Consider the following 72,089-nt stretch of genomic DNA (forward strand, 5'->3'; position numbering starts at 1 on the left):
TTTTCCTTCTATTTTCCTTTTTTTACCTCTATTTTTCTTACGATTATGGTCGAATCCTATGGAGACTACCTACGTATCGTGACCCCGCACAAATCAGACCAAGCGTAGTTCGTGCAGATAAATGCAAAAATAAGGGGGAAATAAAATGCTCAACTTTCATTAATAAAACAAACTCTTACAAACTCTACATCTTTTGTTTTGGAAAGAAACTAACAAACGCAACCTGAAAGCAAACCAAAAACTCTAAGCCTGCAAACATACTCAATCCAGAAAGATAACGGACGTACAAAAGACTGACTCGAAATGGTAGAAACTTACAGACACGAACTATACATATTCTAGTGCTTCAAACTTAGGGGTCCGTGGGGCGTCGTTCGGCCTCGCCACGGATCTAGGATCCAAATCCCTTTCAAGCTGCTCTAACTCATTCATGGTTCGCTTCACATAGATCATCAATGCTGAGATAAAAGTAGTACGGGTCATGTCTTCACAAACCCGACATCTCTTGACAATAGCATGAGCAATGGCTCTAATCCTGTCTTTTGTTTGCTTCTTTTCTATGAGCAAGCGTCTTATCTGATTGCTGCACGTCTTTAAAGCTCGGGAATCTTGCAAGTGCTGGTCTTGCAGCTGCTGCACTTCTGCCTCCATTTGAGCCAACAATTTGTAACAATGTCCACTTTCAGTTTCAAAATCTCTAGCCTGCCTAACCGCTTTACCCTCAAGGGCAACCACTCTTCTCTTTAAATTGGCAACAATTTTCTCATGGTCCCTTTTCAACTGATTCAAATATTGGCGGCGCTCTTCGGTTCTTGTCGCCCACTGTGCTTTGAGTTCTGCCATGACATTTTCAGATTTTTCCAACTCATCTCGCCATTCCCGGACTTCGTTCTCCAATCTTTTTACCAATTGTTCATCGGATCGGCTCCTTGGTTTCTTGTCGATGGTCGTCTTCAACTGTCAGATTTGGATCCTAAGTGCTTCATTTTCTCGAGCCAGCCTATTCTTTTCACCCTGATCCGCGGCAACCTGTACACTATTCTCGAATTTCAGACTCTCAACTTGCTGCTTTAGTTTACCAATCTCAACTCGATAGCTTTCTTCCTTTGCTAACCAATCCCACTGCTCTTGGGACGACTTGGCGAAATCTTCGAGATGAGGTCTTTTAGCCGGTCTCCCACAGGCTACGTCACCTCTGAACCACTTGTGATACCCTGGGGCAACTTCCCCTTTGACCCTATCAGACGCACAAGTGTTTGCCATCAGATATTGACACTTACTCCAGATTTGGCGAACCTCTTCCTCGGGGAACCAATCGTCAGGACTAATCTCGACCACCTGGGTACTCAGATCTTCATATCTTGGTACTACTTGATATCTCCCGAGTTGCCTCAGAACCCAATATGGTGCATAGGGCTGTATGCTTTTGAGTCCCATCAGCAAAAAATGCGGTCGGGCTGCTGGCATGTATATGACTTCTTTGATAGGCAACTATCCAAGCACCCACTGTATCTGGCTGGCACTGAGGTCCCGAAATAATGATGTCCAGGCCGTGACTCCTTCAGGTAGACTAGCCCCTTTGATTCTCGTATAAAATTCCCCTATACAAGTTTTCTCAACCGAACCATAACTCAATAACTGAGAGCGTGGGCACAAATGCTCAGTCATCCACATTTGTAACAACACGTTACATCCCTCAAAAAATTTGCCCCCAGCTTTGCACGCAGTGAGAGCTCGGAAAATATCGGCCACGATCATAGGTGCTAAAGTGCTTTTCCCCATGGTTTGCAAGGTACTGACGACCCCCACTATCTTCAAATCAATATTACCATCTTTCCTTGGGAATATTATGATGCCCAAGAAGGCTATCATAAAAGCCACCCGCCTGTGCTCCTCCCATTTTTGTCGGTTACTTCTACTGCATAGCTTAATGTCTGGATTGTTGAACCCGCCCACGTGGCCATACCTATCATATATGAAGTGGAAACTGCAGAAACCCTTTGCAAAATTTGGATGATGAACCGTTCGGGGTATTTTCAAGGAATCCAAGAATCGGTGTATGGTAATGGCCCTAGGAGCAATCAAGTATTTGAACCTCAATGGAGCTTGATCACTTCCAATATACCCCGCTATTTCTTCCAATGTTGAGGTGAGCTCAAAGTCTGAGAAATGAAATACGTTATGTGCCGAGTCCCAATAGGCGACCAATGCCCTGATAATATCCCCCCGAGGCTGGATGTTTAATAAATCCGGAAGGTCTTTCAAATATTTTTTCACTTCGTCTTGCCCTTCTTTGCCTAAATCATTCCACCATAATTGCAGCTCGAAAGGGATTTTGGTCATTATTGAAAAGGGCTCATTCACCAACGTGCTCATCCTGCACATTTATTAAAGCGTTTTTAAGAAAAAGAAAACTCTTGTTCGACTCAAAAACAAATGTCTATATTTGCGACTCAAAAATTACCTATATATTTTTCAAGCGGAGAACTTGCCTTTCAAACATGGCCCTACTTAGCTTCTTTTTTTTATTTTTTATATTTCAACATAAAAATAAAAACGAAAACACATGACCAAAGGTGGCTATTTACGTAAGGTCAGCCTTCCGGCGCCCCGTTTGGGAACATTTGGCTATTTTTGACAAAAACGGCATCACCTGGTTTATTTATGACAAAAATTAAAATTTTGATATTTTTTGGTTATTTTTGCAAAGGGGAGGTTGGACCCGATGAGGGTTGCCTACGTATCTCACGCCCTGTGAGAATCAAGCCATGCGTAGTACGGGTAAATTAACCGAACTATTTTAAAACATGACTCTTTTCCATTTTTATTTTTGGTATTTCATAAGCGAATAAAAACTATTTTTAGAAACAAGACTCTCTTTTTATCTTTTCTTTTCAATAAATAAAACAACCTATTTTTCCGAGCTAAAAGTAACAGACTCTTTTTTTTTTTTTCATTTTCCACAGGCAAGAAAACAACCTATTTTCCAAACTAAAAATAAAAGACTCTTTTTTTCCTTTCCTTTTTCAACAAATAATGAAACAACTTATGTTTTTCAAACTAAAACAAAACTTTTCTTATCCTTTTCTTTTTCGACAACCAACTTTCCAAAAATAAAAGACTTTTTTTTTCTATTTTTCTTTGCTTTTTTTTAGTAAAACAAAATAAAACATTTTCCTTTTTTTTTTCTCAAAATTTCGGCAGAGTTTCGCCAGTAATTGAAAATAATCAATTAACTCCCTAATTGATATTTCTTTTTTCCTCTTTTCTCTTTTTTCCTCAATTTTCCAACATTCCCGAGATTCAGAAACCGGTCAACATGCAGGTTCGAAATAAATATATGTACAGAGCAAGTAGGATGTATCAGGATGGTCTTTTCATTTCAGGTTGCTAGTCCTAAACGGACCCAACCCCTGTGTTGAGTCCCCTAAGTCAAATGCAACGTGATGCAAATAAGCGTTCCTACTAGGGATTCGGCATGAAGTCATGTTATTCTATGTTCAAAACCTAGGTCAGTGTTCTAGACTGTGTACCCGAGCGGACAACTCAAGTCGAGGAGGGGGCAACTTACCGGGAACCAAAAGGCCATCCGGTTTCGTAACTTGTCCGGCCTCTTTCCTACTTCAAGGTATGACACTAACAGAATAGGGAGTCTCAACCAGTAAGCACATCCTCGGAGGTGAAGAGAGAAAGGTGTCGGCACAGTTTATATACAGTTCAGATAATATCAAAGCAGTAACATTTAGCACATTCAACACAAAACATGTAGGAAAATCAGATACAATTAAATACAGCAATTTATCTAAGCTCGAATTCTGAACCCTGAACCAGAGATTCTGGGTTCGGTCCCCAGCAGAGTCGCCAGAGCTGTCACACCTCCTTTTTACACCTACACCTGTGAGGGCGTAAAGGAGTTTTTCCATTTAAAGGACAATCGGAGCGAGACTTAATTATTAATTATTCAGAGTCGCCACTTGGGATATTAATGGTGTCCCAAGTCACCGGTTGAATCCCGAACTGAGGAAATTTATGACTATTTTAACAGTCCGCGAACCAGAAATCCGAGTAAGGAATTCTGTTAACCCGGGAGAAGGTGTTAGGCATTCCCGGGCTCCGTGGTTCTAGCACGGTCGCTTAACTGTTGTATTTGATTTTATCTGATTTTAATACATGCTAGCTTATGTGCCTTTTATTTAATTTTGAACCGCTTTTATTATAATTATTTTTTAAGAATTGCGGCGTCATGAAAACGCGTTTCGAACCACGTCGCAATCAATGCACCCGTAGTTATCAACCCATTTCGACTTCGTCGAGATTTGGATTTGAGTCGCATCAATGCGCACCCTAATTTCAAGAAGGTTATTTTATTAAATCGTGCCTGAAGATATTAACGTAGTGTTATTTTGGGGAAAAGCCATGAAGTTCGCTAAACGGCCATCCCAAATTCTAATTATTTCGATAATTATTTACTAAGGGGCTCACATTTGTTTATTTTGTGCGGTAAGACCCGTCTCGATTTGTAAACCTCTTTTCTATCATTATTTATTTTATCAGAATTACGACGTCGTGAAAACGCGTTTCGAACCACGTCACAATCAATGCACCCGTGATTGTCAACACATTTTGACTTTGTCGAGATCCAGATTTGGGTCACATCAATGCGCACCCGGGTTTAAGAGAGTATTTTAATTAAAATCGCGCTTAAAGATTCTAACGCATTATTATTTAGGGGGGGTGAAATTCACTAACACAACCTTTCCAACTTTAGACGGTGAGATAATTATGTTATTAAGCACTTAAGGATTCTAATTGATTAAGGCCAACACTTTGTTAGATCGGAATTTGAACACCCAGAAAGAAATGCTGAGCAAGTGGGCTTTGAGCCCCTAAGGCCCAAAATCATGCCATTGCACAGCTGCAGGCACAGGCCTTTAAAGCGCTAGGCGTCAGGTATAAGGCAGGCCCAAAATTTTAATTTTGCAGTCGTACAGCCCAGGGATCGAGTCCTTGGGCACTTTTAATTTAACTAACTTTTAAGCCTTGATGCACCTAGGCCCTAATTCGATTATCACCTAGCCAAAGTCTGGGCCAACTGTTAATACGCCAGGCCCAAAACTGGCCCAATATGAAGCTGTTAAATATGCAATTCATACTAGACCAAACTTAAAAGCAACCATGCGTATGGAACTCCAAATCAAATACAACTTTGCAGATTTAACTTCAGCATACTATGGAACTTAAACAAATTGAAAATGACAATTGCATAAACATGGAATGCACAATTTAAACAGTCCACAACCTGGATTACATACATTAATCTAAATACCCAAATATCCACTTGCTAATCGAAATTAACTAACTCATACTCGACAGTTTATCAGTCCAATTCATACAAACCACGATTAGTACAGAACCTAAATGACATGGGTAAGCTAATTGTTTCATACATTAAATTAGACAAAAACAACATAAAAATTTCAGAGATCAACTTCAGACAACAGGTTTACTTCAATTCCATAAACTTGAGAGTTATAGAACCAGTACCTGGAAATTGAAATGAAAATAGAGAAAAGGAGAGGAATCAGCTACTTTCAACAGCAACAACAACAAACTCAGCAATGTTACACCACAGAAATACAGGCAGATTGCCTTGAAAACCAGATATACAAGCAGACTCCCACAGATCAGTTTAACATGCTTCAAATATACCCCTGACCCTTACAACTGCACCTAAGCACCTCTGTAACAATGCTAAACCTAGAACCCAAAGCTGAAATCCCAAAACTAGTGATGGAACTGTGCAGTTGTTTTAGATTTCTCCATTTTTGATATTTTTGTTTTCTGAATAATTTTAGAATTAAAATGCTAACTGATGAAAGCTCAAATTGAAACTCAAAGCTGAAGGCAGAAATCCCAGCCAAGACCCCTTTCCCAAGGCATTTCATGCCCTTTTATAGGCAACCCTAAAGAGAATAGATTGGATTCTGATTTTCCAATCAGTAACTCCCTATTTTCAGTTTGGTCCCTCTATTTTTATCTTGCTAAACAAGTAACTGCATTACAATTATTAAAATCTACACTTGCACCCCATTCTAGAAGGCCCTAAGGTATTCCTCTACTCATACAATACCTATACTGCCCTTCCCTATATCTTGATATTAATATTCTCATCAAAACTACCCTTTTCCATACCCAGATTACCCCTGAAAGCCTTTCAAAATCACTGAACCTAACCTCATCCTTAACAACTATATCCAATACCCTAACCCAATCTAAAACTAACTGAAATTAATTAATTAACATTCAGAAACTAACTGATTAGACTGACCCAAACCAATTCTGTTCAATTATACCCACTCAAACAGGCTAAACAAAATTAAACTGAGCTTAAGCTACCATGATTAATATTAAGTGAACTTTAAACTAATTCTTAAACCATGAACTTACAATCATTCAACCAAATATCAAACTCAGACTCAACAGTAATTAACAAAACTTAAACTAATACAATTAAATCATAAAATTAACAGAACAATTAACGAAACAACAACTGCAAATAACACTTCAAACGTGCGAGCAAAAAAGAAGCAGTAAAAACTCACAAAGGCATGAGGGAACTCCGGCTAGTCAGAAACATCTGAATCCTTTCAGATTTTTGACGCGTAACATCCCTAACCATGTGTTCTTACAAGAGAACACATGGTTAAGGATACTACGGTTCGAAATCAAAAGGATTTGGTTTTAGGGTTTGGCCAGAAATTTTTAGATCTAAGATTCGGGCCGTTTCACAGTGATTTGAAAGAAAACAACCATGGATTAGTGTTGAGGAAGGGCCAGGGGTTGTGGGGTATGATTTTGGACTGATTTGGACGAACTTGTCACTTGGCCGGAAAACTTCAAATTAAGATTCGAGGAGTTCCGACCTTGTTCGAGGTAAACCAGTGGGTGCAATGGAAAGAGGAGAGTGAGGGGGATCTGTGGTGTTAATCTCGGGGTGAACGGTGTAGGTTGTGTTCACCGCCGGCGAGGGAGTTAGGGACGACGCGGATTAGGGTTTGAGGAGAAGGGGTGGGGTGAGGAAGACGAGGCAAATGGGGGTAGGGGGGAAGGTTCAGACCCTTTTATATTAAGAACCTCGTTAGTTCCGGACCGTTGGATTGATGAGATCCAGCGGTCCTAATTCAGGGACCCCGAAACGACACCATTTCGTTTTGAAGGTGGGGGCAAACCGGGCATGGATTTGGGTTGGGCAATTTTGAGGCGTTTGAGCCTGAGATGTTTCAATGCATTTGGCCCAAATTTTGCGTCTTAAATAAGACCACTTTTTTATACTCTTATTTTCTTTTTATTTTCTTTTCTTGCTTTTACAATTTTTATAATAATTTTTTTTATAATTTTTATAAAGATGTAAAACTAACATGAAATCCTGATTGTTTTAAAACAAAGACTAATTAATTCCTAAAATTGTTCAAAAACTATTCGTGACAAATCCACAATAAAATCATTAAAATGCAAAAGTGAACTATTTTTTTGTGATTTTCATGCTTTGTTCTAAACCAATTATCCCTTAATTGGTACTAAATATAAAAATTCAAACCTAAATGCAAATGCATACTCCTTGTGTTTTATATGAATTAACATTCACAAATAAGATGCCGATAATTAAAACGAAATGACACCGAAATTCACAGGAATTGTAAAGATAAAGAAAAATTATTCTGTTGGAATTTTTGGGAATTATTCATATATAGGGCAAAAATCACGTGCTCACAGACCTTGAAGGAGATTAAATTATTCGTCCCTCTTTTCTAGCTGAACTTGAAGGGTACCAAATTGTTCGTCTCTCTTTAAATTCCTAATAAATTCCTTAACCCCTTCTATAAATTCCTCCCTAAAAAACTGACGATTAGGATAATTCCTATTATACATCAAACTACGATATTCCATCTACAAAAAGAACAAATATATTACATGTCTTATTAATCATAATTCAAATTAATTTATAGAATTAAGTTACATAATAAGTTATAATTTATTAGCACACTCAATTAATCTAGCATAATTAGTTAAGCCTAATTTTCTAAAGCAATAAACACTAATATAATAATAAATTAAAATCTAAAATAATAAATTAGACAAAAACCCTATTATACATCCAACTACAATATTGTGACGACCCAAAGGGTCATAACCGTAGTTCTTCTTTGTTCCGCGCTTCCGAGGCCTTGAAAACCTCGCTTTTAGTTGCTTCGTTTTGCGTGCATAGTTCGGGCGCGTAGTCGGAAAGTTTTTATGTTAGAATATGTGAATTATGTGAAAATTTTGATGGATTTTGATATTAATATGCATAATATTGACTTTGGTCAACATGTTGGGTAAACGGACATGGACCTGTGATTCGATGGTCCCGGAGAGTCCGTAGGAAAATATGGGACTTGGGCGTGTGCCCGGAATTAAATTCGAGGTCCCAAGCCTGAGAAATGAATTTTTGTGTGAAATTGTTTTCTGAAATTTATTAAGGAAAATGAAGAAGAAAATTGATCGGAAAGCTGTGGTATCGGGCTCGTATTTTGGTTCCGACGCTCGGTACGAGTCTTAAATATGTTTTAAGCACTATCTGTAAAGTTTGCCTAAAAACGGACGTCATATGACGTGTTTCGGACTTAAAATGGGGAATTTGAGTTTTATGAAAGTTGAGAGAAAATCATGTGTTTTGAGGCTTGATTCTATGTATATGATGTTATCTTGGCGATTTGATCGCACGAGTAAGTCTGTAAGATGTTTTAAGGTTGTGTGCATGTTTGGTTTGGAGCCCCGAGGGCAAGGGTGAGTTTCGAGTGGGGCCCAGGAGGTCTTAAACTTAAAAAAATACAGGTTCAAGTGTTGCAGGTCCGGCGCGGCCGCGGCCATTTCCGCACGGTCCACTCTGGCAGCCATGCGGCCGCGACACTTTTCTGTGCGTGGTGGGGTTCAGAGGGGGTAGCCAGGTCGACCAACGCGACCGCGCACCAAATCAGTGCGGTCCGCGCTAGGTGGGTTCAGAGAGAGCCCACTTCTTCCCTCCCTCGGCACGGCCGCGGTACATTTTCGCGCGGTCTGCGCTGGCAGTCACGCGGCCGCGGTGCATTTCTGTGCGATCCGTGCCAGCCCCCAACAAAAATATATATATCCGGGATTTTCAGTTATTTTTCCACTTTTCAAAAACCCAAAACCTAAGAGGCGATTTTCCAAACAACTTTTCTTCTTCAAAACGATTGGTAAGTGATTTCTAAGTCATTTTCTTCACTTCTTAACATCTTTTAACATGATTTCAACTTCAAAACAAAGATTTTCATGGGGGAAATTGGGTGTTTTGCGTAAAACCTAGGTTTTTACAAATTGAGGAGTTGGACCTCAATTTGGGGTCCGATTCAAAACAAAGCATATATTTGGATTCGTGGGAAAATGGGTAACCGAGTTTTGGTCTGATCCTCGAGTTTCGACCACGTGGGTCCGGGGGTGTTTTTGATCTTTTTGGGAAAAACCTTGTAAAAATTATTTTCATGCATTGGGAGTGATTCATTTAGTAATTATTAATGTGATTAAGTAACTTATGACTAGATTCGAGCGGATTGGTGGTGGAATCAAGAGGTAAAACTATAATTGAGACTTGAGTGGTGTTCAAGGCATCGAGGTAAGTGCTTGTTCTAACTTTGGCTTGAGGGAATAGGATTAGGATGTTATTTGCTACTTGCTAATGTGGAGTACGGTGTATAGACATGGTGACGGTTATCTATGCACTAGAGTCTAGCATGACCGTGAGACTTAATTGCTTTTAATTCGAATAATGTGACACAATCTCCTGGTTTACTGGATGAGTTTCATATAATGTGAACGATTGAGGTATAATTGTGATTGGTGTACTTTGGAGCGTTAGCTCGAACATGAATGTGTTAGTTGAGGAAGAAGTGATTTAAAAAGAGAATGTGTTGTGAGTACTCCCTTGCCGGGATGTGTAGACTGATATATACTCTCCCTTGTCGGGATATTTTGGGCTGTTAGCTGTACCCTTGCCGGGTTAAAGGTATTGAGATGTTATCCTCCCCTGAAGGGGTCTACTATATGAAGTCAGATATTACATACTATATTATGAGATCGTGTGGCACGCCGTCCACTTATATATGATAATATGGGATCGTGTGGCACACCGTCCACTTATATATGATATTATGGGATCGTGTGGCACACCGTCCACTTGGTTATTGGCCTCCGTTGCCGGTGACATATTGTGCACTGTGATAAAGGTGAATTGGGATCGTGTGGCACAACATCCACTTATATATGATATTATGAGATCGTGTGGCATGCCGTCCACTTATATATGATATTATGGGATCGTGTGACACGCCGTCCACTTATATATGATATTATGGGATCGTGTGGCACGCCGTCCACTTATATATGATATTATGGGATCGTGTGGCACACCGTCCACTATATATATAAATATATACATATATTATGGATACCGGAGTTTCTTCTATTTATTTCCGATATTTCATTTTTATCTGTTACTCCCCGATAGCATGTCCCCTTCCAGCTTTACTTTGTATTATCTTGTTATTGTTTTCTTGCATTCGTTATATATATCTGTACAGGTTAATTGTGGTAGGTCCTGTCTAGCCTCGTCACTACTTTGCCGGGGTTAGGCCAGGCACTTACCAGCACATGGGGTCGGTTGTGCTGATGCTACACTCTGTGCATTTTTTGTGCACAGATCAGGGAGCGGCTTTTCGACCGCAGCAGTAGGACTTTTGGGAGCTATCTTCAGCCCAGGGACTCTCGAGGTAGCCTAGCTGGCATTCGCAGGCCGAAGTCCCTTTCCATGTTTTTCGTTTGTTTATCTTGTATCAAACAAACATGATGTATTTTCCTTTCAGACATTGTTTGTAGCATTCTGTAGTAGTCCGTGAGCTAGTGACACCAAACTCTGGGTAGCATTTTGGTTCAAACTTCCGCACTTTTGGTTTACAGTTGTTTTAAATTTAAAGTCTTCCGCTTAGATTTTGTCTCGCTTATTATATTGTTGAAAGAAAGCAGGAAAGGTGTTTTAAACATTTGGCTTGCCTAGCTCCGATAGTAGGCGCCATCACGACACCCGATGGTGGGAAATCCGGGTCGTGACAAGTTGGTATCAGAGCACTAGGTTACTTAGGTCTCACAACTCACGGACAAGCTCAGTAGAGTCTGAGGGATCGATACGGAGACGTCTGTATTTATCCCGCAGAGACTACTGAGTTAGGAAAACTTCACTTTGTTCATTCTTGTCGTGCGATTCTGTTTCTCAAGTACTGATTGTCTTTCCACTCTGTTCTTTCGCAGATGGTGAGGACACGTGCTTCCTCTTCTACCGCGCAGCAGCCCGAGCCCCCAGCAGCAGCTCCTATCAGGGGCAGGGGGCGAGGCCAAGGATAGAGCTCAGCCCCGAGCGGCAGTCCTAGAGGTGGAGCCTCATGTTGACTACGACGAAGGGGTCCAGCTCCAGCTATTCCAGTGGGCCCAGATCAGGTCCCAGAGGGTTTCATAGCCACTCCAGTGCTTCAGGACGCTTTCGTCCGACTGGTAGGCTTTATGGAGGGCATTTCTAGAGCGGGTTTGCTTCCCGTAGCTCCAGCCACATCTCAGGCTGGAGGAGGAGTTCAAACTCCCGATACTCGTACTCTAGAGCCGGTAGCTCCTCAGGCTCAGGTTCCAGCAGTTCAGCCAGCCGTGGCAGTTCAGCCAGCTGTGGCAGCCCAGCCAGGTATTGCGGCTCTGTCCAGTGATGGTGCGACTATGTCATGGATGCTTTATGGAGGCTTGATCGTTTCACCAAGCTCTTCACTACTACATATAGTGGCACTCCCTCAGATGATGCTCAGGATTTCATCTCCAGCTGTCATGAGGTTTTATGGACTATGGGCATTGTAGAGACCAATGGGGTCGACTTCGCCACTTTTCTCCTGGCAGGATTCGCCAAGACTTGGTGGAGGGATTTTTGTTTAGCCAGGCCAGCAGGGTCACCATCATTGACTTGGGATCAGTTTTCAAAGTTATTTTTGGGAAGTTTCTTCTAGTTACTCAGCGAGATGCTCTTCGCAGGCAGTTTGAGCGTCTCCAGTAGGGTCCTATGACGGTTACCCAGTATGAGACCCGGTTCATTGATCTCGCTCGTCATGCCATTGTGATACTCCCCACTGAGAGAGAGAGAGGGTGCGGAGGTTTGTCGATGGGTTGGTTCAGCCGATCCGTGTTCAGATGGCCATGAGTGCCGGGAGTGAGATTACATTTTAGGAGGCGGTAGATGGTGCCCGTCGGATAGAGCTGGCACTTTCTCAGGGAGGTAGTCATGGGTCTGATAAGAGGCCCCATCATTCGGGTAGATTCAGTGGTACCTCGTCTGGAGGTAGGGATTCTTATGGTACAGGCCATCCTTCGAGGCCCTTTCAGTCAGCTCTCCAGGCTTCTCATGGTACACCAGGTGGTCGTGGTTCTCAGCTATAGTATTCTGACCAGCAGCTCTTCAGCTCACCATCAGCATCTATCAGTGCACCACCACTTCGTTATTCTCAGCAGCTGAGGGCTTGTTATACATGCGGCGATGTGAGTTACATTTCCAGATATTGCCCTCGAGCTTCTATCAGCTCGCAGCAGCAGGGTCCTCACCCGATGATTCAGGCACCAGTTGCCCCACAGCCTGCCCAGATAGCTAGAGGCGGGGGTAGAGGACATAGAGGTGGAGGTAGAGGCCTTAGAGGTGGAGCTCAGACCGCTAGAGGTAGGGGTCAGCCAAAAGCAGATCGTCCCAGGGATATGATTCAGGGAGGTGGGGCCCAGCCCCGTTGTTATGCCTTGCCAGCTAGGCCAGAGGCTGAGTCATCAGATGCTGTGATTACAAGTACTATTCTGGTTTGTGATATGGATGCTTCTATTCTATTTGATCTCGGATCTACGTATTCATATGTGTCGTCCTATTTTGCACCCTATTTGGTTATGCCTAGTGAGGCCTTGAGTATTACTGTATACGTGTCTGCACCAGTGGGGGATTCTATAGTGGTGGACCGGGTTCATCGTTCCTGTGTTGTGGTATTCAGGGGTCTTGAGACCCGTGTTGACTTGTTGCTCTTGGATATGGTGGATTTCGACGTCATATTAGGGATGGATTGGTTGTCCCCGTATCATGCGATCTTGGATTGCCATGCCAAGACCGTGACCTTGGCGTTGCCAGATTTGCCCCGACTAGAGTGGAGAGGGACTCCAAGTCATTCTACTCGCAGCATTATTTCTTATGTGAAGGCTCGACGCATGGTCGAGAAGGGGTGCCTAGCTTATCTGGCCTATGTTTGCGACTCCAGCGCTGAGGTCCCGTCTATTGATTCTGTTCCTATTGTTCGGGAGTTTCCTGAGGTCTTCCCTTCGGACCTGCCGGGCATGCCGCCTGACAGGGATATTGATTTTTGTATTAATCTGGCTCCGGGCACTCAACCCATTTCCATTCCGCCATATCGTATGACGCCGCCAGAATTAAAAGAGTTAAAGGATCAGCTTCAGGATTTACTTGAGAAGGGTTTCATTAGACCCAGTGTTTCGCCTTGGGGCGTACCAGTGCTATTTGTGAAGAAAAAAGATGGTTCGATGAGGATGTGCATTGATTACCAGCAATTAAACAAGGTGACGATTAAGAACAAGTACCCACTGCCGAGGATCGACGACTTATTCGACCAGCTTCAGGGTGCGAGGGTGTTTTTAAAGATAGATTTGAGATCTAGCTACTACTAGCTGAGGATTAGGGCGTCTGATGTCCCTAAGACAGTATTTCGTACTCGGTATGGGCACTATGAGTTTTTGGTCATGTCATTCGGATTGACTAATGCCCCAGCAGCATTCATGGAGTTGATGAACCGAGTGTTCAGACCTTATTTGGACTTGTTCGTGATAGTCTTCATTGACAATATTCTTATATACTCTTGCAGTCAGGAGGAGCATGAGAAGCACCTCAGAGCGGTTCTTTAGACCCTGAAGGATAGTCAGTTGTATGCTAAATTCTCGAAGTGCGAGTTTTGGTTGAGTTCGGTCGCCTTCCTGGGTCATATTGTATAAGAAGCAGGTATTCAGGTAGACCCGAAGAAGATAGAGGCAGTCAAGAATTGGGCTCGACCAGCTTCAGCTACGGAGATTTGGAGTTTCTTGGGGTTAGCAGGTTACTACCGTCGGTTCGTGGAAGGGTTTTCATCCATTGCAGCCTCTATGGCCAGATTGACCCAGAAAGGTGCTTAGTTTAAATGGTCAGACGAGTGTGATGCGAGCTTTCAGAGGCTCAAGATAGCTCTGACCACAACACCAGTGTTGGTTTTGCCCACAGGTTCAGGGCCCTGTACAGTCTATTGTGATGCATCTCGTATTGGACTTGGCACAATGTTGATGCAGGATGGTAAGGTCATTGCCTATGCTTCGAGGTAGTTGAAGGTTCATGAGAAGAACTATCCAGTGCATGATTTGGAGTTGGCAACCATTGTTCACGCATTGAAGATTTGGAGACACTATCTGTATGGTGTGGCGTGTGAGGTGTTCACGGATCATAAGAGTCTTCAGTATTTGTTCAAGCAAAAGGAGTTGAATTTGAGGCAGAGGAGGTGGTTGGAATTGTTGAAAGATTATGACATCACTATCTTATATCACCCGGGAAAGGCCAATGTGGTGGCCGATGCCTTGAGTAGGAAGTCAGCCAGTATGGACAGTCTTGCTTATATTCCGATTGGTGAGAGACCGCTTGCTTTGGACGTGCAGGCTTTGGCCAATCAGTATGTGAGGTTGGACATTTCTGAGCCTAGTCGAGTATTAGCTTGCATGGGGTTCTTCGTTATTGGAGCATATCCGTGATCGATAGTTCGATGATCCCCATTTGTGTGTCTTGAGGGACACAGTGCAGCGTGGAGGTGCCAAGAAAGTGACCTTAGATGATGATGGTGTATTGAGATTGCAGGGGCGAGTTTGTGTGCCCAATGTTGATGGGATTCGAGAGTTGATCTTAGTAGAGGCCCACAGTTCTCGGTATTCTATTCACCCGGGCATCGAGAAGATGTATCAGGATTTGAGGCAGCACTATTGGTGACGTAAAATTAAGAAAGACATTGTTGCATATGTGGATCATTGTTTGAACTGTCAGCAGGTTAAGTACGAGCATCAGAGGCCCAGTGGTTTATTTCAGAGGATTGAGCTTCCCGAGTGGAAGTGGGAGAAGATTATTATGGATTTTGTTACTAAACTTCTGATGACTCAGAAGAAGTTTGATGCGGTTTGGGTTATTGTTGATAGGCTGACCAAGTCAGCGCATTTTGTTCCTATTGCAGCCACCTATTCGTCTGAAAGGTTAGCCGAGATTTATATCAGGGAGATTATTCGCCTTCATGGGGTGCCGCTATTTATCATTTCGGATCGGGGTACGCAGTTTACCTCGCATTTCTGGAGAGCGGTTCAGTGAGAGTTGGGCACCCAGGTTGAGTTGAGTACAACATTTCATCCCCAGACGGACGGTCAGTCCGAGAGGACTATTCATATCCTGGAGGATATGCTCTGAGCCTGTGTCATTGATTTTGGAGGCTCGTGGGACCAGTTTTTGCCTTTAGCAGAGTTCGCCTACAACAACAGCTACCAGTCCAACATTCAGATAGCTCCGTATGAGGCGTTGTATGGTAGACGATGTCGGTCTCCAGTTGGATGGTTTGAGCCGGGAGAGGCTCGATTATTGGGTACGGATCTGGTTCAGGAGGCCTTGGATAAGGTCAAGATCATTTAGGATAGACTTCGGACAACTCAGTCCAGAAAGAAGAGTTATGCAGACCGCAAGGTCAGAGATGTTGCTTTCATGGTTGGTGAGTGGGTATTGCTCCGTGTATCGCCTATGAAGGGCGTGATGAGATTTGGGAAGAAGGGAAAGCTCAGCCCTAGGTTCATCGGTCCATTTGAGATTCTTTATCGTGTAGGAGAGGTGGCTTATATACTTGACTTGCCACCTAGCTTGTCAGCTGTGCATCCCGAGTTTCATGTATCTATGCTCCGGAAGTATCGCGAAGATCCATCGCATGTGTTAGATTTCAGCACTGTCCAATTGGACAAAGATCTGTCATATGAAGAGGAGCCGGTGGCTATTCTAGACCGGTGGGTTCGACAGTTGAGGTCGAAGAGTTTTCCTTCGGTGCGTGTTCAGTGGAGAGGTCAGCCTCCTGAGTCATCGACCTGGGAGTCCGAGTCCAATATGCGGAGCCGTTATCCTCATTTATTTCCATACTCAGGTACTTCTTTCTTTTGTCCGTTCGAGGACGAACGGTTGTTTTAGAGGTGGAAAATGTGACGACCCAAAGGGTCATCACCGTAGTTCTTCCTTGTTCCGCGCTTCTGAGGCCTTGAAAACCTGGCTTTTAGTTGCCTCGTTTTACGTGTGCAGTTCGGGCGTGTAGTCGGATAGTTTTTATGTTAGAATATGTGAATTATGTGAAAAATTTGATGGATTTTGATATTAATATGCATAATATTGACTTCGATCAACATGTTGGGTAAACGGACACGGACTTGTGATTCGACAGTCCCGGAGGGTCCGTAGGAAAATATGGGATTTGGGCGTGTGCCCGGAATTAAATTCCGACGTCCCAAGCCCGAGAAATGAATTTTTGTGTGAAATTGTTTTCTGAAATTTATTAAGGAAAATGAAGAAGAAAATTGATCGGAGAACTGTGGTATCGGGCTCGTATTTTGGTTCTGACGCCCGGTACGAGTCTTAATATGTTTTTAGCACTATCTGTAAAGGTTGGCTAAAAACGGACGTCATATGACGTGTTTCAGACTTAAAATGGGGAATTTGAGTTTTATGAAAGTTGAGAGAAAATCATGTGTTTTGAGGCTTGATTCTATGTATATAATGTTATCTTGGCGATTTGATCGCACGAGTAAGTCCGTAAGATATTTTAAGGTTGTGTGCATGTTTGGTTTGGAGCCCCGAGGGCTCGGGTGAGTTTCGAGTGGGGCCCGGGAGGGTCTTAAACTTAAAAATATGCAGGTTCAGGTGTTGCAGGTCCGGCGCGGCCGCGGCCATTTCCGCTCGGTCCGCGCTGGCAGCCACGCGGTCGCGACACTTCTCTGTGCGGTCCGCATGGTGGGTTTCAGAGGGGGTAGCCAGGTCGACCAGCGCGGCCGCACACCAAATCAGTAAGGTCCGCGCTGGGCGGGTTCAGACAGAACCCACTTCTTCCCTCCCTCGGCACGGCCGCGGTACATTTCCGTGCGGTCCGCGCTGGCAGTCACGCGGCCGCGGTGCATTTCTTCGCGGTCCGCGCCATCCCCCAGCAAAAATATATATATCCGGGATTTTTAGTCATTTTTCCACTTTTCAAAAACCCAAAACCTAAGAGGCGATTTTCCAAACAACCTTTCTTCTTCAAAACGATTGGTAAGTGATTTCTAAGTCATTTTCTTCACTTCTTAACATCTTTTAACATGATTTCAACTTCAAAACAAAGATTTTCATGAGGGAAATTGGGTGTTTTGGGTAGAACCACCTAGGTTTTCTACAAATTGAGGAGTTGGACCTCAATTTGGGGTCCGATTCAAAACAAAACATATATTTGGATTCGTGGGAGAATGTGTAACCGGATTTTGGTCCGATCCTCGAGTTTCGACCACGTGGGTCCGGGGGTATTTTTGACCTTTTTGGGAATAACCTTGTAAAAATTATTTTCATGCATTGGGATTGATCTATTTAGTAATTATTAATGTGATTAAGTTACTTATGACTAGATTCGAGCGGATTGGTGGTGGAATCAAGAGGTAAAGCTATAATTGAGACTTGAGTGGTGTTCAAGGCATCGAGGTAAGTGTTTGTTCTAACTTTGGCTTGAGGGAATATGATTAGGATGTTATTTGCTACTTGCTAATGTGGAGTACGGTGTATAGGCATGGTGACAGTTATCTATGCACCAGATTCTAGCATGACCGTGCGTCTTAATTGCTTTTAATTCGAAAAATGTGACACAATCTCCTGGTTTACTGGATGAGTTTCATATAATGTGAACGATTGAGGTATAATTGTGATTGGTGTACTTTGGAGCATTAGCTCGAACATGAATGTGTTAGTTGAGGAAGAAGTGATTTAAAAAGAGAATGTGTTGTGAGTACTCCCTTGCCGGGATGTGTAGACTGATATATTCTCTCCCTTGTCGGGATATTTTGGGCTGTTAGCTGTACCCTTGTTGGGTTAAAGGTATTGAGATGTTATCCTCCCCTGAAGGGGTCTACTATATGAAGTCAGATATAATATACTATATTATGGGATCGTGTGGCACGCCGTCCACTTATATATGATAATATGGGATCGTGTGGCACGCCGTCCACCTATATATTGTTATAAGGGATTGTGTGGCACGCCGTCCACTTGGTTATTGGCCTCCGTTGCCGGTGACATATTGTGCACTGTGATAAAGGTGAATTGGGATCGTATGGCACGCCGTCCACTTATATATGATATTGTGGGATCGTGTGGCACGTCGTCCACTTATATATGATATTATGGGATCATGTGGCACGCCGTCCACTTATATATGATATTATGGGATCGTGTGGCACGCCGTCCACTTATATATGATATTATGGGATCGTGTGGCACGCCGTCCACTTATATATGATATTATGGGATCGTGTGGCACGTCGTCCACTTATATATGATATTATGGGATCGTGTGGCACGCCGTCCACTTATATATGATATTATGGGATCGTGTGGCACGCCGTCCACTTATATATGATATTATGGGATCGTGTGGCACGCCGTCCACTTATATATGATATTATGGGATCGTGTGGCACGCCGTCCACTTATATATGATATTATGGGATCGTGTGGCACGCCGTCCACTTATATATGATATTATGGGATCGTGTGGCATGCCGTCCACTTATATATGATATTATGGGATCGTGTGGCACGCCGTCCACTTATATATGATATTATGGGATCGTGTGGCACGCCGTCCACTTATATATGATATTATGGGATCGTGTGGCACGCCGTCCACTTATATATGATATTATGGGATCGTGTGGCACGCCGTCCACTTATATATATATATATCATGGGAACGTGTGCCACGCCCTCCACTTATATATGATATTATGGGATCGTGTGGCACACCGTCCACTTATATATGATATTATAGGATCGTGTGGCACGCCGTCCACTTATATATGATATTATGGGATCGTGTGGCACGCCGGCCACTATATATATATATATCATGGAAACCGGAGTTTCTTCTGTTTATTTCCGATATTTCATTTTTATCTATTACTCCCCGATTGCATGTCCCCTCCCAGTTTTACTTTGTATTATCTTGTTATTGTTTTTCTTGCACTTGTTGTATATATATCTGTACAGGTTAATTGTGGTAGGTACTGTCTAGCCTCGTCACTACTTCGCCGGGGTTAGGCCAGGCACTTACCAGCACATGGGGTCGGTTGTGCTGATGCTACACTCTGTGCATTTTTGTGCACAGATCAGGGAGCAGCTTACGGACCGCAACAGTAGGACTTCTGGGAGCTATCTTCAGTCCAGGGACTCTCGAGGTAGCCTAGCTGGCATTCGCAGGCCGAAGTCCCTTTCCATGTTTTTCGTTTGTTTATCGTGTATGAGACAAACATGATATATTTTCCTTTCAGACGTTGATTGTAGTATTCTTTAGTAGTCCGTGAGCTAGTGACACCAGGTTCTGGGTAGCATTTTGGTTCAAACTTCCGCACTTTTGGTTCTCAGTTGCTTTAGATTTAAAGTCTTCCGCTTAAATTTTGTCTCGTTTATTATATTGTTTGGAAGAAAGCAGGAAAAATGTTTTATATATTTGGCTTGCCTAGCTCCGATAGTAGGCGCCATCACGACACCCGATGGTGGGAAATCCGGGTCGTGACAAGTTGGTATCAGAGCCCTAGGTTACTTAGGTCTCACAACTCACGGACAAGTGCAGTAGAGTCTGAGGGATCGGTACGGAGACATCTGTATTTATCCCGCAGAGGCTACTGAGTTAGGAAAACTTCACCTTGTTCATTCTTATCGTGCGATCTGTTTCTCAAGTACTGATTGTCTTTCTACTCTGTTATTTCGGAGATGGAGAGGTCACGTGCTTCCTCTTCTACCGCGCAACAGCCTGAGCCCCCAGCAGCAGCCCCTATTTGGGGCAGAGGGCAAGGCCGAGGCCGTGCCAGAGGCCGAGGCCGGGGCAGAGCTCAGCCCCGAGCAGTATTTCCAGCAACGAAGCCTCAGGTCGATTTTGAGGAGGATGTTCCGGCCCCAGATGTTCCAGTGGGCCCAGCTCAGGTCCTAGAGGGTTTCATAGCCACTCCAGTGCTTCAGGATGCTTTGGTCCGACTGGTAGGCCTTATGGAGGGCATTTCTAGGGCGGGTTGCTTCCCGTAGCTCTAGCCACATCTCAGGCTGGGGGAGGAGTTCAGACTCCCGAGACTTAGTGGAGGGATTTATGTTTAGCCAGGCCAGCAGGGTCGCCATCATTGACCTGGGATCAGTTTTCAGAGTTATTTCTGGGGAAGTTTCTTCCAGTTACTCAGCGAGATGCTCTTCGCAGGCAGTTTGAGCGTCTCCAGCAGGGTCCTATGACGGTCACCCAGTATGAGACCCGATTCATTGATCTTGCTCGTCATGCCATTGTGATACTCCCCACCGATAGAGAGATGGTGCAGAGATTTATTGATGGGTTGGCCCAGCCGATCCGTGTTCAGATGGCTATGAGTGCCGGTAGTGAGATTCCATTTCAGGAGGCGGCAGATGGTGCCCGCCGGATAGAGATGGCACTTGCTCAAGGAGGTGGAGGTAGAGTTATTAGAGGTGGAGCTCAAACCGCTAGAGGTAGGGGTCAGCCATCAGCAGATCGTCCCAGGGATATGATTCAGGGAGGTGGGGCCCAGCCCCGTTGTTATGCTTTGCCAGCCAGGCCAGAGGCTGAGTCGTCAGATGCTGTGATTACAGGTACTATTCTGGTCTGTGATAGGGATGCTTCTGTTCTATTTGATCCCAGATCTACGTATTCATATGTGTCGTCCTATTTTGCACCCTATTTGGTTATGCCTGGTGACTCGTTGAGTATTCCTGTTTATGTGTCAACACCGGTGGGTGATTCTATTGTGGTCGACCAAGTTCATCGTTCTTGTATCGTAGTGTTTGGGGGTTATGAGACCCGTGTTGATTTGTTGCTTTTGGACATGGTCGACTTCTATGTTATATTGGGGATGGATTGGTTATCCCCGTACCATGCTATCTTGGATTGCCATGCCAAGACCGTGATATTAGCCTTACCGGATTTACCCCGTTTAGAGTGGATGGGGACTTCTGGTCATTGTACCCACAATGTTATCTCGTATGTGAAAGCTCGGCGTATGGTCGAGAAGGGATGTTTGGCCTACTTGGCGTATGTTCAGGATTCTAGCGCGGAGGCCCCTTCTATTGATTCTGTGCCCGTTGTTCGGGAGTTTCCTGAGGTTTTCCCTTCAGACTTGCCAGGTATGCCGCCCGGCAGAGATATCGACTTTTGTATTGATTTGGCCCCGGGCACTCAGCCCGTTTCTATCCCGCCATATCGTATGGCCCCGCCGGAGTTGAAAGAGTTAAAGGAACAACTGCAGGATTTGCTTGAGAAAGGTTTCATTAGACCCAGTGTTTCGCCTTGGGGTGCGCCGGTGTTGTTTGTTAAGAAAAAGGATGGTTCGATGAGAATGTGCATCGATTACCGGCAATTGAACAAGGTTACAATTAAGAATAAGTATCCAATATCGAGGATAGACGATTTATTCGACCAACTTCAGGGTGCGAGGGTGTTTCCAAAGATAGATTTGAGATCTGGCTACCGCCAGCTGAGGATTAGGGCGTCTGATGTCCCTAAGACAACATTTCGCACTCGGTATGGGCACTATGAGTTTTTGGTCATGTCATTTGGATTGACTAATGCCCCAGCAACGTTCATGGAATTGATGAACCGAGTGTTCAGACCTTATTTGGACTTGTTCGTGATAGTCTTCATTGACGATATTCTTATATACTCCCGCAGTCAGGAGGAGCATGAGCAACACCTCAGAGTGGTCCTTCAGACCCTAAAGGATAGTCAGTTGTATGCTAAGTTCTCAAAGTGCGAGTTTTGGTTGAGTTCGGTCGCATTCCTGGGTCATGTCGTATCAGCAGCAGGTATTCAGGTAGACCCGAAGAAGATAGAGGCAGTCAAGAACTGGCCTCGACCAGCTTCAGCTACGGATATTCGGAGTTTCCTGGCGTTAGCAGGTTACTACCGTCGGTTCGTGGAGGGGTTTTCATCCATTGCAGCCCCTATGACCAGATTGACCTAGAAGGGTGCCCAATTCAGGTGGTCAGACGAGTGTGAGGCGAGCTTTCAGAAGCTCAAGACGGCTCTGACTACGACACCGGTATTGGTTTTGCCCACAGGTTCAGGGCCATATACGGTCTATTGTGATGCGTCTCGTATTGGGCTTGGTGCAGTGTTGATGCAGGAAGGCAAAGTCATTGCTTATGCTTCGAGGCAGTTGAAGATCCACGAGAAGAATTATCCGGTTCATGATCTCGAGTTGGCAGCCATTATTCATGCCCTGAAGATCTGGAGGCATTACTTATATGGCATGACGTGTGAGGTTTACACTGATCACAAGAGTCTTTAGTATCTGTTCAAGCAGAAAGAGTTGAATTTGAGGCAGAGGAGGTGGTTAGAGTTGTTAAAGGATTATGATGTTACTATCTTATACCACCCGGGGAAGGCCAATGTGGTGGCCGATGCATTGAGCAGGAAGTCCGCCAGCATGGGCAGTCTTGCTTATATTCCAGTCAGCCAGAGATCGCTTGCTTTGGATGTTCAGGCCTTGGCCAATCGTCTTGTGAGGTTGGATATTTCTGAGCCTAGCAGAGTGTTAGCTTGCACGGTTGCTCGTTCCTCACTATTAGAGCGTATCCGCGAGCGGCAGTTTGAGGATCCCCATTTGTGTGTCTTGAGAGACACGGTGCAGCGTGGAGGTGCCAAGAAAGTAACCTTAGATGATGATGGTGTATTGAGATTGTAGGGGCGAGTTTGTGTGCCCAATGTTGATGGGATTCGAGAGTTGATCTTAGCGGAGGCCCACAGTTCTCGGTATTCTATTCACCCGGGCGCCGCGAAGATGTATCAGGATCTGAGGCAGCACTATTGGTGGCGTAAGATGAAGAAATACATCGTTGCGCATGTGGCTCGGTGTTTGAATTGTCAGTAGGTTAAGTACGAGCATCAAAGACCCGATGGTCTATTTCAGAGGATTGCACTTCCCGAGAGGAAGTGGGAGAGGATTACGATGGATTTCGTTACTGGACTTCCGATGACTCGGAAAACGTTTGATGCAGTTTGGGTCATTGTTGATAGGCTGACCAAGTCAGCGCATTTTGTTCCTGTTGCAGCCACCTATTCGTCCGAAAGGTTAGCCGAGATCTATATCAGGGAGATTGTTCGCCTTCATGGGGTGTCGCTATCTATCATTTCGGATCGGGGTACACAGTTTACCTCGCATTTCTGGAGAGCGGTTCAGTGAGAATTGGGCACCCAGGTTGAGTTGAGTACAACATTTCATCCCTAGACGGACAGTCTGTCCGAGAGGACTATTCAGATTCTTGAGGACATGCTCCGAGCCTGTGTCATTGATTTTGGAGGCTCGTGGGACCAGCTTTTGCATTTAGCAGAGTTCGCCTACAACAACAGCTACCAGTCCAGCATTAAGATGGCTCCGTATGAGGCGTTGTATGGTAGGCGATGTCGGTCTCTAGTTGGATGGTTTGAGCCGGGAGAGGCTCGATTATTGGGTACGGATCTGGTTCAGGAGGCCTTGGACAAGGTCAGGATTATTCAGGATAGACTTCGTACAGCTCAGTCTAGACAGAAGAGTTATGCAGACCGCAAGGTCAGAGATGTTGCTTTCATGGTTGGTGAGCGGATATTGCTCCGTGTATCGCCTATGAAGGGCGTGATGAGATTTGGGAAGAAGGGCAAGCTCAGCCCTAGGTTCATCGGTCCATTTGAGATTCTTGATCGTGTGGGAGAGGTGGCTTATAGACTTGCCTTGCCACCTAGCTTGTCAGCTGTGCATCCCGTGTTTCATGTATCTATGCTCCGGAAGTATCGCGGAGATCCATCGCACGTGTTAGATTTCAGCACTGTCCAATTGGACAAGGATCTGTCATATGAGGAGGAGCCGGTGGCTATTCTAGACCGGCAGGTTCGACAGTTGAGGTTGAAGAGTTTTCCTTCGGTGTGTGTTCAGTGGAGAGGTCAGCCTCCTAAGGCATCGACCTGGGAGTCCGAGTCCGATATGCAGAGCCGTTATCCTCATTTGTTTCCCGACTCAGGTACTTCTTTCTTTTGTCCGTTCGAGGACGAACGGTTGTTTTAGAGGTGGAGAATGTGACGACCCAAGGGGTAATCACAGTAATTCTTCCTTGTTCCGTGCTCCCGAGGCCTTGAAAACCTCGCTTTTAATCGCCTCGATTTGCATGCGCAGTTCGGGCGGGTAGCCGGAAAGTTTTTATGTTAGAATATGTGGATTTTGTGAAAAATTTGATGAATTTTGGTATTAATATGCATAATGATGACTTCGGTCAACATTTTGGGTAAACGGACCCGGACCTGTGATTCGACGGTCCCGGAGGGTCCGTAGGAAAAATATGGGACTTGGGCGTGTGCCCGAAATCAAATTCTGAGGTCCAAAGTCCGAGAAATGAATTTTTGAAAGAAATTGTTTTTCTGAAATTTGAAATGAAAAGGAGTTAGAAAATATAGGTATCGGGCTCGTATTTTGGTTCCGACGCCCGGTACAAGTCTTAAATATGTGTTAAGCACTATCTGTAAAGTTTGGCTAAAAACGGACGTCATATGACGTGTTTCGGACTAAAAATGAAGAATTTGAGTTATGAAAGTTGAAGAAAGAAAATCATGTGTTTGAGGCTTGATCCTATGTATATGATGTTATTTTGGCGATTTGATCGCACGAGTAAGTTCGTAAGATGTTTTTAAGGTTGTGTGCATGTTTGGTTTGGAGCCCCGAGGGCTCGGGTGAGTTTTGAATGGGGCCCGGGAGGTCTTGGACTTAAGAAAATGCAGGTTCAGGTGTTGCAGACACCAGCGCGGCCGCGGTCATTTCAGCGCGGTCCGCGGTGGAGCCGCACGGCCGCGATGCCTTTCTGTGCGGTCCGCGTGGCTGAGTCTGAGGGCTAGGGTTTCAGGTTAACCAGCGCGGCCACGCACCAAAACAGTGCGGTCCGGGCTGGAAGGGTTCAGAGAAGCCCCAATTTTTCTCCCACTCGGCGCGGCCGCAACACATTTTTGTGCGGTCCGCGCCAGGTCCTCAGAAAGGTATACAAGTTCGTAAAATCTCAGTCATTTTTCACTTTTCAAAAACCCAAAACCTAAGAGGCGATTTTCCAAACAACCTTTCTTCTCCAAAACGATTGGTAAGTGATTTCTAACTTAATTTCTTTATTCCTTAACATCTTTTAACATAATTTCAACTTCAAATCAAAGATTTTCATGGGGAAAATTGGGTATTTTGGGTAGAACCTAGGTTTTCTACAAATTGAGAAGCTGGACCTCAATTTGGGGTCCGATTTAAAAACAAATCATATATTTGGATTCATGGGGGAATGGGTAACCAGGTTTCGGTCCGAATCTCGAGTTTCGACCACGTGGGTCCGGGGGTATTTTTGACCTTTTTGGGAAAAACCTTGAAAAATCTATTTTCATGCATTGGGGATGATTCATTTAGTAATTATTAATGTGATTAACTAACTTATGACTAGATTCGAGCGGATTGGTGGTGGAATCAAGAGGTAAAGCTATACTAGAAGCGTGAGTTGAGTTTGGAGCATTCGAGGTAAGTGTTTGATCTAACTTTGGCTTGAGGGAATAGGATTAGGATGATATTTGCTACTTGCTAATGTGGAGTACGGTGTATAGGCATGGTGACGGTTGTCTATGCACCGGAGTCTAGCATGACCGTGAGTCTTGATTGCTTTTAATTCGAATAATGTGACACAAGCTCCTTGTTTATTTGATAAGTTTCATATACTGTGAACGGTTGAGGAAGAATGATTTAACAGGAGAATGTGTTGTGAATACTCCCTTGCCGGGATGTGTAGACTGATATATATATTCTGCCTTGTCGGAATATTTTGGGCTGTTAGCTGTACCCTTGCCGGGTTAAAGGTATTGAGTTGTTATTCTCCCCTGAAAGGGTCTACTATCAGAAGTCAGATATTATGAACTATATTATGGGATCGTGTGGCACGCCGTCCACTTATATATGATATTATGGGATCGTGTGGCACGCCGTCCACTTATATATGATATTATGGGATCGTGTGGCATGCCGTCCACTTATATATGATATTATGGGATCGTGTGGCACGCCGTCCACTTATATATGATATTATGGGATCGTGTGGCATGCCGTCCACTTATATATGATATTATGGGATCGTGTGGCATGCCGTCCACTTATATATGATATTATGGGATCGTGTGGCACGCCGTCCACTTATATATGATATTATGGGATCGTGTGGCACGCCGTCCACTTATATATGATATTATGGGATCGTGTGGCACGCCGTCCACTTATATATAATATTATGGGATCGTGTGGCACGCCGTCCATTTATATGTGATATTATGGGATCGTGTGGCACATCATGGAAACCGGAGTTTCTTCTGTTTATTTCCGATATTTTATTTTTATCTGTTACTCCCCGATAGCATGTCTCCTCCCAGTTTTACTTTGTATTATCTTGTTATTATTTTTCTTGCACTTGTTGTATATATATATCTGTACAGGTTAATTGTGGTAGGTACTGTCTAGCCTCGTCACTACTTCGCCGGGGTTAGGCCAGGCACTTACCAGCACATGGGGTCGGTTGTGCTGATGCTACACTCTGTGCATTTTTGTGCACAGATCAGGGAGCAGCTTACGGACCGCAGCAGTAGGACTTCTGGGAGCTATCTTCAGTCCAGGGACTCTCGAGGTAGCCTAGCTGGCGTTCGCAGGCCGAAGTCCCTTTCCATATTTTTCGTTTGTTTATCTTGTATCAGACAAACATGATGTATTTTCCTTTCAGACATTGATTGTAGTATTCTATAGTAGTCCGTGAGCTAGTGACACCAGATTCTGAGTAGCATTTTGGTTCAAACTTCCGCACTTTTGGTTCTCAGTTGCTTTAGATTTAAAATCTTCCACTCAAATTTTGTCTCGTTTATTATATTGTTTGGAAAAAAGCAGGAAAAATGTTTTATATATTTGGCTTGCCTAGCTCCGATAATAGGCGCCATCACGACACCCGATGGTGGGAAATCCGGGTCGTGACATCTTGTATCAGACAAACATGATGTATTTTCCTTTCAGACATTGTTTGTAGCATTCTGTAGTAGTCCGTGAGCTAGTGACACCAAACTCTGGGTAGCATTTTGGTTCAAACTTCCGCACTTTTGGTTTGCAGTTGTTTTAAATTTAAAGTGTTCCGCTTAGATTTTGTCTCGCTTATTATATTGTTGAAAGAAAGCAGGAAAGGTGTTTTAAACATTTGGCTTGCCTAGCTCTGATAGTAGGCGCCATCACGACACCCGATGGTGGGAAATCCGAGTCGTGACATATATATACACTAATAAAAAAAATTACTTAACATTAGCAACTTCACTGATTATGTGAAGTTACCTTTTTGAATTACATTTAAAGTGACATTGAATTGTAATTTTTTTCACATTGTTAGAATATAAAAATTAAACTCATTTGAAAATATGTAAGAAAGAATCTAATAAAATTTTGGACTTTCATATAGTACTACTCCAAAAATCATGACCATGTAATCATACAATTGAAATAATCGCAAAATCCAAAATTGTAAATCCTAGTTTATACAATTGAAAGAACTTAAATAACTAAAATTAACAAATATAGATAACTAACCTTGAAAGAGAGGAGAGGAGTATGATTTTGGAGCAGTGGTGGGGCAGCCTTCTATGGCGGAGGTGCAATGGCAGCGGAAAAATAGTGGTGGCGCAGGAGAGACGAAGTGGGGGATTTGATTTTGGGTGAGAAGAGAGTGGTGAGGTGATTTGGGGGAGGATTTTCGGATGTGGAAGAAGGAAGAGAGAAAGAGTAAAGAGAAATATGGGGAAGAACCACGCTGCAGCTGTTCTTAATTAGAAATTTCCGATCGAAGTCGATCGAAATTTTTTGGTCGGTACTATTAATTATAATTTGACCGTTTGACTGGACATCACCGACCAAATTCGGTCGGAACTGATTTCTAAATTATTACATATTACACTATATATAGTATAGTATAGTATAGTATATATAAGCTAGATTCGATATAAGATATATGTGTGTGTGTATAGTATCTAAATTATTACATATTACACTAATTTATTAACTTCTAGATTCCCGTGAAGTCATAGAATTAGTGTGAAAATAACTACGGTAATCCTCATGTGCTATTTGATGACATTGTGCTTTAATAACATGCTTTTTAATCGGAATTTTGTGTTATTCACATATAATCTATATTTGTAATACATGGCAAAATGCTGTGGCTATTAGGCAAACTTCCAAAATCGAGGTCGTCATGCTAGTATCATTAAGTTGAAGGGGCAGTGTGAAAAAATCTAAAGAATGGGATTAATGTGATTGAAGTCTAAAATGGAAACATTTTGTTAAAGACAATACTAGTTCATTTCTATCTAATTAATTAGAATTGTCAATATGGGCTAGCCCAACCCAGTTCATGCGGGCTTTGACGTTAGACGGGCTGGCCTGACCTATTATTTTGGCGGGCTTTAAAATGATCAGTCCAACCCAACCCTATATGGGCTACTGACCTCCTCGGCCAGCCCACCATTTTTAAATTTATTTTCTATTTTTTTAATTTAAGTTTTAACTCTATATATATACACATGCACATATACATACAATTCTATAAACATGCTTGTTGGATAGAAAGCTTTTGCAAAACTTAATCACTTTTGATATTGTTATAATGGATTACTATAAAACACAAAATAAGAGGACAATATTTCATTCATTAAAAGTCAATTCTTAAAACTAACTACTCAAAAATATTTTCAAGGTGCTCATGACATATCCAACACCAACAAATCATCTTTATCAAGTACATTGGAATCCTCTTCTAAAACAGAGATGTCTTAACATCTTTATTTTCATCTAACTCTATAATTATATGCAAAATTAATTAGTTAAATATTAAGAAATAAACAAAATTTTAAGAACAAAAAATATTTAAATTCACATAAAAGATATTATAAGTTTAAGACTGGACTACTCATCTTGTTATTTTTAGTTTCCTGTATTTTTATATTTTTAATTAAATATGTTTATTAAGCCACGGGGCACCCCAGCTCAGCCTCGGTCAAGCCTCATGGGCCACGGGCATACTTGGGCCGGGCTTAAAAGCCTCATTTTTAAATGGGCTCAAAAAATCTTAGTCCAACCTTATTAAATCACGGGCTGGGATGACCCATCAAACCAAGCCCATATTGACGACTCTATGATTAATATAAGCGGAATACACATCTGAATATTAGAATGTGTTAATAGATTAAGATATTTGAATCCTAATGATTAAAATTCGATTCTAAAAATAAATAAATTTAACGACTAATATATAAATCTTATTTTGTCACTTTTTTCTAACCATATCATCTTTCACGAGAAAAAAATAAATAAAGTGGAGATTAGGGTCGTCAATGAAGCACAGGAAACACACGTTACTCACATATTTTATCTGATTGCAGGATCTTACAAACTAGTATAGGAATTTGAATAAGCGAGCATCACATAAAAGACAAAAATGTTTTATCATTTTCTGTAATTTCATTATAGTACTCACAATGGATGATAAAAACCATTCTACATGGCTCAGTTAATACATGTCTTTATTAACATAGGTGACAGACACTTATAATTATTGATTTTGAGTGATCGGAGACATCAAACGTGTGAATATTAGACAAATTGAACAAGGTACTCCTCCGCAGTGGTGTACTTGACATTTGGATAAAGTTCCGAAGCCTCAACCCCAAACGCTGGCTCAATCACAAAATTAGTTAGATCACCCTTTACAAATGTTAAGTGGTTAAGCGCCAAAGCGACATTGTTTGGAAAAGGAGATGCTGCAATAGTATACAATATACAACGTCATAATTAATTACCAAATCTTAATTGAGAAAAAAATCTTGATTAAAGAATAAGATTACTGACTATTGATGTCTTTGAGAATTTGCTCCTCTGGAATATAGATTTTCTCCAGAGTTTTACCAATCATTTTCTCCCACATAGCCACTAACTCATTGAACGATAGTGTGTTTTTGGGAGGCTTAATATAGAGGGTTTTGTTCAACGTTCTCGGGTCATCAACAGCTTTAATAGTGTAGGTGCCAATGTCATGTTCCTCATTGAACACAGCTGCAAAGAAAGAAAAAAAAGGAAAAGTATGCAAAAATGAGACATTTTGCCATGAACTTGTTTTCTTTCAAATCAATAGAGTCGCCACCTAATAGTGGTGGGCACGAATAAGTTATGTTACTCGAACTCTCTAAAAATATTAGTCAGTACGTGACCACGAGCGGATGTACAATCGCAGGCAATGGTGAAGCCAGAATTTTTACAAAGGATGTTCAAGTTTAATATATATATATCTATGAAAAGTAATTTTTGACCTTTATACATAGTATAATTTTTTATATACTTGGTGTAATTTTCCGATGAAGGAAGTTGAACACCCTTCACTCTATATTGCTACGCCACTGATTGCAGGTACGGGTTCAACCGAACCCATAACTTTCAGTGCAGATCATAAGTTTATGTGTAAAACCTTACTGAAATTATAATAAATAGTAGACATGAACCCATAACTTAAAAATATAACAGGTTTAATGCTAAAAATCTTAAAAGTTAAACCCATAAAGTTTAAATCCTGGATCCGGTTCTGCGCGTGAGGAATCCTTCAAAATTAATGTATTTTTGAAGGATCTGACACGAGTACGACGGTATTTAAAGAGTCCGCAAAACATAGTGGATAAGGAATTTTTTTCCACATACCCTTAACGTTTCCATCTCCAGGAATGATGATTTTGTCTCTAGGGGGAGCAGTGGCTTCTGGTTGGACCAAATTTGCTAAGAAAAAACCATCTAAACAGTCGCTGGAGACATAAGTATAAGGAATTCCTTCAGCCTCGGTAGCTCTACGAATTTGGGCTTTTGCATCAACTAAAGACTTTACTGGTTCCACTGTATTGGCCTTATCAACATCCATACCAAACTCTGAAGGGAAAAATCTCTGAAAATTTTAAATAAGATTATTTAGCCCCATGAACATTATGTAATTAAATATAAATGTAAAGAACTACTAAACTTTCAACAAGTATTAAATTCTGAACCCATAAATCCAAAAATTAGTGAATTCAATAATAATAAAAGGCGAAATATATCAAATTTATATTCTGAATCCGCCTGCAGCGTGTTGAAGTTTGGCAAAATGCCAAAGTCCCACATTGGTTGGGAGTTAAGTTTGGGGGGGATTTTTCCCCTATAAAAGAAGGCCTAATGTTTAGGATTGAGACACACCTCTCATTTGCCTTCTCATCTGTTTAAGGCATTTGTATCTTCTCTCTTTAGTATTATTTCACTTGTATTTTTGGAGTGAAATAAAATATTGGTTGTGTCCGAGGAGTAGGCAAAATTAGCCGAACCTCGTAAATTCTGGTGTTCCCTTTATTATTGTTTTATTGTCTTATTTATTATTTGGTGGCTGTCATAATTTTTGGTATAGTAGTTGTGACTTATTCACACTATATACATTTGGCTTCCGCAACAATTGGTATCAGAGCCAAGTTACTGTCTAAGTATGCTCTGTGGTTGCAGCATAGTCTGATCTTCCACATCAGAAAAGATTTATCTTGGTAACTGAGTCAAGGTTCTGTCTGAGTATGCTCTGTAGTTGCAGCTTAGTCTGATCTTCTACATCAGAAAGGAAATAATCTTGATTTGTGTCGTCAGCTATTAAATAATATTTGTGTCAAATATGGGGGACAATAAACAAGAAGAATCTACATCAAGTGTCAACAATACGTCATCATTGGCATCTTCGCTTATGACAAGAATTGTGTCAAATGCGAAATTTGCGGTAGAAATTTTTGACGGGTCCGGACATTTTGGGATGTGGCAAGGCGAGGTTCTAGATGTCCTTTTTCAACAAGGGCTAGATCTGGCCATTGAAGAAAAGAAACCAGATGTTATTGGAGAAGAAGATTGGAGAATTATCAACCGTGTTGCTTGCGGTACCATTCGATCCTACCTTGCTAGAGAGCAGAAATATCCATACACAAAGGAAACTTCTGCAAGTAAATTATGGAAAGCACTGGAGGATAAATTTTTGAAGAAAAACAGTCAAAATAAATTGTACATGAAGAAGAGACTGTTTCACTTCACCTATGTTCCTGGTACCACGATGAATGAACATATCACCAGTTTCAATAAGTTGGTCACAGATTTGCAAAATATGGATACAACTTATGATGATGGTGACTTGGCCTTAATGTTGTTGGCGTCACTTCCTGATGAGTACGAGCACCTTGAAACTACTCTACTCCATGGAAATGACGAAATTTCTCTCAGAGAAGTTTGTTCAGCTTTGTACAGCTATGAACAAAGAAAGCGAGAAAAACAGAAGGGCGGAGAAGGAGAAGCACTGTTTGTGAGGGGTCGTCCTCAAAATCAAACGAGGACAAAGAAGGGAAGATCCAAGTCAAGATCCAGACCCAGTAAAGATGAATGTGCCTTTTGTCGAGAAAAAGGGCACTGGAAGAAAGACTGTCCGAAGTTGAAGAATAAGGCCAAACATAATAATGGAAAGGCTATTATGGATTCAAATGTAGCTGATTGTGATGATTCAGACTTCTCATTAGTTACAACAGAGTCATCAACATCATCAGACATACGATTGATGGACTCGGCTTGTAGCTATCATATGTGTCCCAACAGGGACTGGTTCATGGAATTTCAAGAAGGAGAATATGGAGTCATCCACACAGCGGATAACAGCCCTCTTACCTCATATGGCATTGGTTCAATACGATTAAGGAACCATGATGGAATGATCAGAACATTGATAGATGTTCGATATGTACCGGATTTGAAGAAGAATCTCATCTCTGTGGGAGCCCTAGAATCAAAAGGGTTCAAAATCATTGCAGAAAATGGAGTGATGAGAGTATGCTCCAGTGCACTAGTGGTAATGAAGGCTAATCGGAAGAATAATAATATGTACCGCTATCGTGGCAGTACAGTTATTGGGACAGCGACAGTAACATCCAGTGACGACAAAGAGGCAGAAGCAACCAAGCTATGGCACATGCGCTTGGGACATGCTGGAGGAAAATCCTTGAAAACTCTATCAGATCAAGGATTGTTAAAAGGAGTAAAGGCTTGCAACTTGGATTTTTGTGAGCATTGTGTTAAAGGGAAACAGACAAGGGTTAAATTTGGTACAGCGATCCATAATACTAAAGGCATTTTGGATTATGTACACTCTGATGTTTGGGGTCCTTCCAAAACACCTTCATTGGGTGGGAAGCACTATTTTGTAACCTTTGTTGATGATTTTTCTCGAAGAGTGTGGGTGTATACAATGAAAAACAAAGATGAAGTGCTGGGAATTTTTCTCAAATGGAAGACGATGGTGGAGAATCAAACAGGCAGGAGGATCAAGTGTATTCGCACAGACAATGGAGGTGAATATAAAAATGATCATTTCAATAAGGTCTGTGAAAATGATGGCATCGTCCGACACTTCACTGTTAGACATACACCACAACAGAATGGAGTGGCAGAACGTATGAACCGGACCTTGCTGGAGAAGGTACGGTGTATGTTGTCCAATGCTGGCTTGGGCAAAGAATTTTGGGCTGAGGCAATTACATATGCATGCCACCTCATTAATCGTCTACCATCTGCTGCTATTGATGGCAAAACACCATTTGAAAAATGGTATGGAAAACCTGCTGTAGATTATAACTCTTTGCACGTGTTTGGCTCAACTGCATATTATCATGTGACGGAGTCAAAATTGGATCCAAGGGCAAAGAAGGCTATTTTTATGGGAATTACTTCTGGAGTCAAAGGATATCGCTTATGGTATCCTATGACAAAGAAAGTAATATTCAGCAGAGATGTTACCTTTGATGAATTTGCTATGGTAAATAAGGTAACAGAAGATACCAAACAAAATGAAGGTGCTTCTAAGCAGGTGGAGTTTGAGGGAAAATTTATTTTTCCTACACAAGAAGCAGAAGAGGAAACAAATGAAGATTACCCTCTGGAAGGAGAGCCAGTAGAGGAGATTCCAACTCAGGAATCTCAACAACAACTTGAATCAATAGCAACCAGCAGGCCAAAAAGAACAATAACGAAACCTGTTCGTCTCATAGAGACGGTTGCTTGTGCAACCTCAATTGTAGCTGATGATGTTCCTACTACTTATAAAGACGCTGTCCAAAGTTCAGAAGAAGATAAGTGGAGGATTGCCATGAATGATGAAATACAGTCCCTTCATCAGAATCATACATGGAGATTGGCCAATCTCCCGAAGGGAAAGAAAGCAATTGGGTGCAAATGGGTATTTGCAAAGAAGGAAGGATTTCCTAACCAAGTAGATGTTCGCTACAAAGCAAGATTGGTGGCCAAAGGATATGCTCAAAAGGAGGGAATTGATTACAATGAAGTGTTTTCTCCAGTTGTAAAACATTCCTCCATTAGAATTATGTTGGCTTTGGTAGCACAATTGGATTTGGAACTAGTTCAGTTGGATGTAAAAACTGCGTTTTTACATGGAAACTTGGAGGAGGAAATCTACATGACTCAGCCAGAAGGATTCAAAGTTGCTGGAAAAGAAAATATGGTGTGCAAACTTGAAAAATCGTTGTACGGATTGAAACAATCTTCTAGACAATGGTACAAGCGATTTGACGAGTTTATGTTGCGGCAAGGGTACAAGAGAAGCAAATACGATCATTGTGTGTATTTGCACAAGCTTAAAGATGGTTCCTTTGTATATCTTCTCCTATATGTTGATGATATGTTGATAGCTTCCAAGAATTTGGAAGAAATTGATAAGTTGAAGATTCAACTGAAGAAGGAGTTCGAGATGAAGGATTTGGGTGAGGCAAAGAAAATTCTTGGCATGGAGATAATTAGAGATAGACGTTCAAAGAAACTCTGTTTATCTCAAAAGGAATATTTGAAGAGAGTACTTCAACGTTTTGGCATAGATGACAAGACTAAGCCAGTTAGTACTCCACTTGCTTCCCATTTTAAGCTAAGTACTACTATGTCGCCAATGGATGAAGCTGAACGAGAGTATATGTCAAAGGTACCATACGCAAATGTTGTTGGTAGCTTGATGTATGCAATGGTTTGCACAAGGCCTGACATTTCACAAGCTGTTGGAGTTATTAGCAGATATATGCACAATCCAGGGAAGGAGCATTGGCAAGCTGTGAAGTGGATTCTACGGTATATTCATAATACTGTAGATGTCGGGTTAGTTTTTGAGCAGGAAGACAATCAGTCTGTAGTTGGATATTGTGACTCAGATTTTGCGGGTGATATGGACAAACGAAGATCAACTACTGGTTATGTGTTTACTTTTGCAAAGGCACCAGTTAGTTGGAAGTCTACTTTGCAGTCAACAGTTGCTTTGTCTACAACAGAGGCAGAGTACATGGCTATTACAGATGCTGTGAAAGAGGCAATTTGGCTTCAAGGATTGCTAAAGGAGCTTGGTGTTGAACAAAAAGGTATCACAATTTTTTGTGATAGTCAAAGTGCTATTCAATTAGCGAAGAACCAAGTTTATCATGCAAGGACGAAGCACATTGATGTTCGGTATCATTTCGTACGAGAAATCATAGAAGAAGGTGGAGTCACGGTGAAGAAAATTCATACTACAGAGAATCCTGCTGATATGCTGACAAAGGTGGTGACTGCGGTCAAGTTTCAACATTGTTTGGATTTGATCAACATTGTTGAACACTGAAGATTGAAGATGAAGACACAACCAAAATTTGTTATTGAGAGAGAATTGAAAATGTGGAATTTTGCCAAGGTGGAGATTTGTTGAAGTTTGGCAAAATGCCAAAGTCCCAGCTTCTTTGATAGCAGCAATGATCTTGTCTTGATCAGCCAATTGCATATGACTTACTGCTGATATTACAACATCCACTTGCTTTATAGCCTTCACCAAACTCTCATGATCATATAAATCACCCTGTTCAAAACAAGAAATTTACAATTACTTGCATGTAAAATTTTAATTTCAATTATTTTTCCTCATTTTACAACAAACAACAACAAGTCCAGTGTGATCCCATGTGTGGAGTTTGGGGAGGATGGAATATACGCAAATCTTACCCCTACCTTGTATTAGAAATATTCGTTTTCCACATTTTGTTTTGCATAAAAAGAAAGAATTAATGCACTATATATACATACATGAAGAATAGTGACACCCAAATTCTTGAAATTCTCAACAATTTTACTCTTAACAGGGTCAGAAAGTGTGCTCTCTCTAACCAAAGCAAAGGTGGGGTGTCCAGATTTTGCACTTGCTTCTACTACAAATTTTCCAATATATCCAGTTCCTCCAATGATCAGAACTTTGCTTTTCTCAGCCATTTGAAAAGTAGAGATTAATTTCAGTGGGTGTAAAAGTGAAGTTGAATGAGCCTTCTCAAGAATTTGGTTGTGGCATCAAAGCATGCTGAGGCAACATCATTTTATGCACCGAGCTAGGTGTGTGTAAGTACCAAAATGACCTCGGTGTTCCAACTAACCCTCTAACTAATTGTCTTGCTTTCTTTGAGGGGCAATTATTCACGATTTAGATAGTGTAAAGTTTTTTTTATATGTAAGTGGATTATTCACGACTTAGGTTATTAATTTCACTCTTTGTAAAAGTTATTTATAGTTATTTTTAGGTAACATGTGATATAAAAAAATGTAATTTCCACTAGAAAATCGCATTCAAAATTTTAAAGTATGCGTATAATTCTATTCTCTATGTTTCAACATATGTGGCATAATATTTTGAATTAGTAGGAAAAATGATGGTCACTAACGTGTTGCGACCGAAATTAGTCAAAAAATTCCGACCGAAAACTGTCGGTTTATTCAATGCGTTGACTGACACCAAACTGCATTTACCGAACGAAATCAGTCATTATTAATTAAATTTTTTTATTTAATTTTCAAATGCCGACCGAAATCGGTCGGAATTTTAAATATATAAGTTCTTAGGCTTGAATCTGAGGGTAATTTGGTGTTTTGATTTTGTTTTGAGTGATTCGAAGGTTCGACTAAGTTCATATGGGGTTATATGACTTGTTGGTATGTTTCGTTGAGGTCCCAAGGGGCTCGGGGTGATTCCGAATGGCTAACGGGGAGTTTGGAACTTGGAAATACAGCTGATCAACTGCTTTTTCTAGTGTCGTCCGTACCTGCGAAGTAGGAGACACAGGTGCGAGACCACATCAACGACATATGAGTTGCAGATGCGGCCATATGGGACTTTAACTGGAACCGCAGGTGCGAGAAGGCGGGCGCATCTGCGAGACCTGAGGCGCAGATTCAGAAGTAAGGAAGTTGGTTGGTTCCGCAAAAGCGGACAAAGATGCGCAGGTGCGAGATTTTGCCGCAGATGCGGAGTCTGGATTTTTAAGTGACTTTCGCACCCGTGATGGGAATTCTGGAGGTGCGGCATCGCAGAAGCAGGGATCTGGACGCAGGTGCGAGTTCACTGGGTAGAAAGTATAAAAAGGAGGCCTCGCGAATTGTTGCTCATTTCCACCATTTTCAAGTCGGATCTTGGAGCTTTTGGGGTGATTTTTGAAGGGGATTAAAGAGTTTTCACTGAGGTAAGTTGCTTGAGCTCTATTATCATTAGCTACGATATTTTTCCATTGATTTCCCACTTAATTAGTAGGCTTTTTGAAGTGAAATAAGGGGTTAAGACTTGGGATTTTGGAGAGAGTAATTTGGAGAATTGAGGGACCAAATAATGTCGGATTTTGATGAAATTGGTATGGGTAGACTCGTGAGTGAATGAGCTTTCTAGTTTTGTAATTTTTGTCGGATTTCGAGACGTGGGTCCGGAGGCCAGGTTTGAATCGATTTCGGGATTTGTGTCCAATTAAGTAATTTTTCTTGTGAAATTGGTTCCTTGGCGTATATTAATTGTATTGTATTACTTTTGGCTTGATTCGGGACGTTTGGAGGCTGATTCGAGAGGCAAAGGCATTGCGGAATAGAATTTTGCTCAAATTGAGGTAAGTAATAGTTGTAAATCTGGTCTTGAGGGTATGACACCCCGAATTGTGTGACTATTTTTGGAGGTGACACACATTCTAGGTGACGGGCGTGTGGGCGTGTACCGAACGGATTGTCACTTGGTACGTCCCGTAGAAACTGTAAAGTTGAACAACATGCTGTTAGCTCTATGCTGCCTATGTGTTATGAAAGATTGACTGTAAATCATGTTAGAAACTATGTTTAGGCTATATGTTGGCACTGTTGGGTCCCGTAGGGGCCGCGTTACATGTTGAATTGTCTATTAAATGCTATTTGTACTCAATCATAGTTTTTACTCGTATATCATTTCTCAGTCTCTATATTCTATCTGATACTTCATGTTATTGTTGTTTGGGCTGATTTTTCTGATTTCTGAGAGCCCGAGCGGCTGGAGAGATTAATGACTGAGTGAGGCCGAGGGCCTGATTGTGAGGATATTTATGGGATCAGTCTGAACACCGCAACATGTTTTATTGATTTATGATTGAGTGAGGCTGTGACCCTGATTGATTTATGCCATGATTGGTTTGTTATAGCGCTTGGGCTGAAGGAGTCCCTTCGGAGTCTGCACACCCCCAGTGAGCGCAGGTACCTACTAAGTGCGAGTGCCGAGTGATTGTGAGGAATAATTGATTGTGAGGTTGGAGTGATTGGGAGGATTGAGAGATACTTATATTATTGATGTACACAATTGCCTTATATCCATATTTTGAAGACTATTGAAAGATATTTTTATCTGATTTTACTTGAACTTTCCTGAAATAAACTGATTTGATTTAATTTATCGGAACTTGGGAAGCATGACTATTTTCCTTTCTAAAATTATTTAAATGAACTAAAACTGTGTAACTCGTCACTATCTTCAGTTCCTTATTTATTATTGTTACTTACTGAGTTGGCGTACTCACGTTACTCCATGCACCTCGTGTGCAAATCTAGGAGTTGTTGGACGCAGTGAATGTTGATAGTACCCGTAGCTGGTCATTGGAGATTGCGACATAGCTGCCGGTGTTCGCAGCCCTGCTTTCTTCTTCCCTATCTTTCCTTATTTACTGTATTTGGATTCTAGACTATGCTAGTCTTGTTACTTTTGAATCGGTTATGTTAGATGTTCATGACTAGTGATACCCCAATGTCGGGCTTTATTTCCGCGCTTATGTTTTGGGGTTCACCCCGTTTTATGTCAAAGATTTCATTTATTTTGAAAGTCTTGTTTTATTTCTGGTCATTGTTGAAAGCGTTTTGGTAATGTCGGCTGGCCTAGTATCATCGATAGGTGCCATCACGACGGGTCGTATTTTGGGTCGTGACACAGCATTACATTGCTAACAATAATTAACTAATAATAACAATAACAATTAACTAACAACAACAACAATTAACTTAACTAATAACAACAATTAACTAACACCAATAACAACAATTAACTAACAACAACAACAATTAACTAACTAACAACAACAATTAACCAACAACGCTAATAACAACCATAACAATAACACTAATAACAACAACAACAACGCCAACCACAACAACAACTATACAAATGTTCAATAACAAAATAATATCAACAATACAATCATCATTCAAAACTAGTCCCAACTAAATATTGACAAGTTCAATATTACGTTTAGGAATACACACCATTCTATGAGTGTTTTTTATTGCATCATCTCCATTTTCACTACTAGAACTTTCATCGTCGACATGGTTCGAAGGATCACGACGAGAAGGATTAGCACATGGGAAAGGCTTACGAGACCGGAGAATGGGGAAAGCACCACTAGCAAGAAGATTAACCAGCTGACCTTGAAGGAGATTAAATTGTTCGTCCCTCTTTTCTAGCTGAACTTGAAGAGTACCAAATTGTTCTATCTCTCTTTAAATTCCTAATAAATTTCTTAACCCCTTCTATAAATTCCTCCCTAAAAAACTGACAATTAGGATAATTCCTATTATACATCCAATACGATATTCCATCTACATAAAGAACAAATAAATTACATGTCTTATTAATCATAATTCAAATTAATTTATAGAATTAAGTTACATAATAAAGTATAATTTATTAGCACACTCAATTAATCTAGCATAATTAGTTAAACCTAATTTTCTAAAGCAATAAGCACTAATATAATAATAAATTAAAATCTAAAATAATAAATTAGACAAAAACCCTATTATACATCCAACTACGATATACACACTAATAAAAAACATTACTTAACATTAGCAACTTCACTGATTATGTGAAGTTACCTTTTGGAATTACATTTAAAGTGACATTGAATTGTAATTTTTTTCACATTGTTAGAATATAAAAATTAAACTCATTTGAAAATATGTAAGAAAGAATCTGATTATTTTTTGGAGTTTCATATAGTACTACTCCAAAAATCATGACCATGTAATCATACTATTGAAATAATCCCAAAATCCAAAATTGTAAATCCTAATTTATACAATTGAAAGAACTTAAATAATTAAAATTAACAAATATAGATAACTAACCTTAAAAGAGAGGAGAGGAGTATGATTTTGGAGCAGTTGTGGGGCGGCCTTCTATGGCAGTGGAAAAATAGTGGTGGCGCGGGAGAGACGAAGTGGGGGATTTGATTTTGGGTGAGAAGAGAGTGGTGAAGTGATTTAGGGGAGGATTTTCAGATGTGGAAGACGGAAGAGAGAAAGAGTAAAGAGAAAAATGGGGAAGAACCCCACTGCAACTGTTCTTAATTAGAAATTTCCGATCGAAGTCGGTCAAAATTTTTTGGTCGGTACTATTAATTATAATTTGACCGTTTGACTGGACATTACCGACCAAAATCGGTCGGAACTGATTTCTAAATTATTACATATTACACTATATATAATATAGTATAATATAGTATAGTATATATAAGCTACATTCGATATCAGATATATGTGTGTGTCTATATATATATATATAAGCAAGCTATATTCGATATTAAATATTGAATATTAAAATTTTGAATGTTAAATAAATTAAATATTATATATACATACATAGATAGGATATAGTGTCCATATAAAAATAATTTAAAAAAACACACACACACACTCACACACGCACACACACATATGTGTGCGTATGTGTATGTATATATATCAATAGAGTATTGAATATTATTTATTTAAAAACTATTTATATAAAGGTTTACAAAAATCGATCGACTTCGGTCGGTATTGTTTGGAAGAATGTTGCCAGTTTTCAAGTAGTGACATGACAAACTAAAGTCTACTAATTAAGAATCTTATTTTTAATAAATAAAAAATATATAAAGATATTATAGTTATAATAACTAACATTATAAAGTTTTAGGGTTTCCATCCGCTTTCGCCTAATGCTTACTAAAGCTTTAGTAGAAAACCCTCTTTTTACTCCAATATGGGTAAATTTTTACCGTTAGCAATTTATTAACTTCTAGATTCCCGTGAAGTCATAGAATTAGTGTGAAAATAACAACGGTAATCCTCATGTGCTATTTGATGACATTGTGCTTTAATAACATGCTTTTTAATCGGAATTTTGTGTTACTCACATATAATCTATATTTGTAATACATGGAAAAATGCTGTGGCTATCATGCAAACTTCCAAAATCGAGGTCGTCATGCTAGTATCATTAAGTTGAAGGGGCAGTGTGAAAAAATCTAAAGAATGGGATTAACGGTATTGAAGTCTAAAATGGAAACATTTTGTTAAAGACAATACTAGTTCATTTCTATCTAATTAATTAGAGCTGTCAATATGGGCTAGCCCAGCCCAGCCTAGCCCAACCCATGCGGGCTTTGACGTTGGACGGGTTGGCCTGGCCCACTATTTTGGTGGGCTTTAAAATGGTCAGTCCAACCCAGCGGGCTACGGGCCTCCTCGGCCAGCCCACCATTTTTAAATTTATTTTCTATTTTTTTAATTCAAGTTTTAACTTTATTTTGAAAACTATTGAAAGATACTTTTATCTGATTTTACTTGAACTTGCCTGAAATAAACTGATTTGATTTAATTTATCGGAACTTGGGAAGCATGACTATTTTCCTTTCTAAAATTATTGAAATGAACTAAAATTGTGTAACTCGTCACTATCTTCAGTTCCTTATTTATTATTGTTACTTACTGAGTTGGCGTACTCGCGTTACTCGATGCACCTCGTGTGCAAATCTAGGAGTTGTTGGACACGGTGATTGTTGATAGTACCCGTAGCTGGTCATTGGAGATTGCGACATAGCTGCCGGCGTTCGCAGCCCTGCTTTCTTCTTCCCTATCTTTCCTTATTTACTGTATTTGGATTCAAGACTATGTTAGTCTTGTTACTTTTGAATCGGCTATGTTAGATGTTCATGACTAGTGATATCCCAATGTCGGGCTTTATTTCCGTGCTTATGTTTTGGGGTTCACCCCGTTTTATGTCAAAGATTTCATTTATTTTGAAAGTCTTGTTTTATTTCTGGTCATTGTTGAAAGCGTTTTGGTAATGTCGGCTGGCCTAGTATCATCGATAGGTGCCATCACGATGGGTCGTATTTTGGGTCGTGACACAACATTACATTGCTAACAATAATTAACTAATAATAACAACAACAATTAACTAACAACAATAACAATTAACTAACACCAATAACAATAATTAACTAACACTAATAACAACAATTAACTAACAACAACAACAACAATTAACTAACTAACAACAACAACAATTAACCAACAACGCTAATAACAACCACAACAATAACACTAATAACAACAACAACAACGCCAACCACAACAACAACTATACAAATGTTCAATAACAAAATAATATCAACAATACAATCATCATTCAAAACTAGTCCCAACTAAATATTGACAAGTTGAATATTATGTTTAGCAATACACACCATTCAATGAGTGTTTTTTATTGCATCATCTCCATCTTCACTACTAGAACTTTCATCGTCGGCATGGTTCGAAGGATCGCGACGAGAAGGATTAGCACATGGGGTAGGCTTACGAGACCGGAGAATGGGGAAAGCACAACTAGCAAGAAGATTGACCAGCTGACCTTGAAGGAGATTAAATTGTTCGTCCCTCTTTTCTAGCTGAACTTGAAGAGTACCAAATTGTTCATCTCTCTTTAAATTCCTAATAAATTTCTTAACCCCTTCTATAAATTCCTCCCTCAAAAACTGACGATTAGGATAATTCCTATTATACATCCAATACGATATTCCATCTACATAAAGAACAAATAAATTACATGTCTTATTAATCATAATTCAAATTAATTTATAGAATTAAGTTACATAATAAAGTATAATTTATTAGCACACTCAATTAATCTAGCATAATTAGTTAAGCCTAATTTTCTAAAGCAATAAACACTAATATAATAATAAATTAAAATCTAAAATAATAAATTTGACAAAAACCCTATTATACATCCAACTACGATATACACACTAATAAAAAACATTACTTAACATTAGCAACTTCACTGATTATGTGAAGTTACCTTTTGGAATTACATTTAAAGTGACATTGAATTGTAATTTTTTTCACATTGTTAGAATATAATAATTAAACTCATTTGAAAATATGTAAGAAAGAATCTGATAAATTTTTGGAGTTTCATATAGTACTACTCCAAAAATCATGACCATGTAATCATACTATTGAAATAATCCCAAAATCCAAAATAGTAAATCCTAATTTATACAATTGAAAGAACTTAAATAATTAAAATTAACAAATATAGATAACTAACCTTGAAAGAGAGGAGAGGAGTATGATTTTGGAGCAGTTGTGGGGCGGCCTTCTATGGCAGCGGAAAAATAGTGGTGGCGTAGGAAAGACGAAGTGGGGGATTTGATTTTGGGTGAGAAGAGAGTGGTGAAGTGATTTAGGGGAGGATTTTCAGATGTGGAAGACGGAAGAGAGAAAGAGTAAAGAGAAAAATGGGGAAGAACCCCACTGCAACTGTTCTTAATTAGAAATTTCCGATCGAAGTCGGTCAAAATTTTTTGGTCGGTACTATTAATTATAATTTGACCGTTTGACTGGACATCACCGACCGAAATCGGTCGGAACTGATTTCTAAATTATTACATATTACACTATATATAATATAGTATAATATAGTATAGTATATATAAGCTACATTCGATATCAGATATATGTGTGTGTCTATATATATATATATAAGCAAGCTATATTCGATATTAAATATTGAATATTAAAATTTTGAATGTTAAATAAATTAAATATTATATATACATACATAGATAGGATATAGTGTCCATATAAAAATAATTTAAAAAAACACACACACACACTCACACACGCACACACACATATGTGTGCGTGTGTGTATGTATATATATCAATAGAGTATTAAATATTATTTATTTAAAAACTATTTATATAAAGGTTTACAAAAATCGATCGACTTCGGTCGGTATTGTTTGGAAGAATGTTGCCAGTTTTCAAGTAGTGACATGACAAACTAAAGTCTACTAATTAAGAATCTTATTTTTAATAAATAAAAAATATATAAAGATATTATAGTTATAATAACTAACATTATAAAGTTTTAGGGTTTCCATCCGCTTTCGCCTAATGCTTACTAAAGCTTTAGTAGAAAACCCTCTTTTTACTCCAATATGGGTAAATTTTTACCGTTAGCAATTTATTAACTTCTAGATTCCCGTGAAGTCATAGAATTAGTGTGAAAATAACAACGTTAATCCTCATGTGCTATTTGATGACATTGTGCTTTAATAGCATGCTTTTTAATCGGAATTTTGTGTTACTCACATATAATCTATATTTGTAATACATGGAAAAATGCTGTGGCTATCAGGCAAACTTCCAAAATCGAGGTCGTCATGCTAGTATCATTAAGTTGAAGGGGCAGTGTGAAAAAATCTAAAGAATGGGATTAATGGTATTGATGTCTAAAATGGAAACATTTTGTTAAAGACAATACTAGTTCATTTCTATCTAATTAATTAGAGTTGTCAATATGGGCTAGCTCAGCCCAGCCTAGCCCAAGCCATGCGGGCTTTGACGTTGGACGGGTTGGCCTGGCCCACTATTTTGGTGGGCTTTAAAATGGTCAGTCCAACCCAGCGGGCTACGGGCCTCCTCGGCCAGCCCACTATTTTTAAATTTATTTTCTATTTTTTTAATTTAAGTTTTAACTTTATTTTGAAAACTATTGAAAGATATTTTTATCGGATTTTACTTGAACTTGCCTGAAATAAACTGATTTGATTTAATTTATCGGAACTTGGGAAGCATGACTATTTTCCTTTCTAAAATTATTGAAATGAACTAAAATTGTGTAACTCGTCACTATCTTCAGTTCCTTATTTATTATTGTTACTTACTGAGTTGGCGTACTCACGTTACTCCATGCACCTCATGTGTAAATCTAGGAGTTGTTGGACGCGGTGATTGTTGATAGTACCCGCAGCTGGTCATTGGAGATTGCGACATAGCTGCCGGCGTTCGCAGCCCTGCTTTCTTCTTCCCTATCTTTCCTTATTTACTGTATTTGGATAAGACTATGTTAGTCTTGTTACTTTTGAATCGGTTATGTTAGATGTTCATGACTAGTGATACCCCAATGTCGGGCTTTATTTCCGCGCTTATGTTTTGGGGTTCACCCCGTTTTATGTCAAAGATTTCATTTATTTTGAAAGTCTTGTTTTATTTCTGGTCATTGTTGAAAGCGTTTTGGTAATATCGGCTGGCCTAGTATCATCGATAGGTGCCATCACGACGGGTCGTATTTTGGGTCGTGACACAACATTACATTGCTAACAATAATTAACTAATAATAACAACAACAATTAACTAACAACAATAACAATTAACTAACACCAATAACAACAATTAACTAACACTAATAACAACAATTAACTAACAACAACAACAACAATTAACTAACTAACAACAACAACAATTAACCAACAACGCTAATAACAACCACAACAATAACACTAATAACAACAACAACAACGCCAACCACAACAACAACTATACAAATGTTCAATAACAAAATAATATCAACAATACAATCATCATTCAAAACTAGTCCCAACTAAATATTGACAAGTTCAATATTATGTTTAGCAATACACACCATTCAATGAGTGTTTTTTATTGCATCATCTCCATCTTCACTACTAGAACTTTCATCGTCGGCATGGTTCGAAGGATCGCGACGAGAAGGATTAGCACATGGGGTAGGCTTACGAGACCGGAGAATGGGGAAAGCACAACTAGCAAGAAGATTGACCAGCTGACCTTGAAGGAGATTAAATTGTTCGTCCCTCTTTTCTAGCTGAACTTGAAGAGTACCAAATTGTTCATCTCTCTTTAAATTCCTAATAAATTTCTTAACCCCTTCTATAAATTCCTCCCTCAAAAACTGACGATTAGGATAATTCCTATTATACATCCAATACGATATTCCATCTACATAAAGAACAAATAAATTACATGTCTTATTAATCATAATTCAAATTAATTTATAGAATTAAGTTACATAATAAAGTATAATTTATTAGCACACTCAATTAATCTAGCATAATTAGTTAAGCCTAATTTTCTAAAGCAATAAACACTAATATAATAATAAATTAAAATCTAAAATAATAAATTAGACAAAAACCCTATTATACATCCAACTACGATATACACACTAATAAAAAACATTACTTAACATTAGCAACTTCACTGATTATGTGAAGTTACCTTTTGGAATTACATTTAAAGTGACATTGAATTGTAATTTTTTTCACATTGTTAGAATATAAAAATTAAACTCATTTGAAAATATGTAAGAAAGAATCTGATAAATTTTTGGAGTTTCATATAGTACTACTCCAAAAATCATGACCATGTAATCATACTATTGAAATAATCCCAAAATCCAAAATTGTAAATCCTAATTTATACAATTGAAAGAACTTAAATAATTAAAATTAACAAATATAGATAACTAACCTTGAAAGAGAGGAGAGGAGTATGATTTTGGAGCAGTTGTGGGGCGGCCTTCTATGGCAGCGGAAAAATAGTGGTGGCGCGGGAGAGACGAAGTGGGGGATTTGATTTTTGGTGAGAAGAGAGTGGTGAAGTGATTTAGGGGAGGATTTTCAGATGTGGAAGACGGAAGAGAGAAAGAGTAAAGAGAAAAATGGGGAAGAACCCCACTGCAACTGTTCTTAATTAGAAATTTCCGATCGAAGTCGGTCAAAATTTTTTGGTCGGTACTATTAATTATAATTTGACCGTTTGACTGGACATTACCGACCAAAATCGGTCGGAACTGATTTCTAAATTATTACATATTACACTATATATAATATAGTATAATATAGTATAGTATATATAAGCTACATTCGATATCAGATATATGTGTGTGTCTATATATATATATATAAGCAAGCTATATTCGATATTAAATATTGAATATTAAAATTTTGAATGTTAAATAAATTAAATATTATATATACATACATAGATAGGATATAGTGTCCATATAAAAATAATTTAAAAAAACACACACACACACTCACACACGCACACACACACACACATATGTGTGCGTGTGTGTATGTATATATATCAATAGAGTATTAAATATTATTTATTTAAAAACTATTTATATAAAGGTTTACAAAAATCGATCGACTTCGGTCGATATTGTTTGGAAGAATGTTGCCAGTTTTCAAGTAGTGACATGACAAACTAAAGTCTACTAATTAAGAATCTTATTTTTAATAAATAAAAAATATATAAAGATATTATAGTTATAATAACTAACATTATAAAGTTTTAGGGTTTCCATCCGCTTTCGCCTAATGCTTACTAAAGCTTTAGTAGAAAACCCTCTTTTTACTCCAATATGGGTAAATTTTTACCGTTAGCAATTTATTAACTTCTAGATTCCCGTGAAGTCATAGAATTAGTGTGAAAATAACAACGGTAATCCTCATGTGCTATTTGATGACATTGTGCTTTAATAACATGCTTTTTAATCGGAATTTTGTGTTACTCACATATAATCTATATTTGTAATACATAGAAAAATGCTGTGGCTATCAGGCAAACTTCCAAAATCGAGGTCGTCATGCTAGTATCATTAAGTTGAAGGGGCAGTGTGAAAAAATCTAAAGAATGGGATTAATGGTATTGATGTCTAAAATGGAAACATTTTGTTAAAGACAATACTAGTTCATTTCTATCTAATTAATTAGAGTTGTCAATATGGGCTAGCCCAGCCCAGCCTAGCCCAGCCCATGCGGGCTTTGACGTTGGACGGGTTGGCCTGGCCCACTATTTTGGCGGGCTTTAAAATGGTCAGTCCAACCCAGCGGGCTACGGGCCTCCTCGGCCAGCCCACTATTTTTAAATTTATTTTCTATTTTTTTAATTTAAGTTTTAACTTTATTTTGAAAACTATTGAAAGATATTTTTATCTGATTTTACTTCAACCTGCCTGAAATAAACTGATTTGATTTAATTTATCGGAACTTGGGAAGCATGACTATTTTCCTTTCTAAAATTATTGAAATGAACTAAAATTGTGTAACTCGTCACTATCTTCAGTTCCTTATTTATTATTGTTACTTACTGAGTTGGCGTACTCACGTTACTCCATGCACCTCGTGTGCAAATCTAGGAGTTATTGGACGCGGTGATTGTTGATAGTACCCGTAGCTGGTCATTGGAGATTGCGACATAGCTGCCGGCGTTCGCAGCCCTGCTTTCTTCTTCCCTATCTTTCCTTATTTACTGTATTTGGATAAGACTATGTTAGTCTTGTTACTTTTGAATCGGTTATGTTAGATGTTCATGACTAGTGATACCCCAATGTCGGGCTTTATTTCCGCGCTTATGTTTTGGGGTTCACCCCGTTTTATGTCAAAGATTTCATTTATTTTGAAAGTCTTGTTTTATTTCTGGTCATTGTTGAAAGCGTTTTGGTAATGTCGGCTGGCCTAGTATCATCGATAGGTGCCATCACGACGGGTCGTATTTTGGGTCGTGACACAACATTACATTGCTAACAATAATTAACTAATAATAACAACAACAATTAACTAACAACAATAACAATTAACTAACACCAATAACAACAATTAACTAACACTAATAACAACAATTAACTAACAACAACAACAACAATTAACTAACTAACAACAACAACAATTAACCAACAACGCTAATAACAACCACAACAATAACACTAATAACAACAACAACAACGCCAACCACAACAACAACTATACAAATGTTCAATAACAAAATAATATCAACAATACAATCATCATTCAAAACTAGTCCCAACTAAATATTGACAAGTTCAATATTATGTTTAGCAATACACACCATTCAATGAGTGTTTTTTATTGCATCATCTCCATCTTCACTACTAGAACTTTCATCGTCGGCATGGTTCGAAGGATCGCGACGAGAAGGATTAGCACATGGGGTAGGCTTACGAGACCGGAGAATGGGGAAAGCACAACTAGCAAGAAGATTGACCAGCTGACCTTGAAGGAGATTAAATTGTTCGTCCCTCTTTTCTAGCTGAACTTGAAGAGTACCAAATTGTTCATCTCTCTTTAAATTCCTAATAAATTTCTTAACCCCTTCTATAAATTCCTCCCTCAAAAACTGACGATTAGGATAATTCCTATTATACATCCAATACGATATTCCATCTACATAAAGAACAAATAAATTACATGTCTTATTAATCATAATTCAAATTAATTTATAGAATTAAGTTACATAATAAAGTATAATTTATTAGCACACTCAATTAATCTAGCATAATTAGTTAAGCCTAATTTTCTAAAGCAATAAACACTAATATAATAATAAATTAAAATCTAAAATAATAAATTAGACAAAAACCCTATTATACATCCAACTACGATATACACACTAATAAAAAACATTACTTAACATTAGCAACTTCACTGATTATGTGAAGTTACCTTTTGGAATTACATTTAAAGTGACATTGAATTGTAATTTTTTTCACATTGTTAGAATATAAAAATTAAACTCATTTGAAAATATGTAAGAAAGAATCTGATAAATTTTTGGAGTTTCATATAGTACTACTCCAAAAATCATGACCATGTAATCATACTATTGAAATAATCCCAAAATCCAAAATTGTAAATCCTAATTTATACAATTGAAAGAACTTAAATAATTAAAATTAACAAATATAGATAACTAACCTTGAAAGAGAGGAGAGGAGTATGATTTTGGAGCAGTTGTGGGGCGGCCTTCTATGGCAGCGGAAAAATAGTGGTGGCGCGGGAGAGACGAAGTGGGGGATTTGATTTTTGGTGAGAAGAGAGTGGTGAAGTGATTTAGGGGAGGATTTTCAGATGTGGAAGACGGAAGAGAGAAAGAGTAAAAAGAAAAATGGGGAAGAACCCCGCAGCGGCTGTTCTTAATTAGAAATTTCTGATCGAAGTCGGTCAAAATTTTTTGGTCGGTACTATTAATTATAATTTGACCATTTGACTGGACATTACCGACCAAAATCGGTCGGAACTGATTTCTAAATTATTACATATTACACTATATATAATATAGTATAATATAGTATAGTATATATAAGCTACATTCGATATCAGATATATGTGTGTGTCTATATATATATATATAAGCAAGCTATATTCGATATTAAATATATATATATATATATATATATATATATTAGCAAGCTATATTCGATATTAAATATTGAATATTAAAATTTTGAATGTTAAATAAATTAAATATTATATATACATACATAGATAGGATATAGTGTCCATATAAAAATAATTTAAAAACACACACACACTCACACACGCACACACACATATGTCTGCGTGTGTATGTATGTATATATATCAATTAAGTATTAAATATTATTTGTTTAAAAACTATTTATATAAAGGTTTACAAAAATCGATCGACTTCGGTCGGTATTATTTGGAAGAATTTTGAAGAATTTTGCCAGTTTTCAAGTAGTGACATGACAAACTAAAGTCTACTAATTAAGAATCTTATTTTTAATAAATAAAAAATATATAAAGATATTATAATTATAATAACTAACATTATAAAGTTTTAGGGTTGCCATCCGCTTTCGCCTAATGCTTCGTAAAGCTTTAGTAGAAAACCCTCTTTTTGCTCTAATATAGGTAATTTTTTACCGTTAGCAATTTATTAACTTCTAGATTCCCGCGAAGTCATAGAATTAGTGTGAAAATAACAACGGTAATCCTCATGTGCTAATTGATGACATTGTGCTTTAATAACATGCTTTTTAATCGGAATTTTGTGTTACTCACATATAATCTATATTTGTAATACATGGAAAAATGCTGTGGCTATCAGGCAAACTTCCAAAATCGAGGTCGTCATGCTAGTATCATTAAGTTGAAGGGGCAGTGTGAAAAAATCTAAAGAATGGGATTAATGGGATTGAAGTCTAAAATGGAAACATTTTGTTAAAGACAATACTAGTTCATTTCTATCTAATTAATTAGAGCTGTCAATATGGGCTAGCCCAGCCCAGCCTAGCCCAACCCATGCGGGCTTTGACGTTGGACGGGTTGGCCTGGCCCACTATTTTGGTGGGCTTTAAAATGGTCAGTCCAACCCAGCGGGCTACGGGCCTCCTCGGCCAGCCCACCATTTTTAAATTTATTTTCTATTTTTTTAATTGAAGTTTTAACTTTATTTTGAAAACTATTGAAAGATATTTTTATCTGATTTTACTTGGACTTGCCTGAAATAAACTGATTTGATTTAATTTATCGGAACTTGGAAAGCATGACTATTTTCCTTTCTAAAATTATTGAAATGAACTAAAACTGTGTAACTCGTCACTATCTTCAGTTCCTTATTTATTATTGTTACTTACTGAGTTGGCGTACTCACGTTACTCCATGCACCTCGTGTACAAATCTAGGAGTTTTTGGACGCGGTGATTGTTGATAGTACCCGTAGCTGGTCATTGGAGATTGCGACGTAGCTGCCGGCGTTCGCAACCCTGCTTTCTTCTTCCCTATCTTTCCTTATTTACTGTATTTGGATTCTAGACTATGTTAGTCTTGTTACTTTTGAATCGGTTATGTTAGATGCTATAATTTATTAGCACACTCAATTAATCTAGCATAATTAGTTAAGCCTAATTTTCTAAAGCAATAAACACTAATATAATAATAAATTAAAATCTAAAATAATAAATTAGACAAAAACCCTATTATACATCCAACTACAATATTGTGACGACCCAAAGGGTCATCACCGTAGTTCTTCCTTGTTCCGCGCTTTCGAGGCCTTGAAAACCTCGCTTTTAATTGTATTATTTTGCGTGCGTAGTTCGGGCGCGTAGTCGGAAAGTTTTTATGTTAGAATATGTGAATTACGTGAAAATTTTGATGGATTTTGATATTAATATGCATAATATTGACTTCGGTCAACATGTTGGGTAAACGGACACGGACCTGTGATTCGACGATCCCGGAGGGTCCGTAGGAAAATATGGGACTTAGGCGTGTGCCTGGAATTAAATTCCGAGGTCCCAAGCCTGAGAAATGAATTTTTGTGTGAAATTATTTTCTGAAATATATTAAGGAAAATGAAGAAGAAAATTGATCGGAAAGCTGTGGTATCAGGCTCGTATTTTGGTTCTGACGCTCAGTACGAGTCTTAAATATGTTTTAAGCACTATCTGTAAAGTTTGGCTAAAAACAGACGTCATATGACGTGTTTCAGACTTAAAATGGGGAATTTGAGTTTTATGAAAGTTGGGAGAAAATCATGTGTTTTGAGGCTTGATTCTATGTATATGATATTATCTTAGCGATTTGATCGCACGAGTAAGTCCGTAAGATGTTTTAAGGTTGTGTGCATGTTTGGTTTGGAGCCTCGAGGGCTCGGGTGAGTTTCGAGTTGGGCCCGGGGGGGGGGGGGTCTTAAACTTAAAAAAATGCAGGTTCCGGTGTTGCAGGTTCGGCGCGGCCATTTCCGCGCAGTCCATGCTGGCAGCCACGCGGCCGTGGCACTTCTCTGTGCGGTCCGCGTGGTGGGGTTCAGAGGGGGTAGCCAGGTCGACCAGCGCGGCCGCGCACCAAATCAGTGCGGTCTGCGCTAGGTGGGTTCAGAGAGAACCCACTTCTTCCCTCCCTCGCGCGATCGTGGTACATTTCCGCGCGGTCCGCGCTGCCAGTCACGCGGCCGCGGTGCATTTCTGCGCGGTCCGCTCCAGCCCCCAGCAAAAATATATATATCCGGGATTTTCAGTCGTTTTTCCACTTTTCAAAAACCCAAAACCTAAGAGGCGATTTTCGAAACAACTTTTCTTCTTCAAAACGATTGGTAAGTGATTTCTAAGTCATTTTCTTCACTTCTTAACATCTTTTAACATGATTTCAACTTCAAAACAAAGATTTTCATGCGGGAAATTGGGTGTTTTGGATAGAACCTAGGTTTTCTACAAATTGAGGAGTTGGACCTCAATTTGGAGTCCGATTCAAAACAAAGCATATATTTGGATTCGTGGGAGAATGGGTAACCGGGTTTTGGTCCGATCCTCGAGTTTCGACCACGTGGGTCCGGGGGTATTTTTGACATTTTTGGGAAAAACCTTGTAAAAATTATTTTCATGCATTGGGATTGATCCATTTAGTAATTATTAATATGATTAAGTAACTTATGACTAGATTCGAGCGGATTGGTGGTGGAATCAAGAGGTAAAGCTATAATTGAGACTTGAGTGATGTTCAAGGCATCGAGGTAAGTGTTTGTTCTAACTTTGGCTTGAGGGAATAGGATTAGGATGTTATTTGCTACTTGCTAATGTGGAGTATGGTGTATAGGCATGGTGACGGTTATCTATGCACCAGAGTCTAGCATGACCGTGAGTTTTAATTGCTTTTAATTCGAATAATGTGACACAATCTCCTGGTTTACTGGATGAGTTTCATATAATGTGAACGATTGAGGTATAATTGTGATTGGTGTACTTTGGAGCGTTAGCTCAAACATGAATGTGTTAGTTGAGGAAGAAGTGATTTAAAAAGAGAATGTGTTGTGAGTACTCCTTTGCCGGGATGTGTAGACTGATATATACTCTCCCTTGTCGGGATATTTTGGGTTGTTAGCTGTACCCTTGCTGGGTTAAAGGTATTGAGATGTTATCCTCCCCTGAAGGGGTTTACTATATGAAGTCAGATATTACATACTATATTATGGGATCGTGTGGCACGCCGTCCACTTATATATGATAATATGGGATCGTGTGGCACACCGTCCACCTATATATTGTTAAAAGGGATCGTGTGGCACGCCGTCCACTTGGTTATTGGCCTCCGTTGCCGGTGACATATTGTGCACTGTTATAAAGGTGAATTGGGATCGTGTGGCACGCCATCCACTTATATATGATATTATGGGATCGTGTGGCACGCCGTCCACTTATATATGATATTATGGGATCGTGTGGCACGCCGTCCACTTATATATGATATTATGGGATCGTGTGGCATGCCGTCCACTTATATATGATATTATGGGATCGTGTGGCATGCCGTCCACTTATATATGATATTATGGGATCGTGTGGGACGCCGTCCACTATATATATAAATGTATACATATATTATGGAAACCGGAGTTTCTTCTGTTTATTTCCGATATATCATTTTTATCTGTTACTCCCCGATAGCATGTCCCCTCCCAGCTTTACTTTGTATTATCTTGTTATTGTTTTCTTGCACTCGTTATATATATTTGTACAAGTTAATTGTGGTAGGTCCTGTCTAGCCTCGTCACTACTTCGCCGGGGTTAGGCCAGGCACTTACCAGCACATGGGGTCGGTTGTGCTGATGCTACACTCTGTGCATTTATTTGTGCACAGATCAGGGAGCAGCTTTCGGACCGTAGCAGTAGCACTTTTGGGAGCTATCTTCAGCCCAGGGACTCTCGAGGTAGCCTAGATGGCGTTCGCAGGCCGAAGTCCCTTTCCATGTTTTTCGTTTGTTTATTTTGTATCAGACAAACATGATGTATTTTCCTTTCAGACATTGTTTGTAGCATTCTGTAGTAGTCCGTGAGCTAGTGACACCAAGCTCTAGGTAGCATTTTGGTTCAAACTTCCGCACTTTTGGTTTGCAATTGTTATAAATTTAAAGTCTTTCGCTTAGATTTTGTCTCGCTTATTATATTGTTGAAAGAAAGCAGGAAAGGTGTTTTAAACATTTGGCTTGCCTAGCTCCGTTAGTAGGCGTCATCACGACACCCGATGGTGGGAAATTCGGGTCGTGACAAGCTGGTATCAAAGCACTAGGTTACTTAGGTCTTACAACTCACGGACAAGCTCAGTAGAGTCTGAGGGATCGGTACAGAGACGTCTGTATTTATCCCGCAGAGACTATTGAGTTAGGAAAACTTCACCTTGTTCATTCTTGTCGTGCGATTCTGTTTCTCAAGTACTGATTTTCTTTCCACTCTATTCTTTCACAGATGGTGAGGACACGTGCTTCCTCTTCTACCGCGCAGCAGCTCCTATCAGGGGCAGGGGCGAGGCCGAGGCCGGGGTAGAGCTCAGCCCCGAGCGGCAGTCCTAGAGGTGGAGCCTCATGTTGACTACGACGAAGGGGTTCCAACTCCTGCTATTCCAGTGGGCCCAGCTCAGGTCCCAGAGGGTTTCATAGCCACTCCAGTGCTTCAGGACGCTTTGGTCCGACTGGTAGGCTTTATGGAGGGCATTTCTAGAGCTGGTTTGCTTCCCGTATCTCCAGCCACATCTCAGGCTGGGGGAGGAGTTCAGACTCCCGATACTCGTACTCCAGAGCCGGTAGCTCCTCAGGTTCAAGTTCTAGCAGTTCAGCCAGCCGTGGCAGTTCAGCCAGCTATGGCAGCCCAGCAAGGTATTGCGGATCAGTCCAGTGATGGTGAAACTATGTCCGCGGATGCTTTGTGGAGGCTTGATCGTTTCACCAAGCTTTTCACTACTACATATAGTGGCACTCCCTCAGATGATGCTCACAATTTCATCTTCAGCTGTCATGAGGTTCTACGGACTATGGGCATTGTAGAGACCAATGGGGTCGACTTTGCCACTTTTCTCCTGGCAGGATCCGCCAAGACTTGGTGGAGGGATTTCTGTTTAGCCAGGCCAGCAGGGTCTCCATCATTGACCTGGGATCAGTTTTCAGAGTTATTTCTGGGAAGTTTCTTCCAGTTACTCAGCGAGATGCTCTTTGCAGGCAGTTTGAGCGTCTCTAGTAGGGTCCTATGACGATTACCCAGTATGAGACCCAGTTCATTGATCTCGCTCATCATGCCATTGTGATACTCCCCACACAGAGAGAGAGAGAGGGTGCAGAGGTTTGTCGATGGGTTGGTTTAGCCGATCCGTGTTCAGATGGCCATGAGTGCCGGGAGTGAGATTACATTTCAGGAGGCAGCAGATGGTGCCCACCGGATAGAGCTGGCACTTTCTCAGAGAGGTGGTCATGGGTCTAATAAGAGGCCCCATCATTCTGGTAGATTTAGCGGTACCTCGTCTGGAGGTAGGGATTCTTATGGTAGAGGCCACCCTTCGAGGCGCTTTTAGTCAGCTCTCCAGGTTTCTCATGGTACACCAGGTGGTCGTGGTTCTCAGCTGCAGTATTCTGACTAACAGCTCTTTAGCTCACCATCAGCACCTATTAGTGCACCACCACTTCATTATTCTCAGCAGTCGAGGGCTTGTTATACTTGCGTCGATGTGAGTCACATTGCCAGATATTGCCCTCGAGCTTCCATCAGCTCGCAGCAGCAGGGTCCTCGCCCGATGATCCAGGCACCAGTTGCCCCACAGCCTGCCCAGCTAGCTAGAGGCGGGGGTAGAGGACATAGAGGTGGAGGTAGAGTTCTTAGAGGTGGAGCTCAGACCTCTAGAGGTAGGGGTCAGCCAGCAGCAGATCGTCCCAGGGATATGATTCAGGGAGGTGGGGCCCATCCCCATTGTTATGCCTTGCCAGCCAGGCTAGAGGCTGAGTCATCAGATGCTGTGATTACAAGTACTATTCTGGTTTGTGATAGGGATGCTTCTGTTCTATTTGATCCCGGATCTACGTATTCATATGTATCGTCCTATTTTGCACCCTATTTGGTTATGCCTAGTGAGGCCTTGAGTATTACTGTATACGTGTCTGCACCAGTGGGGGATTCTATAGTGGTGGACCAGGTTCATCGTTCCTGTGTTTTGGTATTCGGGGGTCTTGAAACCCATGTTGACTTGTTGCTCTTAGATATGGTGGATTTCGACGTCATATTAGGGATGGATTGCCCCGTATCATGCGATCTTGGATTGCCATGCCAAGACCGTGACCTTGGCGTTGCCAGATTTGCCCCGACTAGAGTGGAGAGGGACTCCTGGTCATTCTACTCACAACATTATTTCTTATGTGAAGGCTCAACGCATGGTCGAAAAGGGGTGCCTAGCTTATCTGGCCTATGTTCGCGACTCCAGCGCTGAGGTCCCATCTATTGATTTTGTTCCTATTGTTCGGGAGTTTCCCGAGGACTTCCCTTCGGACCTGTCGGGAATGCCGCCCGATAGGGATATTTATTTTTGTATTGATCTGGCTCCAGGAACTCAGCCCATTTCCGTTCCGTCGTATCGTATGGCGCCGCCAGAATTGAAAGAGTTAAAGGATAAGCTTCAGGATTTACTTGAGAAGGGTTTCATTAGACCCAGTGTTTCGCCTTGGGGCGCACCGATGCTATTTGTGAAGAAAAAAGATGGTTCGATGAGGATGTGCATTGATTACCGGCAATTGAACAAGGTGACGATTAAGAACAAGTACCCACTGCCGAGGATCGACGACTTATTCGACCAGCTTCAGGGTGCGAGGGTGTTTTCAAAGATAGATTTGAGATTTGGCTACCACCAGCTGAGGATTAGGGCGTCTGATGTCCCTAAGACAACATTTCGTACTCGGTATAGGCGCTATGAGTTTTTGGTCATGTCATTCGGATTGTCTAATGCCCCAGCAGCGCTCATGGAGTTGATGAACCGAGTGTTCAGAGCTTATTTGGACTTGTTCGTGATAGTCTTCATTGACAATATTCTTATATACTCCCGCAGTCAAGAGGAGCATGAGCAGCACCTCAGAGCGGTTCTTCAGACCCTGAAGGATAGTCAGTTGTATGTTAAGTTCTCGAAGTGCGAGTTTTGGTTGAGTTCGGTCGCCTTCCTGGGTCATATCGTATCAGCAGCAGGTATTCAGGTAGACCCGAAGAAGATAGAGGCAGTCAAGAACTGGCCTCGACCAGCTTTAGCTACGGAGATTCGGAGTTTCCTGGGGTTAGCAGGTTACTACCGTCGGTTCGTGGAAAGGTTTTCATCCATTGTAGCCCCTATGATTAGATTGACCCAGAAAGGTGCTCAGTTTAGATGGTTAGACGAGTGTGAGGCGAGCTTTCAGAGGCTCAAGAGAGCTCTGACCACTGCACCAGTGTTGGTTTTGCCCACAGGTTCAGGGCCCTATACAGTCTATTGTGATGCATCTCGTATTGGACTTGGTGCAGTGTTGATGCAGGATGGCAAGGTCATTGCCTATGCTTCGAGGCAGTTGAAGGTTCATGAGAAGAACTATCCAGTGCATGATTTGGAGTTGGCAGCCATTGTTCACGCATTGAAGATTTGGAGACACTATCTGTATGGTGTGGCGTGTGAGGTGTTCACGGATCATAAGAGTCTTCAGTATTTGTTCAAGCAAAAGGAGTTGAATTTGAGGCAGAAGAGGTGGTTGGAATTGTTGAAAGATTATGACATCACTATCTTATATCACACGGGAAAGGCCAATGTGGTGGTCGATGCCTTGAGTAGGAAGTCAGCCAGTATGGGCAGTCTTGCTTATATTCCGGTCGGTGAGAGACCGCTTGCTTTGGATGTGCAGGCTTTGACCAATCAGTTTGTGAGGTTGGACATTTCTGAGCCTAGTCGAGTATTAGCTTGCATGGTCGCTCGTTCTTCGTTATTGGAGCATATCCGTGATCGGCAGTTCGATGATCCCCATTTGTGTGTCTTGAGGGAGACGGTGCAGCGTGGAGGTGCCAAGAAAGTGATCTTAGATGATGATGGTGTATTGAGATTGCAGGGGCGAGTTTGTGTGCCCAATGTTGATGGATTCGAGAGTTGATCTTAGTAGAGGCCCACAGTTCTCAGTATTATATTCACCCGGGCACCGCGAAGATGTATCAGAATTTGAGGCAGCACTATTTGTGGCGTAGAATGAAGAAAGACATTGTTGCATATGTGGATCGTTGTTTGAACTGTAAGTACGAGCATCAGAGGCCCAGTGGTTTATTTCAGAGGATTGAGCTTCCCAAGTGGAAGTGGGAGATGATTACTATGGATTTTGTTACTGGACTTCCGATGACTCGGAAGAAGTTTGATGCGGTTTGGGTTATTGTTGATAGGCTAACCAAGTCAGCGCATTTTGTTCCTGTTGCAGCCACCTATTCGTCTGAAAGGTTAACCGAGATTTATATCAGGGAGATTGTTCACCTTCATGGGGTGCCGCTATCTATCATTTCGGATCGGGGTACGCAGTTTACCTCGCATTTCTAGAGAGAGGTTCAACGAGAGTTGGGCACCCAGGTTGAGTTGAGTACAACATTTCATCCCCAGACGGACGGTCAGTCCGAGATGACTATTCAGATCCTTGAGGACATGCTCCGAGCCTGTGTCATTGATTTTGGAGGCTCGTGGGACCAGTTTTTGCCTTTAGCAGAGTTCGCCTACAACAACAGCTACTAGTCCAGCATTTAGATGGCTCTGTATGAGGCGTTGTATGGTAGGCGATGTCGGTCTCCAGTTGGATGGTTTGAGCCGGGAGAGGCTCGATTATTGGGTACGGATCTGGTTCAGGAGGCCTTGGACAAGGTCAGGATTATTCAGGATAGACTTCGTACAGCTCAGTCCAGACAAAAGAGTTATGCAGACCGCAAGGTCAGAGATGTTGCTTTCATGGTTGGGGAGCAGGTATTGCTCCGTGTATCGCCTATGAAGAGTGTGATGAGATTTGGGAAGAAGGGCAAGCTCAGCCCTAGGTTCATCGGTCCATTTGAGATTCTTGATCTTGTGGGAGAGGTGGCTTATAGACTTGCCTTGCCACCTAGCTTGTCAGTTGTGCATCCCGTGTTTCATGTATCTTTGCTCTGGAAGTATCGCGAAGATCCATCGCACGTGTTAAATTTCAGCACTGTCCAATTGGACAAAGATCTGTCATATGAAGAGGAGCCGGTGGTTATTCTAGACCGGCAGGTTCGACAGTTGAGGTCGAAGAGTTTTCCTTCGGTGCGTGTTCAGTGGAGAGGTCAGCCTCCTGAGGTATCAACCTGGGAGTCCGAGTCAAATATGCGGAGCCGTTATCCTCATTTATTTTTCGACTCAGGTACTTCTTTCTTTTGTCCGTTCGAGGACGAACAGTTGTTTTAGAGGTGGAGAATGTGACGGCCCAAATGGTCATCACCGTAGTTCTTCCTTGTTCCGTGCTTCTAAGGCCTTGAAAACCTCGCTTTCAGTTGCCTCGTTTTGCGTGCGCAATTCGGACGCGTAGTCGGATAGTTTTTATGTTACAATATGTGAATTATGTGAAAAATTTGATGGATTTTGATATTAATATGCATAATATTGACTTCGGTCAATATGTTGGGTAAACGGACACGGACTTGTGATTCGACGGTCCCGGAGGGTCCATAGGAAAATATGGGATTTGGGCGTGTGCCCGGAATTAAATTCCGAGGTCCCAAGCCTGAGAAATGAATTTTTGTGTGAAATTGTTTTCTGAAATTTATTAAGGAAAATGAAGAAGAAAATTGATCGGAAAACTATGGTATCGGGCTCATATTTTGGTTCCGACGCCCGGTACGAGTCTTAAATATGTTTTAAGCACTATCTGTAAAGTTTGGCTAAAAATGGACGTCATATGACGTGTTTCGGAATTAAAATAGGAATTTGAGTTTTATGAAAGTTGAGAGAAAATCATGTGTTTTGAGGCTTGATTCTATGTATATAATGTTATCTTGGCGATTTGATCGCACGAGAAAGTTCGTAAGATGTTTTAAGGTTGTGTGCATGTTTGGGTTGGAGTCCCGAGGGCTCGGGTGAGTTTCGAGTGGGGCCCGCGTGGTGGGGTTCAGAGGGGGTAGCCAGGTCGACCAGCGCGGCCGCGCGCCAAATCAGTGCAGTCCGCGCTGGGTGGGTTCTGAGAGAGCCCACTTCTTCCCTCCCTCGGCGCGGCCGCGGTACATTTCCGCGCGGTCCGCGGTGGCAGTCACGCGGCCGCGGTGCATTTTTGCGCGGTTCGCGCCAGCCCCCAGCAAAAATATATATATCCGGGATTTTCAGTCATTTTTCCACTTTTCAAAAACCCAAAACCTAAGAGGCGATTTTCCAAACAACATTTCTTCTTCAAAACGATTGGTAAGTGATTTCTAAGTCATTTTCTTCACTTCTTAACATCTTTTAACATGAATTCAACTTCAAAACAAAGATTTTTATGGAGGAAATTGGGTGTTTTGGGTAGAACTTAGGTTTTCTACAAATTGAGGAGTTGGACCTCAATTTGGGGTCCGATTCAAAATAAAGCATATATTTGGATTCGTGGGAGAATGGGTAATCGGGTTTTGGTCCGACCCTCGAGTTTCGACCATGTGGTTCCGGGGGTATTTTTGACCTTTTTGCGAAAAACCTTGTAAAAATTATTTTCATGCGTTGGGATTGATCCATTTAGTAATTATTAATGTGATTAAGTAACTTATGACTAGATTCGAGCGGATTGGTGGTGGAATTAAGAGGTAAAGCTATAATTGAGACTTGAGTGGTGTTCAAGGCATCGAGGTAAGTGTTTGTTCTAACTTTGGCTTGAGGGAATAGGATTAGGATGTTATTTTCTACTTGCTAATGTGGAGTACGGTGTATAGGCATGGTGACAGTTATCTATGCACCAGAGTCTAGCATGACCGTGAGTCTTAATTACTTTTAATTCGAATAATGTGACACAATCTCCTGGTTTACTGGATGAGTTTCATATAATGTGAACGATTGAGGTATAATTGTGATTGGTGTACTTTGGAGCGTTAGCTCGAACATGAATGTGTTAGTTGAGGAAAAAGTGATTTAAAAAGAGAATGTGTTGTGAGTACTCCCTTGCTGGGATGTGTAGACTGATATATACTCTCCCTTGTCGAGATATTTTGGGCTGTTAGCTGTACCCTTGGTAGGTTAAAGGTATTAAGATGTTATCCTTCCCTGAAGGGGTCTACTATATGAAGTCAGATATTACATACTATATTATGGGATCGTGTGGCACGCCGTCCACTTATATATGATAATATGAGATTGTGTGGCATGCCGTCCACCTATATATTGTTAAAAGGGATCGTGTGGCACGTCGTCCACTTGGTTATTGGCCTCCGTTGCCGGTGACATATTGTGCACTGTGATAAAAGTGAATTGGGATCGTGTGGCACGCCGTCCACTTATATATGATATTATGGGATCGTGTGGCACGCTGTCCACTTATATATGATATTATGAGATCGTGTGGCACGCCGTCCACTTATATATGATATTATGGGATCGTGTGGCGCGCCGTCCACTTATATATGATATTATGGGATCGTGTGGTACGCCGTCCACTTATATATGATATTATGGGATCGTGTGGCACGCCGTCCACTATATATATAAATATATACATATATTATGGAAACCGGAGTTTCTTCTGTTTATTTCCGATATTTTATTTTTATCTGTTACTCCCCGATAGCATGTCCCCTCCCAACTTTACTTTGTATTATCTTATTATTGTTTTCTTGCACTCGTTATATATATCTGTACATGTTAATTGTGGTAGATCCTGTCTAGCCTCGTCACTACTTCGCCGGGGTTAGGCCAGACACTTACCAGCACATGGGGTCGGTTGTGCTGATGCTACACTCTGTGCATTTTTCTGTGCACAGATCAGGGAGAAGCTTTCGGACCGCAGCAGTAGGACTTTTAGGAGCTATCTTCAGCCCAGGGACTCTCGAGGTAGCCTAGCTGGCGTTCGTAGGCCGAAGTCCTTTTCCATGTTTTTCGTTTGTTTATCTTGTATCAGACAAACATGATGTATTTTCCTTGCAGACATTGTTTGTAGCATTCTGTAGTAGTCCCTGAGCTAGTGACACCAAACTCTGAGTAGCATTTTGGTTCAAACTTCCGCATTTTTGGTTTGCAGTTGTTTTAAATTTAAAGTCATCCGCTTAGATTTTGTCTCGCTTATTATATTGTTCAAAAAAAAGTAGAAAAGGTGTTTTAAAAAGTAGGAAAAAAATCTTGATTAAAGAATAAGATTACTGACTATTGATGTCTTTGAGAATTTGCTCCTCTGGAATATAGATTTTCTCCAGAGTTTTACCAATCATTTTCTCCCACATAGCCACTAACTCATTGAACGATAGTGTGTTTTTGGGAGGCTTAATATAGAGGGTTTTGTTCAACGTTCTCGGGTCATCAACAGCTTTAATAGTGTAGGTGCCAATGTCATGTTCCTCATTGAACACAGCTGCAAAGAAAGAAAAAAAAGGAAAAGTATGCAAAAATGAGACATTTTGCCATGAACTTGTTTTCTTTCAAATCAATAGAGTCGCCACCTAATAGTGGTGGGCACGAATAAGTTATGTTACTCGAACTCTCTAAAAATATTAGTCAGTACGTGACCACGGGCGGATGTACAATCGCAGGCAATGGCGAAGCCAGAATTTTTACAAAGGATGTTCAAAGTTTAATATATATATATATCTATGAAAAGTAATTTTTGACCTTTATACATAGTATAATTTTTTATATACTTGGTGTAATTTTCCGATGAAGGAAGTTGAACACCCTTCACTCTATATTGCTACGCCACTGATTGCAGGTACGGGTTCAACCGAACCCATAACTTTCAGTGCAGATCATAAGTTTATGTGTAAAACCTTACTGAAATTATAATAAATAGTAGACATGAACCCATAACTTAAAAATATAACAGGTTTAATGCTAAAAATCTTAAAAGTTAAACCCATAAAGTTTAAATCCTGGATCCGGTTCTGCGCGTGAGGAATCCTTCAAAATTAATGTATTTTTGAAGGATCTGACACGAGTACGACGGTATTTAAAGACTCCGCAAAACATAGTGGATAAGGAATTTTTTTCCACATACCCTTAACGTTTCCATCTCCAGGAATGATGATTTTGTCTCTAGGGGGAGCAGTGGCTTCTGGTTGGACCAAATTTGCTAAGAAAAAACCATCTAAACAGTCGCTGGAGACATAAGTATAAGGAATTCCTTCAGCCTCGGTAGCTCTACGAATTTGGGCTTTTGCATCAACTAAAGACTTTACTGGTTCCACTGTATTGGCCTTATCAACATCCATACCAAACTCTGAAGGGAAAGATCTCTGAAAATTTTAAATAAGATTATTTAGCCCCATGAACATTATGTAATTAAATATAAATGTAAAGAACTACTAAACTTTCAACAAGTATTAAATTCTGAACCCATAAATCCAAAAATTAGTGAATTCAAGGGGTTCGGGGTGATTCCGAATGGCTAACGGGGAGTTTGGAACTTGGAAATACAGCTGATCAACTGCTGTTTCTGGTGTCGTCCGCACCTGCGAAGTAGGAGACACAGGTGCAAGACCACATGAGCGACATAGGAGTTGCAGATGCGGCCATATGGGACTTTAGCTGGAACCGCAGGTGCGAGAAGGCGGGCGCATCTGCGAGACCTGGGGCGCAGATGCGGAAGTAAGGAAGTTGGTTGGTTCCCCAGAAGCGGACAAAGATGCGCAGGTGCGCAATCGCAAGTGCGAGATTTTGCCGCGGATGCGGAGTCTGGATTTTTAAGTGACTTTCGCACCCGTGATGGGAATTCTGGAGGTGCGGCGTCGCAGAAGCAGGGATCTGGACGCAGGTGCGAGTTCACTGGGTAGAAAGTATAAAAAGGAGGCCTCGCGAATTGTTGCTCATTTCCACCATTTTCAAGTTAGATCTTGGAGCTTTTGGGGTGATTTTTGAAGGGGATTAAAGAGTTTTCACTGAGGTAAGTTGCTTGAGCTCTATTATCATTAGCTACGGTATTTTTCCATTGATTTCCCACTTAATTAGTAGGATTTTTGAAGTGAAATAAGGGGTTAAGACTTGGGATTTTGGAGAGAGTAATTTGGAGAATTGAGGGACCAAATAATGTCGGATTTTGATGAAATTGGTATGGGTAGACTCGTGAGTGAATGAGCTTTCTATTTTGTAATTTTTGTCGGATTTTGAGACGTGGGTCCGGATGCCAGGTTTGAATCGATTTCGGGATTTGTGTCTAATTAAGTAATTTTTCTTGTGAAATTGGTTCCTTGGCGTATATTAATTGTATTGTATTACTTTTGGCTAGATTCGGGACGTTTGGAGGCTGATTCGAGAGGCAAAGGCATTGCGGAATAGGATTTTGCTCAAATTGAGGTAAGTAATAGTTGTAAATCTGGTCTTGAGGGTATGAAACCCCGAACATTGTGTGACTATTTTTGGAGGTGACACACATTCTAGGTGACGGGCGTGTGGGCGTGCACCGAAGGGATTGTCACTTGGTACGTCCCGTAGAAACTGTAAAGTTGAACAACATGCTGTTAGCTCTATGCTGCCTATGTGTTATGAAAGATTGACTGTAAATCATGTTAAAAACTATGTTTAGGCTATATGTTGGCAATGTTGGGTCCCGTAGGGGTCACGTTACATGTTGAATTGTCTATTAAATGTTATTTGTACTCAATCATAGTTTTTACTCGTATATCATTTCTCAGTCTCTATATTCTATCTGATACTTCATGTTATTGTTGTTTGGGCTGATTTTTCTGATTTCTGAGAGCCCGAGCGGCTGGAGAGATTAATAACTGAGTGAGGCCGAGGGCCTGATTGTGAGGATATTTATGGGATCAGTCTGAACACCGCAACATGTTTTATTGATTTATGACTGAGTGAGGCTGTGTGCCTGATTGATTTATGCCATGATTGGTTTGTTATAGCGCTTGGGCTGAAGGAGTCCCTTCGGAGTCTGCACACCCCCAGTGAGCGCAGGTACCTACTAAGTGCAAGTGTCGAGTGATTGTGAGGAATGAGTGATTGTGAGGTTGGAGTGATTGGGAGGACTGAGAGATACTTATATTATTGATGTACACAATTGCCTTATATCCATATTTTGAAGACTATTGAAAGATATTTTTATCTGATTTTACTTGAACTTGCCTGAAATAAACTGATTTGATTTAATTTATCGGAACTTGGGAAGCATGACTATTTTCCTTTCTAAAATTATTGAAATGAACTAAAACTGTGTAACTCGTCACTATCTTCAGTTCCTTATTTATTATTGTTACTTACTGAGTTGGCGTACTGACGTTACTCCACGCACCTCGTGTGCAAATCTAGGATTTGTTGGACACGGTGATTGTTGATAGTACCCGTAGCTGGTCATTGGAGATTGCGGCATAGCTGCCGGCGTTCGCAACCCTGCTTTCTTCTTCCCTATCTTTCCTTATTTACTGTATTTGGATTCTAGACTATGTTTGTCTTGTTACTTTTGAATCGGTTATGTTAGATGTTCATGACTAGTGATACCCCAATGTCGGGCTTTATTTCCGCGCTTATGTTTTGGGGTTCACCCCGTTTTATGTCAAAGATTTCATTTATTTTGAAAGTCTTGTTTTATTTCTGGTCATTGTTGAAAGCGTTTTGGTAATGTCGGCTGACCTAGTATCATCGATAGGCGCCATCATGACGGGTCGTATTTTGGGTCGTGACACAGCATTACATTGCTAACAATAATTAACTAATAATAAAAATAACAATTAACTAACAACAACAACAATTAACTAACACCAATAACAACAATTAACTAACAACAACAATTAACTAACACCAATAACAACAATTAACTAACAACAACAACAACAACAATTAACTAACTAACAACAACAACAATTAACTAACAATGCTAATAACAACCACAACAATAACACTAATAACAACAACAACAACAACAACAACAACAACACTAACCACAACAACAACTATACAAATGTTCAATAACAAAATAATATCAACAATACAATCATCATTCAAAACTAGTCCCAACTAAATATTGACAAGTTCAATATTATGTTTAGCAATACACACCATTCAATGAGTGGTTTTTATTGCATCATCTCCATCTTCACTACTAGAGCTTTCATCGTCGGCATGGTTCGAAGGATCACGACGAGAAGGATTAGCACATGGGGAAGGCTTACGAGACCGGAGAATGGGGAAAGCTCCACTAGCAAGAAGATTGACCAGCTGACCTTGAAGGAGATTAAATTGTTCGTCCCCCTTTTCTAGCTGAACTTGAAGAGTACCAAATTGTTCATCTATCTTTAAACTCCTAATAAATTTCTTAACCCCTTCTATAAATTCCTCCCTAAAAAACAGACGATTAGGATAATTCCTATTATACATCCAACTACGATATTCCATCTACATAAAGAACAAATAAATTACATGTCTTATTAATCATAATTCAAATTAATTTATAGAATTAAGTTACATAATAAATTATAATTTATTAGCACACTCAATTAATCTAGCATAATTAGTTAAGCCTAATTTTCTAAAGCAATAAACACTAATATAATAATAAATTAAAATCTAAAATAATAAATTAGACAAAAAACCTATTATACATCCAACTACGATATACACACTAATAAAAAACATTACTTAACATTAGCAACTTCACTGATTATGTGAAGTTACCTTTTTGAATTACATTTAAAGTGACATTGAATAGTAATTTTTTTCACATTGTTAGAATATAAAAAATAAACTTATTTGAAAATATGTAAGAAAGAATCTGATAAATATTTGGACTTTCATATAGTACTACTCCAAAAATCATGACCATGTAATCATACAATTGAAATAATCCCAAAATCCAAAATTGTAAATCCTAATTTATACAATTGAAAGAACTTAAACAATTAAAATTAACAAATATAGATAACTAACCTTGAAAGAGAGGAGAGGAGTATGATTTTGGAGCAGTTGTGGGGCGGCCTTCTATGACGGAGGTGCAATGGCAGCAGAAAAATAGTGGTGGCGCGGGAGAGACGAAGTGGGGGATTTGATTTTGGGTGAGAAGAGAGTGGTGAAGTGATTTAGGGGAGGATTTTCAGATGTGGAAGAAGGAAGAGAGAAAGAGTAAAGAGAAAAATGGGGAAGAACTCCGCTGCGGCTGTTCTTAATTAGAAATTTCCGATCGAAGTCGGTCAAAATTTTTTGGTCGGTACTATTAATTATAATTTGACCGTTTGACTAGACATCACCGACCGAAATCAGTCGGAACTGATTTCTAAATTATTACATATTACACTCTCTCTCTCTCTCTCTCTCTCTCTCTCTCTCTCTCTCTCTCTCTCTCTCTCTCTCTCTCTCTATATATATATATATATATATATATATATATATATATATATATATATATATATATATATATATATATATATATAAGCAAGCTATATTCGATATTAAATATTGAATATTAAAATTTTGAATGTTAAATAAATTAAATATTATATATACATACATAGATAGGATATAATGTCCATATAAAAATAATTTAAAAACACACACACACACACACTCACACACGCACACACACATATGTGTCTGTGCGTGTATGTATATATATCAATTAAGTATTAAATATTTTTTATTTAAAAACTATTTATATAAAGGTTTACAAAAATTGATCGACTTCGGTGGGTATTGTTTGGAAGAATTTTGCCAGTTTTCAAGTAGTGACATGACAAACTAAAGTCTACTAATTAAGAATCTTATTTTTAATAAATAAAAAATATATAAAGATATTATAGTTATAATAACTAACATTATAAAGTTTTAAGGTTGCCATCCGCTTTCACCTAATGCTTCGTAAAGCTTTAGTAGAAAACCCTCTTTTTACTCCAATATGGGTAAATTTTTACCGTTAGCAATTTATTAACTTCTAGATTCCCGTGAAGTCATAGAATTAGTGTGAAAATAACTACGATAATCCTCATGTGCTATTTGATGACACTGTGCTTTAATAACATGCTTTTTAATCGGAATTTTGTGTTACTCACATATAATCTATATTTGTAATACATGGCAAAATGCTGTGGCTATTAGGCAAACTTCCAAAATCGAGGTCGTCATGCTAGTATCATTAAGTTGAAGGGGCAGTGTGAAAAAATCTAAAGAATGGGATTAGTGGGATTGAAGTCTAAAATGGAAACATTTTGTTAAAGACAATGCTAGTTCATTTCTATCTAATTAATTAGAGCTGTTGTAAACACGTGATTTTTGCTTCACGGACAGTCACTCCAAAAGAAATAGTAACAAAGGACCTCGCTGTACAATTTTCAATTTTCCGTAACGTGTGCTGCTAGTCATGTGTGGTTCTGTCCATTTTGTCCATTTTTACATTATTAAACAAAATACAAAATGTGTATGTCCTGGTAATTAGACCATAATTCATTCAGTAAAAGAAAAATTCACAAAAATATTCTAGGGTGCGATTTAACCTATTTAAATATTTTGATAATTATGTTTGTTTGAATTTCATTTTATTTTTAGTTTTAAGATTAGAAAAAAAAAATAAGAAAAGAAAAAGGAAAAAAGAAAGGGAGAAAAGAATGAAGAAAACGGTTTGGGCCAAGGAAATAAACCAAAAATAGGCCCAAACCAATTCGATCAGGCCAAGTCCAAATCCGGTTGCCCAGACACCTCCTAAAACGACACCGTTTCAGGCCAATCCATCTCAGCCGTTCAAACTCTCGATCCAACGGCTCAGGACCTCTATCAGTAACCCGCTTCAAAACCCGACCCAGGAACCAATCCGATCCAACCCCTCACTTAAACCAAACGACCCCGTTTGACTACCAAACGACCCCGTCTCATTTCTCAGCATCAGATCCCAGCCGTTGAGATCATCTGATCTAACGGCTCAGATCCAATCAACCTCCCCATATATAAACTCAGCCCTTTACCCCGCACCCCCTATCCGAACCCCCCCCCCTTTCAGTCATCTCCTTCCCCGAACCCTGAAACCCCCAAACCCTAACGCCGCCCTAGTTTCCCTTCCACCAAAACCCGGCGGCATGAACGCCAGTGGCCACCTCCCGAACACCCTAAGACCCCCTCACTCTCCTGAACATGGATCTGTTACTCCCTAGCCTCGAATCACTTTCGTTCGTCTCGAATCTTCATTTGAAGATTTGAGTCGAACCCGGATCTATGCCAAACCACCCCATCTTCATACCAGACACCCCCTGACCTTCCTCGTGACCAAACCAAGCTTGGTTTGGTCCGAATCTACCCACAACTCCCAAAAATCCAGATCTGAAAATCCAGACTTTAGAACACATGCACATGGGGAATCCGGCTAGCCTTAACGGGGGTTTGAGGTCTAATAGACCTTAATCAAGGTGTTCTCATGTGAGAACACCCTGATTAAAGTTTGTTCGGCCTCAAAGGGTCAATGTCGAGTCAGATTTGGTTCAGTTTTGTTTGGACATTTTTGGTAAGTTTTCTTTTCCTTTTTGTTTTATTCAACTGCTAGTTAAGTATGTTAGCATGTTCTGTTGTGTTTGTTCGGTGTTTTCTGATACTCTTCTTAATTTCTTCCGTCTTTGTAAAGACCTTTTATTTGGTCAATTGTTTTCTATGTATGATTTGAATGTATTCTGTGATATACATGTTCGATTAGATTAGTCGTCAAACGAGTTAATTCATATAGGTTCCCAGTGATTGAACAAAGTTGTCTGAAGTCACTCGGGACTCTGTACGTGTTGTTTATATGAACGATTGATTGTTATGTGTTACGACTAATATAGTCGAGTCGATATATGTCGTCAATTAGTTGCAGTCATTAATGATAACAACTTGATTCATGTTGTTTATTTTTGCTGTGATCGTATTTGAATCCCATTAGGAACTGAATTGTATTGCCTATTGATTTTGTTCAAATTGAATTAAAGAACATCTAGGGGAAAGGTTATAATGGCAGATTCAGACTTTGATTTTAAAACACGATGCCATTTGGTTTGGACCGTGGGCAGCATGTGTATGGTTAGCTTTAAGGAATTAAAATAACTGGACATCATGTGCTGTCAGATTATATTCCCACTGCCCATACTTTTGTTAAATAAACAAGTGATTAGTACATTTTAACAACAAAAGAGAGAGGGGCTGTCAGGAATTTGATGGGAGTTTTATTTATTTAAAAGAGGTGAGTGGAAAAACAACAGGGAGGGGGGAATTTGGAGTTGTCAAAAAGACTGTAAAGTGTTAAGGTTAGGCTATAAAAGAGGCAGACCTTCCATTAGAATGGGGGTTCAATTTTTGGAGTCTGGAGAGATCCTGGGAGTAAGAAAAACTAAAAAGGAAAAACAGAAATAAATTTCAGAA

At 40.1% G+C, this 72,089-nt stretch overlaps 2 protein-coding genes across 2 annotated transcripts; both read right to left on the reverse strand.

The window, feature by feature from the left end:
* Positions 1-29,935: 29,935 nt before the first annotated feature.
* Positions 29,936-36,911, reverse strand: LOC142170633 (phenylcoumaran benzylic ether reductase TP7-like). Its single transcript, XM_075232543.1, has 5 exons — positions 36,646-36,911; positions 36,297-36,421; positions 31,198-31,445; positions 30,358-30,561; positions 29,936-30,269 (listed from the first exon to the last, which is right to left on the reverse strand). Exons 1-5 carry the CDS (start codon positions 36,826-36,828, stop codon positions 30,103-30,105), a joined length of 927 nt encoding a protein of 308 aa, XP_075088644.1. The 5' UTR covers positions 36,829-36,911; the 3' UTR covers positions 29,936-30,102.
* Positions 36,912-63,906: 26,995 nt separating this feature from the next.
* LOC142170522 (phenylcoumaran benzylic ether reductase TP7-like) lies at positions 63,907-65,010 on the reverse strand. Its single transcript, XM_075232454.1, has 2 exons — positions 64,777-65,010; positions 63,907-64,137 (listed from the first exon to the last, which is right to left on the reverse strand). The coding sequence occupies exons 1-2, from the start codon at positions 64,988-64,990 to the stop codon at positions 63,926-63,928; spliced, it is 426 nt and encodes a 141-aa protein (XP_075088555.1). The 5' UTR covers positions 64,991-65,010; the 3' UTR covers positions 63,907-63,925.
* Positions 65,011-72,089: the final 7,079 nt, after the last annotated feature.

The sequence above is a fragment of the Nicotiana tabacum genome, chromosome 16, assembly GCF_000715075.1.
Source record: "Nicotiana tabacum cultivar K326 chromosome 16, ASM71507v2, whole genome shotgun sequence".
NCBI classification, from domain to species: domain Eukaryota; kingdom Viridiplantae; phylum Streptophyta; class Magnoliopsida; order Solanales; family Solanaceae; genus Nicotiana; species Nicotiana tabacum.

Coding starts and splice junctions, on each gene's coding strand:
- LOC142170633 (XM_075232543.1), bottom strand. CDS start 36,828: ATGGCTGAGAAAAGCAAAGTTCTGATCATTGGAGGAACTGGATATATT. Junction 36,422..36,645: donor TGGGTGTCACTATTCTTCAT/GTATGTATATAT, acceptor TGTTTTGAACAG/GGTGATTTATATGATCATGA. Junction 30,270..30,357: donor AATTCTCAAAGACATCAATA/GTCAGTAATCTT, acceptor ATACTATTGCAG/CATCTCCTTTTCCAAACAAT.
- LOC142170522 (XM_075232454.1), bottom strand. CDS start 64,990: ATGGATGTTGATAAGGCCAATACAGTGGAACCAGTAAAGTCTTTAGTT. Junction 64,138..64,776: donor TGGAGATGGAAACGTTAAGG/GTATGTGGAAAA, acceptor CTTTCTTTGCAG/CTGTGTTCAATGAGGAACAT.